The sequence below is a fragment of the Bidens hawaiensis genome, unplaced genomic scaffold (assembly GCF_021521415.1).
Source record: "Bidens hawaiensis isolate Kalapana, Puna unplaced genomic scaffold, B.hawaiensis_p1.1 tig00016188_1, whole genome shotgun sequence".
NCBI classification, from domain to species: domain Eukaryota; kingdom Viridiplantae; phylum Streptophyta; class Magnoliopsida; order Asterales; family Asteraceae; genus Bidens; species Bidens hawaiensis.
In genome coordinates this window covers 168,647-231,231 of record NW_027492472.1, presented here as the reverse complement: position 1 = coordinate 231,231, position 62,585 = coordinate 168,647, and the positions used below count along the sequence as shown (strand labels likewise).

The 62,585-nt window shown below is 38.6% G+C and overlaps 5 protein-coding genes and 1 pseudogene across 5 annotated transcripts; all 6 read left to right on the top strand.

Moving 5' to 3' along the window:
* The first annotated feature begins 3,540 nt into the window (after nucleotides 1-3,540).
* On the top strand, nucleotides 3,541-4,734 carry LOC143550778 (protein FAR1-RELATED SEQUENCE 6-like). Its single transcript, XM_077041369.1, has 2 exons — nucleotides 3,541-4,200; nucleotides 4,273-4,734. The coding sequence occupies exons 1-2, from the start codon at nucleotides 3,541-3,543 to the stop codon at nucleotides 4,732-4,734; spliced, it is 1,122 nt and encodes a 373-aa protein (XP_076897484.1).
* A 7,455-nt stretch (nucleotides 4,735-12,189) lies between these two features.
* LOC143550763 (uncharacterized) lies at nucleotides 12,190-13,846 on the top strand. The gene has a single exon (XM_077041357.1). The coding sequence runs from the start codon at nucleotides 12,355-12,357 to the stop codon at nucleotides 13,768-13,770; it is 1,416 nt and encodes a 471-aa protein (XP_076897472.1). The 5' UTR covers nucleotides 12,190-12,354; the 3' UTR covers nucleotides 13,771-13,846.
* A 7,356-nt stretch (nucleotides 13,847-21,202) lies between these two features.
* Nucleotides 21,203-34,692, top strand: LOC143550787 (protein REDUCED CHLOROPLAST COVERAGE 2-like). The gene is made up of 23 exons (XM_077041378.1): nucleotides 21,203-21,454; nucleotides 21,752-21,813; nucleotides 22,074-22,166; nucleotides 25,845-25,917; nucleotides 25,997-26,311; nucleotides 26,391-26,455; nucleotides 27,182-27,313; nucleotides 27,418-27,459; nucleotides 27,537-28,058; nucleotides 28,137-28,294; nucleotides 28,495-28,951; nucleotides 29,020-29,082; nucleotides 29,182-29,283; nucleotides 30,090-30,386; nucleotides 30,472-30,564; nucleotides 30,650-30,751; nucleotides 30,846-30,950; nucleotides 31,493-31,626; nucleotides 31,707-31,890; nucleotides 31,983-32,114; nucleotides 32,295-32,407; nucleotides 32,496-32,580; nucleotides 32,670-34,692. The coding sequence occupies exons 1-23, from the start codon at nucleotides 21,385-21,387 to the stop codon at nucleotides 34,254-34,256; spliced, it is 4,986 nt and encodes a 1,661-aa protein (XP_076897493.1). The 5' UTR covers nucleotides 21,203-21,384; the 3' UTR covers nucleotides 34,257-34,692.
* A 13,763-nt stretch (nucleotides 34,693-48,455) lies between these two features.
* LOC143550762 (large ribosomal subunit protein bL35c-like) lies at nucleotides 48,456-51,265 on the top strand. The gene is made up of 3 exons (XM_077041356.1): nucleotides 48,456-48,783; nucleotides 50,176-50,292; nucleotides 51,001-51,265. Exons 1-3 carry the CDS (start codon nucleotides 48,508-48,510, stop codon nucleotides 51,073-51,075), a joined length of 468 nt encoding a protein of 155 aa, XP_076897471.1. The 5' UTR covers nucleotides 48,456-48,507; the 3' UTR covers nucleotides 51,076-51,265.
* Nucleotides 51,266-52,959: 1,694 nt separating this feature from the next.
* LOC143550761 (uncharacterized) lies at nucleotides 52,960-55,829 on the top strand. The gene is made up of 5 exons (XM_077041355.1): nucleotides 52,960-53,036; nucleotides 53,889-54,134; nucleotides 54,652-54,825; nucleotides 54,927-55,033; nucleotides 55,127-55,829. The coding sequence occupies exons 1-5, from the start codon at nucleotides 52,971-52,973 to the stop codon at nucleotides 55,659-55,661; spliced, it is 1,128 nt and encodes a 375-aa protein (XP_076897470.1). The 5' UTR covers nucleotides 52,960-52,970; the 3' UTR covers nucleotides 55,662-55,829.
* A 1,769-nt stretch (nucleotides 55,830-57,598) lies between these two features.
* LOC143550777 (UPF0481 protein At3g47200-like) lies at nucleotides 57,599-59,035 on the top strand (annotated as a pseudogene).
* Nucleotides 59,036-62,585: the final 3,550 nt, after the last annotated feature.

Below are 62,585 nucleotides of genomic sequence, written 5' to 3'. Positions count from 1 at the left end.
ATTAATGTTCTAAAGACAGGAGATATGGACCTTGAATGGTGGTGAATCAGTAGAATGCCTCCAACATATTATGTCGCATGGTCTCTCCAACATAGGATATGGTGCATATTTAACATGTGATGCTAAATCACATCTTGAACACCTCTTCAAGGATGTCTTCTTTTTGCAGTGAAAACATGCCTATTAATTGAACAAGTTTTGTTAATTAACTAAAAATTAATACACTTCCTATAGATATATATGAACATATAAGTGATTTATTCTAAACGTTACACGAACATACATGTTGAGGACATGTGATATCTTTGGATGATCGTAATACGCCAAAACGATCACTTGCACATCTTGAGTGATAAGAAACTTTACAATTTGTCATAGAGCATTTCACCTCATCTTCTGGGTAGATTACGTTTTCGCATACACGACACTCAGCCTGTAATTAGTATCATTCAAATATGTTAACAAAAGAAAAAGTACACACATCAATTTATTTTTCAATCATTAATATATACAACTTGATTTAAATTTATAACAATATATAATCTTTGGTAACTTCAATCCAGATTAAAACTGATTCTTGAATCCTATATATATACAAAATAAAATGTTCTTGATATATTTACTAATTACTAATATTATTATAAACTCAAAAACCATCACAATCTTACCAGTTTCGGTGCGCCCACGAGAAATGGAAGAAACGATTTTGATTTTGGGACCGAAGTCTCGGTTTTCTTCGATTTCACTGATCTCTTCATTCTTAAATGAGATGGTAGTTTTGTTTTCTTATGAGAAGACAATGTTACAAGTTTGCACAAGTGTGGCATCCTGTTTGCAACTTATATAAACCCTAATATACTAATTAATGTTGATACTACATTAATGTATGTTTCTCTAATAAAGATTCTGTTGAATGAAAAACATTAATTGTCGACGGAAGTTTGAAATGATTTGGACGTTTTGAAAAGGTGGTTTTGTATTTAATGAGTAGATAATAAAGATTAGAGGGTAGTTTTGTCATTCTTTAAGTATCTTTAACGGTAAATTATATGTTTTCTTCCTTAAACATAATAAAAGTGTGTAACTAACATTAAATTTTTTTCCAACTTTGATACAATTTTGAACGAATATATTACCTTTTTATTATTTTAAAATATTACTTGTGTACAAATTCACAAGCTCATTGACTCAGTCAGTGATGAAGTCAGGAATTTTTTTTAAGAACAGATTTTTTCGGTGGTCGAATGTTTAGAGCATCAAAGTTTCCGTGCTCGTGTGAGTCGGGTCACGTCGGTTTCTATTTTACTATTTTTAGGTGTTATGTCTAATTGTTAATTGGGTTGGGCTTATTGACCCAATTTATAAATAATTTCGAGTCCTTTTTATAATTTATACATGGGTTATTATTGGCCCATTTATAATTTTTGTTATTAATTTTTATAGTTAATTTTAAAGTTTTTTAATTTTATAAAAAGAATATTTATTACTAACAAATTTTTAACTAAATTTTTCATAACTAATGAGTTCGAATATATTTTAAAAATGATATTGGGTTCGTTTACCCAAAAAGAATGAGTTTTCTTGTAAATTCGAGACAATAAGTTATATATGAAACCAAAAAACTACCGGGTTCGGTAGAACCCAGTGAACATATATGGCTCCGTCACTAGGAGTCCCATCGATACAGTCACCAACCAATCGTCTCACCACCCTACCCACGCGAAGTGGTTGAGTAGTGGTTTCGGTTCGGGTTGAAACCAATTTCTTGACCATGTTACAATCGGTTTCGGTTCGGTTAGCCGATTTGGAACCGATTTTGGCGGAGAAAATTACAAACCGGTTTCTACATAATCATTTTCAAACCGCTTCGGTTTCAGTTGTCTGTTCGGATAACCGGTTTACTTACCCACCTCTTGATTTCGGTTCAATTTGGTATTTCAATTTTATTACATGCAAAAACAAAACAAAACAAAACCATAAATTTAGTTTCTTTTAATATAAAACCAAACCATAAGTTTTATTTCGGTTTTTCATATTCAAACACACCCCTAGAATAATGTTCAAAATTCAAAACGAGAAATCTGCATTTTGTCTCCCTGGTTATATCGACGTTCGATGGGTTTCCCCCTGAAAAAGATTTTGCGAAGTTTGGGCCCCTATGTTTCTCCGGCGGGTTCTGACTCCTACCGTCAGTTGACCCGTCGTTGGCTGTTTATGTCGAAGGTTAATTTAGTCTTTTACCTATTTATACACCCCTGATTCAATAAAACCCCCGAATTAGGGCTTTTTTTCCCAAACACCCAAATATAGGCCAACCGTTCGAACATTGAACCCCTATTTTTTCCGATCACCGTTAAAATCAAACGTCACCTGCACACATCGCAATGTCGACCTCGTATTCTATTAGGCCGGACAGTGAGTATTGTGACCCGTACGACCTATATGGTAAGGTGTTACTGTGAGTTCAAACCTTTTGTTTTATTTACTTGTGTGTTGTTAATGGGTTGAATGAACTGTTGTTATAGGTGAAAATTATTCACATGCGTTCACCATAAAACTTTTCCATGGAGGGTATTTCGCTACCAAGGGGCAGCGAAGATACGAAGGGGGGAAGATCACTTACGTTGATGAAGTTCAAGTTTCTGAATTTTGTAAAAGTTTGTTGTTTGGAATACTTTGTAAGTTACAATATGGTTGTGGTACAGCTTGTTGTTTTCATTACAAACATCCGCGTATTAGTTTGGATTTGGGTTTAAAGCCATTGGTTGAAGATTATCATTTTCAAGATGTTTGTGATATGATTAGAGGTAGTGATGGTACAGGTAGTCACATTGTTGAGATTTTTGTAGAGCATGGCAGGACTAGTGGTGCTGAAACTGTGGTATATAATTCTGGATTTGTAACTGGTTTTGAAAATGTCCATGAAGTGTGTGCTGAGAGTGTCCATGAAGTGGGTGGTGAAAGTGTCCATGAAGTGGGTGGTGAAAGTGTTGATGAAGAGAGTGCTGAAAATAGTTCTAGTGAGGAAGATGATGACAGTTATGATAGTGATCGATCAGATGAAAGTGATCCTGAGTATACGGCTGCCTTTCAAACACCCTTGGAAGATGTAGAAGTTGACAAGAGGTTGTATAAAGCTATTGTAGATTTTGATGTGGTAGAAGCAGCAGGTGATCATATTAGTGATGATGATGGTTTAAATCCTTGCATGGATACCTATGAGAGCTCCGATGATGAGCGCTTGAGTGTCTTGAATAGTATGCTAAGAAAGTTCAAGGGGAAGGAAAGGAATAATGATGATGAGTGTCCATTTTATATTGGTCAGTTAATACCATTAAAGGAAACATTGAATGAAATGGTTAAGAGTTATGCTATTCATGCCAGAAGAGATTTGTATATCAAGAAGAATGATCCTTTAAGGTTTAGGGTGATTTGTTTGGGACCAATCCTAATTTGGTTGCTGGTGAGGGGTCAAATGTGTCAAGTCAGGAAAAGTTGAAGGTAAAAAAAAGAGAAATGAAACCCACTTGCCCTTGAACGATGCACATCTCAAGACAATCTATTGAGGATAATTGGTGTGTGAAGGCCATTCCTAGAAAACACGACTGTCTCAGAAGTAGAACAATTGGTTTGTACACAATGTCTACTATTGCCAAAGAGATTGAGGTTGAGCTACAAACCACCCCCAACTTATCTGCCAAGGAATTGAAGGCCAAATTCCAGCAGATGCATCAAGTACAACTTTCTGAATCCAAGATAAGAAGAGCAAAGACAATAGCCTTGCAAAGGAAGGATGGTGACCACACCAAACAATACACCCACCTCAGATCCTATATTGATGAGCTTCTTAAAGCAAACCCAGGTAGTACCATTAAATTAGATGTTGAACCATGTGCTAACCCTAACCTTAAAACAAGGCAATTTAGAAGGATATATGTGTGTTATGCTGCTTTGGTTAAAGGATTTAAATTTCTTGGTAGAGAACTTCTTGGGTTGGATGGTTGTTTTATGAAAGGGAAATACCCCGGACATATTTTGACTGCTGTCGGGACGGATGGTAACAATTGCTTGTATCTTGTTGCCTTTGCAATAGTGGAAGCCGAATGCACAGACTCATGGAAATGGTTCTTAGATATCCTTGGAGATGATCTTGACTTGCCTCATGATGCCAATTTTACTTTCATAAGTGACCGACAAAAGGTATGTACACGTAGGATATATTTGTAATAGGCTAACTCATGCACACTAATTATGGTGATTTGACTGTTGTAGGGACTTATTCAAGCAGTTGAGAGTGTTTTCCCTAGGGCAGAGCATCGGTTTTGTTGTAGACACATCCATGAGAACTTGAGGCAAACCTGGAGGGGAGATTTGTATAAAGGCTTGTTTTATAGGGCAGCATCGGCCACTTCTGTCCCCTACTTCAACATGGCAATGGAGGAGATTAAGAAAACAAATCTTGATATGTTTCTCTGGCTTAGTGAGATCCCGGCAGCAAGATGGTCAAGATCATATTTTTCAGGAAGGGCAAAAAGTGATATGTTGCTGAACAATCTTTGTGAATCTTTCAACAAGCAATTTGTTGGAGCAAGAGACAAGCCGATCATTACATGCTTGAAGTATATTAGAGAGTATTGGACCATGAGGATTGTGACTGTGAAGAAGATGCAAGCCACTGCAAGGGGCCCATTAACACCGCAAGCAACAAAAGCATGGGATGAAATCCAAACTTAAGCAAGCAAATTGACGGTTATGATGATTGATGAAGTGACTTACCATGTATGAATATTTGCATGACTATGATATTACAATCAATCTTTTGTTAATATGCAAATATGTTCATAGGTTAAAAGTCTGATAAGCCAATGTGTGGTGAATGTGGAGGATAGAACTTGCATATACAGGAGATGGGACCTGACAGGTATGCCATGCAAACATGCTGTGGCAGCCCTATATAACATGATAGAAAACAACGTGCATGTCTGTCCATTGGAGAAGTGGGTTGATGAAGCTTACTGGTTAGACACTTGGAAGATGGTGTATAATCACCAAATCAGGCCCATACCAAGCCCTGATATGTGGGCACCCTCAAAATGCCCAACAATAATAACTTCACCTAAATAACATACTCAGATTGGCAGACCGATGAAGAGTAGGAAGAAGGCACTAGGTGAGAAGAAGAAATTGGCAGCTAACAAGAAGAGGAAGAGGAAGATTGAAGAGGTTTATGAAGTGTTTTCTGCAGGAGGAAGACTTACCATGTTGGGGCATGAAAAAAGTTGTGTAAGATGTGGAGGTTACGGACACAACATCAGAACTTGCAGGGCACCAATTCAACCATAATGATGTCAACAAGGTGTGTTTTAAGTTAGATTAATGGTGTGTGTTTGAGACTATTTAAGACTTTTGTTTGAACTTGCTGGTACCATGTCATGGTTTGTGTTTGAAACAATCTAAGACTTGTAGCATGTGTGTTTGATTTGGGACATGATGGTTTGTATGCTATGTTTGATTTGGGACATGATGGTTTGTATGCTATTTTGACAGTATTTTGTTTAATGCTTTTAAAACTAGTAGCATGTAGGCAAATAATGCAAACATTACAATAGATTAAATCATGTCAAATTAAATTACAATTCAAATGCAAATAATACTAGAAACCAACTACAATGTTACTTCCAATGACAATCATCATTTGACCAGTCAGAGTCCCACACTGGATTGTCTTCATATGGATCATGATAGTAATCTTCTTCCGGCTCACTGGTGTACTTGAAAACTGCTTTCACAACCTCAGGGTCATAATCATCACCAGGATCCATTTCATGTTCTTCACTTGTTCTAAATAAGTCATCTTCTTGCACTAAATAAGCCATCAACTCATCTTCACCCAATTGATATTCCTTGTCTTTCATTTGACTTTTGTCTTGGTCAAACTGAACATTCTCATCATCCTTCTCTAACTCAACATTCTCATCATCCTTCCCTAACTCAACATTCTCAGTTTCATCAAGGCTGCAACATGACTGATAATGTGGAACACAAATTTAAAGTAAATAGATGAAACAAGAAGTTTTAAAATTTAACATAAACTAAAATAACAACAACAAATATTACATTATCCCATACTACAAAGACAGTGTTAACAGCTAATCAATAAAAACACACATAAACGAAGAACAAAAACCAACTAATTCCTAGCAACATCTTCAAGCTTGTTACTTCTTTGGTTTTCATTCTTGCAAAATCATCTTTCTTGTTTATCATCTTCACCATTGCTTGAATTACCTTTTCACAACTAGGGCATGTGGGATCATCAGCCCATTTTAGCCATCCCCAACTCCCCTTCTGTGACGGACTAAATATATCAACAAACAAACAACCCTAATTCAATTCACAGATTAGAACAATTACCCCTAAAATTGACACTACAAATAAAAAACCATTTAGTGGCACACGTTTTTAATGACATTTAGCTTTTGTGTCACTAATTTAAGTATTTAATGGTACTTTGTTTGCTTACATTACATTTTTAGTGGCACTTGGTATTAGTGCCACTAATTTATGATTTTAGTGTCACTTTGCGTATGCCACTAAAATCTAGTGTCACGCGTTTTCAATGGCATTTAGTTTTTGTGTCACTAATTTAGGTTTTTAATGGCACTTTGTGTATGCCATCTTTGCTTAGCACACATTTTTGTGGCACATAGTTTTATAGTCCATGTTCGTTCATAAAGAAACTGAACGTGTTCATTCGTTAGAATAGATGAAAGAACATAACCAAGCGACACCAGTTACATTAAACGTGAACATCAATCATTTTTATCTAAAAAATAAAATAAAAATTACTTTTGTTTCCATTACAAAAGGTTACAAAAATACCAAAGCTGAGCCATTAAATGAGTTGTTAGTTTTGGTATATTAAAAAAATAAAAAATTATATGCGATTTGAAACTAATTCCTTCAGGTAAAGAAGAAATAAATGTCTAGTTATCATTTCTAAACCTTTAAAAAGTGATTTGTTTGTTTAAGCTCCATCAACAAACTGTACTCTTCATTTCTAAACCTCCTTGAAGAGACGTGGATCGACTCACTGGTAGACGATCTACTTTCCTCGGGTGTGATTATACTCTTTCACCGATGGTTTTCTTGGATCTGGGTTCTTCCACCTACAAAATGAACAGCACCGTCAACTTACCCCTCAGAAAGGGACAGAGGGGTCCTCTTTGGGGTAACCCTCCGGTGTGAGAATAAGTATCTGTAGGAGAAGATAATGTTATGAGAGTAAGAAAATCTAGAGAGTATTGCTTAATAGCTGAATACTCTGTAGTTTTCTGTGATTGAGAGTGTTACTGACTGTAACTGTCTGTGAGTGAATGTGATTGAATATGATTGAATGTGAATGAATGAGTATGTTAATGGCTGTAACTGTCAGTTGTTGGATGATCTTTTCCTTGTGGAGTTGATGCTGTATTTATAGTGCTAGGGTTTCCCCTGATTGGGCTCAGCCTTGTTGGCCTCCTCCAATTGCACTGCTCCACGTGTCCTCTGGGACACCTGGTGCTTTCTCATTGGTTGTAATCACGTGGTAGCACATGTGTCATGCTGAGCTGTCCACCTTTCATTTGGCAGCTGTCAACATCAGCATATTCTTATTCCTTAAAAAGATACCTTCTGGAAGGTTGTCTGACGTGCACAATCAAAGTTGCCCTAATCCTGATCTGGATAAGGATGAAGTTGATTATGTGCATATGCGATGCGCGCCTATCCTGAGGATGCGCGAGGTCTTCTCTTTATTCTCACGCGCAGATGTTTCATGCGCAGATGTGATATGCACGAGCATGTGATATGCGCCACGCGCGAATGCGCCACGCGCATATGTGATATGCGTGAGCATATGTGATGCGTGAGCATATGTGATGCCTGAGCATCTGTGGTGCCTGGGCATATGATGCTTGAGCATGTTTTGTGCCTGGGCATATGTTGTATGCGCCATGCGCATAGGTTTTGGCTTTGTGCCTTCGCAATGTCTTGATTTCAAGACTCTTGTCCATATCTTGTGGGTTGACCCGCCTCGCTTGGTGTTGAGGCGGGTACATACCTCTTCAAGCCAAATGAAGAGACGTGGATCGACTCACTAGTAGACGATCTACTTTCCTCGGGTGTGATTATACTCTTTCACCGATGGTTTTCTTGGATCTGGGTTCTTCCACCTACAAAATGAACAGCACCGTCAACTTACCCCTCAGAAAGGGACAGAGGGGTCCTCTTTGGGGTAACCCTCCGGTGTGAGAATAAGTATCTGTAGGAGAAGATAATGTTATGAGAGTTAGAAAATCTGGAGAGTATTGCTTAATAGCTGAATACTCTGTAGTTTTCTGTGATTGAGAGTGTTACTGACTGTAACTGTCTGTGAGTGAATGTGATTGAATATGATTGAATGTGAATGAATGAGTATGTTACTGGCTGTAACTGTCAGTTGTTGGATGATCTTTTCCTTGTGGAGTTGATGTTGTATTTATAGTGCTAGGGTTTCCCCTGATTGGGCTCAGCCTTGTTGGCCTCCTCCAATTGCTCTGCGCCACGTGTCCTCTGGGACACCTGGTGCTTTCTCATTGGTTGTAATCACGTGGTAGCACATGTGTCATGCTGAGCTGTCCACCTTTCATTTGGCAGCTGTCAACATCAGCATATTCTTATTCCTTAAAAAGATACCTTCTGGAAGGTTGTCTGACGTGCACAATCAAAGTTGCCCTAATCCTGATTTGGATAAGGATGAAGTTGATTATGTGCATATGCGATGCGCGCCTATCCTGAGGATGCGCGAGGTCTTCTCTTTATTCTCACGCGCAGATGTTTCATGCGCAGATGTGATATGCACGAGCATGTGATATGCGCCACGCACGGATGCGCCACGCGCATATGTGATATGCGTGAGCATATGTGATGCGTGAGCATATGTGATGCCTGAGCATCTGTGGTGCCTGGGCATATGATGCCTGAGCATGTTTTGTGCCTGGGCATATGTGGTATGCGCCATGCGCATAGGTTTTGGCTTTGTGCCTTCGCAATGTCTTGATTTCAAAACTCTTGTCCATATCTTGTGGGTTGACCCGCCTCGCTTGGTGTTGAGGCGGGTACATACCTCTTCACTCCTTCTATCAGATTCAATTATCTCATCATAATGTTCAGTTTCGTCTCTGATTTCTAAAAACTGCTATTCAGATTCACTTATCTCATCTGAATGTTCGATTTCGTTTATGATTTTCTCGATTTGTTGCTATTCATTTGTTTCTGAACTGTTCGATTTAAGTGTAATAGTAATGTACGACTGAGCTGTTAGGTTATTTGTTCATAATTGAAGACAGTTAGGTTAATTGTGATTAGGTTTACCTGTAACAGAGATTTGCGTATGATTGAGCTGTTAGTTTATCATTTATAGAGATTTCGTTATGATTGAGCTGTTAGAGATTTCGTTTATAGAGATAGATTTGTTTATGATTGAGCTGTTAGGTCATCGTTTATAGAGATTTCTTTATGATTGAGCTGTTAGGTCATCGTTTATTGAGATTTCGTTATGATTAAGCTGTTAGGTCATCGTTTATAGAGATTTCTTTATGATTGAGCTGTTAGGTTATCGTTTTTGCATTTACAGTTGGTTTTCTTTTAAGGTGGTTCATGAATTTCATTAATTTTTGTTTGTACTAATTAATGTTTAATTTGTGTTTATTTTATGCAGAAAGGTGTTCCTGCATTTACTGTTCCCCAACCAAATGAAGCATGGAAGTGCTAAAGGAGAAGGCTGCACAGTTAGATGTAATTCACTTCACCTTTATTAATTAGTCTATTTTGTTGCATGTTTACTTATGAATGGCTCGATTCGGATTATGCTATATTCTTGTATCTCTAACGGGCCAATAGGGTAAACTATATATAAAAAGAAAAGTTAGCTAAAAGGAGAAGTGACAAATGACTTGAACACGTTGAAAGTCGCCTACATATTACAGTTTAATACATTGGTGACTGGGTAAAACGGTAATTTAACTATTATATTACAGGGAATAACAATAATAATGAGTTGGTTTCAGTTGAGGGAAAAGATTATAGTGAAACAATTGTTAAAAGTTGTGATAACAGCCTGGTGTTTTCATCACTTCCATTGGCTATCAAGTGGTTTAGAGATGCTGCTAAACAAAATAGGTCTCTTCGTATGCAGGTATCAATTATAACCGTTTCTTTTCTTTTTTATAATATTTTATTTAATCTTTTAATGATGAAACATAACCCGAATCCACCCTTGAATGGGTTGACTTATATTCAGGTTCTTGTAATGGGTTCGTTACATTTAGTTGGCGATGCCATGAAGTTACTGAAGAAATGAGGTTTGTAACTCGAGGTGCAAATCCTAACCGGTTAACTGAACCAAAACCTGTTAATAACCGGTGTTGGATAAACCGGTTACTTTTCAATTGTAACTAATGATTAGGAACCGGTTAGGGATTTTCACATAGGAACCATTTAAACGAAACCGGTTAACGAACACACACACACACACACATATATATATAATAAAAAATATTTACCTCGCTAGCCTGCTCGAGCTCGACAATGAAACTTGGGCTCGTTTATAGAACGAGCTTATTTTAAGGCTCGGGCTAGTTTAGCTTTTTCACAAGCTCGCAAGCGTTGAGATGGTTGATTTTAATAGGTTATTATCAATTTTAGATTAATAATTAAGTATGCTACACAAGTTAGTGTCCATATTATTTATATACTGAAAAGTTTTTTTTTTATTAGGCATTTTGCATGAAGATTGAAGATGGTAAAAGAGGTTAACCAGTGTGGTGAAGTTTTTAGTTTCTTCAAATATTTGTTATTTTCCTTTTTATATGATTGATATTTAACTTGACTGGAGAGTTTAGACATATGGTATGCATATGGTATGCGATTGGTGTGTATTTAGAATGCGATTGAACTTTTAGTTGTGGTAAAAATATTATAATTTCTATATTTGATGGTTTTATTTTTATTTTATGTTGGTAGACGGATAAAAATGCCACTGAAAGTCCAAAATGTTATTAATGGCGTACGGAAAAAAAATGCCACTGAAAGTCCAAAATGTTTTTATGGCACACGGAAAAAAATGTCACTGAAAGTCCAAAATGTTATTAATGGCATGTGAAAAAAAATGTCACTGAAAGTCCAAAATGTTATTAATGGCATACGGAAAAAATGCCACTAAAAGTCCAAAAAAAAATTAATGGCATACGGATAAAAACGCTACTTAAAGTCCAAAATGTTTTAATGGCATATGGGAAAAATGCCATTAAAAGTCCAAAATATTTTTAATGGCATACGAAAAAAAGTGCCACTAAAAGCCGAAAAGTTTGTGTGGCAGACGAGAAAAGTGCCACTAAAAGGCTTTAGTGGTAGCGCTTCTAGGGGCACTTTTTTTGTGTGTCACTCATTCCAACAAGGTTCTTTAGTGGCACTTCTTTGATTTCTTGTGACACTTTTTGTATGCCATTAAATGGCTTTTTATTTGTAGTGTGACCTAAGCAACACGACAGACCAAATCATCATCGATTAACAGACTAGAACCCTAATTCGTGAGTAATTAAAACTTACACGGCACAAGAATCGACGCCCCCGGTTTGCATTGGTCCTGGATATCCGGTAACATGTCGTGGCACCACATGAACATCTCACACAAAGCTCATCTGCACGGCAAGGCGTGGAAGGTGAACCCGAGGAGAATTGACTTGACTTGGATTGAGACATCCGTCAATCGGTCGCCGGATAATGAAATATTACAGGGTAGAGGGAATCACCGGAGATGGTAACATAAAGAGAAAGATGGTAGATCGCTTAGTTATAAAGGAATCAGGGGTAACATAGTAATTTCCCTTTTTTTTAACGGTTCAACGACGGGTCAACTGACGGTAGGAGTCAGAGGAACCCGCCGGAGAAACATAGGGGCCCAAACTTCGCAAAATCTTTTTCAGGGGCAAACCCATCGAAAGTAGATATAAACCAGGGAGACAAAATGCAGATTTCTCATTCAAAACATATAACTTTTAATATGTTAAATGAAATTTTTAGGAATTAACCCAAAACCCGACCCGAGTAGCCTACATATTATATTGTGTTCAAACATCATCACAGCACAATATCTTTGAATACAAAGACCTGCAAGAATAATCAAGCATTCAACACATCTTCATATTTCTTTTCCTCCAAGACTTCTATTAAAGGTATATATCTGCAAATTCTGCTTTCAATATTTACTTATATCATGTAATCATCATAAAGTTGAAAGCTTTTATGTTAATTATGCTAAGTTAACCAACAAAAATGATGGGTCAAGATCAGTTTCTTCTCAGAGGCATTTCATCAAACACCTTATCTGCATTAACCATAAATGAACAAGAACATGTTACTCAACAAATTGAACAACAAGAACAAGAAATTAAGCAGTTAAGAACACACCTAGCTGAATATGCAGTCAAGGAAGCTCAAATTCAATCCGAGAAGCGAGTTCTCGAAACACGGATCGCGTTAATGCGTAAGGCGTTTGATCAAGAGCAACAAGAGCTTGTGGAAGCTAGGAAGAAATCTGTAGCGTATCGACAAGAGGTAATCGAAGAGAATGTTAGGCTCGGGTACGCGCTAGAACTCGCTCAAGAGGAAAGGTCTTTGTTCGTGTCGTCTTTGGTGCGGTTTCTTGCGGATCACTCGCTTCGTCCTGCAACGCTTGATGCGGTTTCGGTTGTTAGTAATGTTAGGATATTGTTTAAACATAATAAAGAAAGACTCGCGATAACCGAAAGAAAGCTAAGGGATAATCAATATCAGCCTAAGATTATGCATTCTATGCATTCTCATACAAAGGATCTATCTAAGTGGACTCCGCAAAGCTTTTACGAATCACCGGAAACAGTTCGTAATTTACCATCAATTCTTGAAGACGAACACGAAAACGAAAACGAACAAGAACAATCTTTGCCACACCAAGAAACTGATGATTTATCAGAAGATGATGAGTTGGATATTAATAATAATAATAATAAACCGCTTCCTACAATCGAGGGTTTGCAGATACTAGGCGAGCCGTTTCCTGGTAACGAAATACAAGCGAGCGGGTACTCAAGAAACGGGACGACGCATTGCGGGTTTGAGTGGGTCCGTCATTTTCAAGACAGGTCGTTCGTGTACATTGAAGGTGCAAAGCAGCCCTTGTATACGGTTACAGCCGATGACCTGGATACTTATCTTTGTGTTGAAGTTCAGCCACTCGATGACCGAGAACGAAAGGGTGAAGTCGTAACGTGTTTCGCAAATGACCACCAAGAGATCACGTGTCATCGTGATATGCTTCGTGAAATCGAGAACACGTTAACTTTAGGTCACGCGAGTTTTAAGTTGTTTGTTTGGAAAGCGTCGGATGACACGTGGGAGCCGGCGGTATTAGAGATTAAAAAAAGTAGTTATAACATTAAGATCAATGGAAACAATGGTTTCAATAATGTTGTTGTAGTTGATAATAAGTATACGTCGAAAACGGTTATTAGTTTACCACCAGAAGCATCGTTAGAGTTTGCGATACTCGGTTCTGATAACGTTGAGCAGTATTTATGTGCAGATTATATTGCAACCGATGTTCGTTGCTCAAGAGATACGATTGTCTTAACGTTGAGATTATTTGTTAAGCGAGCGGTTGATAAAAAGCTAGAGAAGAAGAAAAAGAGACGCGGTTTGTTCTTTAAGTAAGTTATATGTCGTATGTTAGTATATACGTATTATGTATATTTACATTTGTACACGATCATATTCGACATATATTGATTGTTGTATCTCTCGACTATCGGTTATTGTATTTCTGCATAGTTTGAGCTCTTTCTCTTCTTTGACATTTGACTTTGACTTTGACTTTGACTTATTCAGGTTCAATCATTTCTTGTTCTATTGTTAGTTTGACAGTATCTTATTTGTACCAAATGTTGTTTGATGACATCAGTAGACATGTATAGAACCTTATAATATTTGTTTTTGTTTTGAGTATTTAATAAATTATATCGGTTTAAGTTATATTCTTGTAATAGTTTAACGAGTCAAGCTAAAAAAGCCGGCACTAATACGACTATTAATAGAAAATTTAGTCGAATAATGGTCAACGGAACCTTTCTAGTTCAGCTCGTGCTAATTAGGTTCAACCGTTCAACATTACTGATATGATATAGCAATAACATGATAGTTCCGGGGGGGGGGGGGGGGGATTGTACACTTGTAACTAAGGGGCTTTTTGGTAGCCTCTTAATGATTCCGTTAAGATGCTACTTCTGAACTGTCAGCACCAAGATGTGTTTGGTTCACTAAAAGGAAATATCTAAACCAGTCATGGAGCCTCTTACCCTGTCATATTTACAAACATGCTGAGTGGAGCCTCTAATCGGTCAACCCTCGTAACGGCTCCTATGATGGTTCCAAACAGCTCCTAACTTCAAAAGAGATGTATATGACTGTTAATAGAATGAGAAGCTAAGTACCAAATTGTGAAATACATTATGTGTTATAAATTTTAATAGGCATATGAAATTATAACAACACATATTTGTAGATAAAAATTAATAGAATGAGAAGCTAAGTACCGAATTGTGAAAAATCTCATATTTGTTGATAAAATTATTATGTTTTTTAATTATATTAGTAAATAAGAAAGAAAAGACTTGAATATGAGATTTTTCATAGGCATATCATATCACATATGCATATGGTGTCATGGTGATATGACTTTTTGATATTATGTCCCTTGTCAAGATAGTATGGGCCTGAAGCCTATCAGTATCTAGCAGACTAGTACCAAGTAGAGGTGAAAAAAAAAACCGAACCCGGAACCGGACCCGAAATTAAAACTCAGAACCGGATTTTTTAATACCCGGGTTTTTAATAACCGAACCCGTAACCGACTCTACCCGTATGGTACGGCCGTACGGATAGGGTATGTGTTTCGGTACTAAAACCCAAACCCGAACCCGATTTGTACCCGGTAATACTCGAATACCCGAACCCGTTCCATACCCGGAACATGGTTTTTCCAATACCCGAAACCGGGTATTTCAAATACCCGATGTATACCCGAAAAATACCTTAAAAATACCCCTAAAAAGTGCAACATTTTAAAAAAATCCAATCTATACCCGAAAAAAACCCGGAAAAAAGCCTCAAAAAAACCCGCAAATAGGGGTATTTTAATATTCGAAAATAGGGTATTCAAATACCCGGTTTTAAAATACCCGGTTCTATAACCGACCCGAACCCGATGCATAGGGTATGGTTTTTAGAGGCAATACCCGGACCCGACCCGATTTTTACCATTACCCGATTTTCCAATACCCGGTCATACCCGAACCCGGTTTCATACCCGAATCCGGGTATTTAAAAAACCTGATTTGTGCACCTCTAGTACCAAGTCTCTTCATTTTTTTTCACATATTTGATATTAAAATTTGAGCTACACAAAATCAACGAAAAAGAGAAAAGAAAGAAAAAATAACTTACACATTAAACACAGTGGCGAAGCTTGGACGAGCTTGTCGGGAGGGGGAAGACTCAAAATGTATTTCAACAAATCATAAACGCGGGGGGCGGGTTCAAATTTTCAGTCGAAAAAGGCTAAATTTACATTACGTATACAAATTTTCGGACAAAAACGGGTAAATTTACACTACTGCATAAAAAAACAGGGGGCCCGGGCCACCTCAGGCCTCACTAAGCTTCGTCAATGTTTAAACATATAAAAATAAATTGTGTTGATTGTTTATATCTGTGTATCATTTTATTTTAAATACTTTCATTCTCTCTTTTTCACAAGAGTACTATTTTTATTTATCTAGTAGTTACTTAGGTAATATAAAATTAAGTAAATACATCAAAGTAACATTTTCATCGTGTCCTTTTATTATAGTTGTAAGTGTAAATTACGGTTTTGGAGTCTCTAAACGACTTCGGTCTAAAAACAAATCTGTTAAAAAAGGAGGGCACATAATTCTTTTTCTTTTTCCCAGCTTAGTATTTTTGCATTAATTAAAAACAAATAAAATGATCTAATTACAATGAAGAGATAGGTAAGCGGGCAACAAGCTACAACGACTTCCTCTTTTGAATGACAAAACCGATCTATTAGGGGAATTTAGGCCTTTTCTCTACCACTTTTAGAAACCTATAGATAATCTATACACGTCTTATCACACACGATGATCAAAATCCTGATACTCTAGGAGCACCACTCTGAACTTCTTGAAACATGGGGTTTCTTAAGTGTTCAGTAGCTTAGCATCATAACAAATGATCATAGAAGCAACAAATATCATCAAAGGGCAAAATCAAGAATTTGGATTTTTAGTTGGGCTTTAGCGGTGTGGTTAGAAAACCGCACCAGACGCCGCTTATAGCTCTATCCACGACGTATAGGTGTTTTCTAAAAAGATGTGTTTTTTTGTCTTTTGTTTAACCACAGCTTATAGCTCTATATGTGGCATATGTGTTTTTTAAAAAAACGTGTTTTTTTGCCTTTTTATGTTTAATGTGTATTAGTTTTAATTTAATTTAATTGATTATTATTTTTTATTTTGTTGTTTTATTAAAAAAAATTATTGAATTTCTTTATCAAGAATTACACCAATTATAACGAAGCAATGTAAATAAACGGTACACACACGCACACACACAACCATTACAACAAATTTGTACAAATAATAACAAAATGTAGAAATCTATCTAAATGTCAGTGTCACTAGTGTGTTAACAGGCGATGCTTAACAACGCGTCTCTCGTTGTTTTCTCAGCCATCTTTAAATACCCGTCATTGATATCGGTCGTGTTGCCGTATGCGAGGATGCGTAGAGCCGAAGTACACTTTTGGATGGCGGAGAATCCTAAATATCCTCTTGCGTTGGGTTTCTGTTGAAAATACTCATACTCCCGCTCCATATCTCCAACGATGCGCAAAAATAAACGCTTGGACATCCGAAAACGACGTCGAAACATAGCGTCGTTAAATATAGGTGTGTCGTCGAAGTAGTCCTTCATCAAACGAGCGTTCGCTTGCGTACGATCCCGAAGGATATATAATCGTCTACGTGGTGCCGTAGATGGAGCAGAGCCGAACACCATGTTATTGGCGACGGTCCGAACCGCGTTCGTGACCTCTAAATGCTCTTCCGCCACTTGTCGGTGAATCTAATGAATTCTTCGACTCTCGTTTATTAATTGATCCCAAATCTTGGCAGAGTTCGTGGAATCTGGGGAACTCATTGAGTTTGAAGAAGTATGAAAATAATAAAAATGATTGGTATTTTTATGTTTGAGTTTATGTATGATAGGGTGAAAATGGTTTAATTGGTTTGATATTTATATTAAGTTTTTAAATTAATTTTTTTTTATATTTAGCCGTTACCCCCCAACGGTAACATTATTATTATTATTATATTATTATCTTTCATTCTCGCTGGCGACAAACTAACCCCGCCCCCGCCCTAAATCGCCCAAATATCGCCCGGGGGGCGGTGTTCTAGCCCCAAATCGCTCTTTTGTCGCCCAATCTTGCACCCACTACGTTTGGCCTAAGGGTTAAGGCTAAGGCTAAGAGGTATATATCTCTTGACATCATTTCTCTTATCCGTCACGTTAGTTTTTCCCTTATCATTCAATCTCACTCTTAAACCATGGGTATACATAATTCTTGTCAGGGGCATGGCGATGTTCCAGGTAGACCCCTTGCGTGAGGGTTGCTAACTGAGTTGCCACGTCGGATCGGTGGGGGTTGCCCACTGGTGTATACCGGCCAGCCCAATTGACGTGAGTGGACCAAATTCACTAGTAAAATTAATTTGGTTTTCTGGCTCCAGAGGCTATGAAATTTTTGAGTAGGGTTCAGCGCGTCGTACACGGAACCTCTTCAGCTTCTAGGTCCCAAAGCTTTGTTTTTAGCAGGATTGGCTTTGCTATTCAAAAGGGGGTTGCGGCGCAGCTTGTTGCCCGTTTGCCTGCCACTTTATTGTAATCGTTTTATAGTAAATTATATAAACTTCGTTATGACAAAAAAAGAAAAAAATTTAATTTAAATCAAAATGTATTTTTGTGTAACAAAATTTGGTGTTGGGGTTCGTAAAATAATAATGATAATGTTTCATGTGGACATAAGCTCAAAATGCCAAACTTATGAATTGGCAATTCTAATTTAATACATATGGTTTTAAAGGATAAAATAAATGTGTTTGAAGTGTTGAAAGTGCCTTTGAAAGTGATCAAACAAAAATATGCAAGTTTTGATGTAAATGGGTAAAACAACAGGACAAGAGGTCCAAAATATATACTTAATGCTAATTTATGGTCCATTGAATCTCATTAATGAAGTTAGCATAAATGCATAATCATAGTGTGTTTAGAGATGAAAGTAAATTGATCAAATGAAGTAAACAAAAATCATAGGGTGCTTAGATATGGATCGTGTTTAAGAAGCACAAAAATGATAAATTGAAATGTATAAAGGTCATAAAAGAGTGTGAAGATTCTTACAATTAGGAAAAGACTTGAAACTAGGAAGCTCTAAAGATAAATGTGATTACATACTAATTTATCAAGATTTTGATGTAAAAAAGTTTGAACCAGTGGTGTAATTTCTTAAAGTCAGAAATTAAAAGTGAAATTTGAACATACCACATGAACCATTCGTGTATACTATTCTCTAGTTTATGAAAACAAATTTTCTAAGTTTGTTTTTCAAATGTATCATTGTAAGTAATGTTAAAGGTTAACTAAACACATACATGTAATCCTTACATTGATGTGTTCCCGTATATCAAAAGATGTGTAAGCATGTTGTTGACTTCATATTTGAGTTCATATTTGAGTATTGACTTGTTTAATTTATGAAAACACAATCCAAAGTTTGTTTGTCTTGTTAAATACGGTTTTTACGTTGTTTTATTCAACTTTTGTTATCATATTCAGGCGCAATTTGGATGGTCGATGCATGGTTCAACCGTAAGTTTGATCACATTGCTTATGCCCAACACATGTTTTTCATTTTGCCTTTAATTTTTTGATCGTTTGAACATTCTTGTTAATCATTGGAGAATGTAAGATTTGTGTTTATTATATTTATTATTTGTATTACATGGTCATATTTTAATGTTATTATAATAAAAAGGAGCATTTTTCGTCACGCGTGTGCACCAACACTATTTACCACCTCTTACCCTTTTAATCAAACAAGTATTTTGACACGCGTTGTCGGGCGATCATTTTGAATAGTCAATGATAAAGCCACCTAACTCTAACGGTACCCAAAAGTGGAAGTGATGAGCGAGAGAGAAAGATAAAAGACCTTTGGGACTTGTTTGTTGAGGAAGTAAGAGGCATTGGTGTTATGATAATTCATGGAACAGGAAGTGTAACACTAGTTGTAATACTTGTTGGTGAATCGTATTTTTCATGAATAGTGAAATATACGAGTGGGTGAGATATTAGTTTTTAATATATAATAAAATATATTTTTTACAACTATATTACAACCATCAACACATTTTATTCATCTAGATAATTAGGTTGCACATGTCGCCTTTTAGGTCATCCAATTTCAAGTTGGTCTAGGTTAAAGTTCTCTTTTACATGAATGGATATATGAGTCGAGTTCAGGTTCAAGTTCATCATTATAACCTGTCAACCAGACAAGTGACTTCTTTAACTACCTGTCAACCAGACAAGTGACTTCTTTAACTACCCAATCATTCGAAGTTTTTTTAACAAAATACCTAACGTTTTTTACTTTCTTATAAGGGTGTGCATGAGTCATCCTTACATTGATGTGTTCCAGTATAACAAAAGATGTGTAACATTTGAGTTTTGACTTGATTAAAAATATGCAAACACGATTCAAAGTCTATTTGTCTTGTCAAATGTGGTTCTTATTTTGTTTTAATCAACCTTTGTTCACACATTAATGCACAATTTTGTTGGTTGATGCGTGGTTCAGCCATAAGATCGACCACATTGCTTATGCCCAACACCTGTTTTTTATGTTTGCTTCAATTTCTAGATCGTTTGAACATTCTCGTTAATCATGAAGAAGGTAAGATATGAATCTATTATACTTGTATTTATTCACATGCTTATATTTTTAATGTTATTATAATAAAAAGGTGCATTTCTCAACATGTCACACATATTCACTGACACTATTTACCACTTATAACACATTTAATCTAATTGCAACTTTATTACAACCATCAACCCATTATATATATTTAGATAATTAGGTTACATATGTTGCCTTTTAGGTAATCCAATTTCAAGTTGGTCCAAGTTAAAGTTGCTCCTTTTTACATGAATATATATGCATGTCGAGTTCAAGTTTAAGTTTATCATTATAACCTGCCAACCAAACAAGTGACTTTGTTAACCACACATCCAATAAGTCAAAGTTTTTACTAACAAAGTACCCAACGTTGTTTACTTCCTTATAAGGGTGCTCGCTGAGTCGTTTTGGTTTTGGTTTTGGTTTCAGTTGTTAGTTGGGTTCGGTTTCGATTGCCATTTGAGCTAGAAAACTTGAGGCTATAAAAAAATTTTAAAAATAACAAATCTAGACCTAAATTTTATGTTAATTAACACATTTATTTCATTTTTATACATTCAGTCTAAAATATTTGAGTTAAACTATATATTAAATTATTATAAATCACTTAAAATAAAAATAAAATTATAAGCTTGGTTGGTTTTTTCCATTTCAATTACACACGAGACCGAAACCAAACCAAAAATTTGTTTTTTACAAAAACATAAACCAAACAGTCGTCGATTACACCGGTTTGATTTTTTTCGGTTTACAATCAGATACTTTCTTATTGCTTATCTTAATTAAAATTAAAAGTATTACGAAAATAAAATACTATTAGAAAAAAACTAATATAAAATAAACATAATCCAAAACCAAATACCCTTAAAAACTATTTATATTATCATCTAGAACCAACAAAGTAAAACTAGAGGCCTAAAATCGCCAAGCTTCAAAAATAAGTCGTACACACTAATCTTTTAGAAGCATCAATAGCCAGTTAAGTTTATTAGCACATATACATACATACATACATACATACATACATACATACATACATTTACACCCATTTGTCTCCGTCTACTCCGTTACCTTATCCTATCCTCCCACCCCCATTTATTATATCTCATCCTCTCCAATAATATTACTCACACACTTACACTTTCTCATACACTTTCTTCTACCTATATTCATTTACTCAACCAAAATTCTCATTTGAATATTTTCAACATTAATTAAGTCCACTTCACATTGCGGGTATTCGCCTTATGGCCCCGAAAGCTCGAAACGGGAAACCACATAAACCGAAAGGCGAAAAGAAGAAGAAGGAAGAGAAAGGTATGCAAATTTTATATTTCACATAAGTGTCGGCAGGTGTTTAACAGGCTTTGTCTCTGTCACTGTATCATCAACCAGTGATAATGAATAGTTAATATTATATTAATGTAATTTATAAGAGGCATGGTAAAATTGTGTGAGTTGAGAGATTAAATTTAGGGAGCATAAAACAAGCATACATTTTATTTACGTGTAGCGATTATTATTCACGTGGGATATGCATGATTACTTGATTAGTGATTATTTTTCTTGATTTTCATAAGTTTTTTTAATAATAAATATATGATTTTTTTACAGTGTTACCAACGGTTATTGAAATTGGGGTGGAAACGCCAGAAGAATCGCAAGTGACGTTAAAGGTAAACGAATTAGACCGTTATTGTTTATACAGTTATACGTGTGTGGTTGTAATAAAACTAGGGCGGTTTTTAAGTGTCGTTTATGACTTACACGCTTAAATTTCGGTCCGTCACTGAATGAAGCTAAGATTTGTTTTTAGTGACAAGTTTAAAAATGTATCACGAGATACGAGATAAAATTATTTGACTCTTGTGTTAATTTGACCTTCCATAAATTCACTAACGACTGGTTTGGCCGGTTTTTTTGTGTGTGACGATAGGGAATATCGACCGACAAGATCTTAGATGTTCCGAAGCTTTTAGCCGTTCATGTAGAGGCGTGTCACTTGACCAACTACTCTTTGTCACACGAGGTATGATAAAAACATTGCTAGTTTTTAAGTTTAAGACATATAATGTTTAACTGAATTCACATGATTATAATGTTAAATGAAGTCAATCTATTTGCGTGTTTAATATTTAAAAGTTAAGCTTTTTTATTAACGACAAAATGTTACATTTTACAAGTATTGAACTCTTGAAATATATTCTACACCCTTAGCAACCACCAAATGAACATAAAAAACATAGTATCCTTGTTTTGACATGATGTTCTGTTATCATAATTAATACATTACCCAAACATGAAATCAAGTGGACCCCATGGTTAAGACAGTCATAGTGTGGCGTCTATGCAGAAGGTTTGGGGACAGGGCCTAGGCTTGGAATATTTTACAAGTTCATATTTAAACTTTAGAGTGCAATCATTTAAAATCAAGACAATTAAATTAAATTCAGTATATTCTAAAATTGGGTCATAATGTACACAAAATTTAAATTAAAATAAAAACAAAAACATGTTTTGCTATGTCTAACGAAGCAGTAATAAATACGCTTGTGAATTGTTTGTAAAATAATGTGGAGCCGTTCATGAGGGGCAATGTTGGGGGAGGGGCCCTCAAGAAATAATACTTCTTGTAAGGACGGGTTTTGTGAGAAGGGAGGGTATAGAGGAAGAAAGAGGAACTTGGCGACTCGTTGCACCATGAACGAGTTCATCTCCTCTACGGCCGAAGATGGTTCTATCAAACAAATTCAAATAGAAAAATTATAGCCTTTTTAAAAATTTATAAACTTTTTACACTTTTTGAAAACCTTAACAATATGCTTAGTGTTCTTGCAAACTTTTGCAAAAACTTTATCCATGCTAGAACAATATCATATGATAACAAAAATTAAAAAAAAACCTATATTTTAAAAATATAGTTGTAACAATCTATAGTTTTATCATTTTCTACTAAAAAAATACTAACATGTATAAACCTTTGATTATTATTGCTTTAAAAAAAAACTTATAAACTTCTTACTATTACTTGAAACTTCAACAAAAAATGTAGTTTTAATACGAACATTTTTTTTAAATAACCATTCTAGAGCAACATCCTATCATAATAATGATAAACTATATTTAAGAAATAATAGTTTATTATATTCAAAAATTGTAGAGTATAATCCTTCACAACTTTAGGTTTACAGAAACTATTTATAAACTTTTGACCATTATTTAAAACACTATAAATATGTTCTTTTTCCATGTAAACTTTGAAAAACTTTGAAAATAGAATTGTTAGAACACATATGCTTTGAGTAACATTGGTCCCCAATGGCCCAATGTATGTGGTTTTAAAAGTGGATTATAAGGACAGAACATATGTCATATTAATGCATCCATCTATTTCATGTTAAAAAAAATGGTTAATAACTTAATTATCTTCTTGTACTTTTGTTTGACCTAAATATAGTTTGTGGTTTCAATGCTGCTAAAAGTTGGAAACTATAGCAGTCTTAAATTGATCCAATTAGGCTTGTTGCATTTATAACATTTAGGTCATAAATGTTAACTTTTTTTTGAACAAAAATAAATAATAAATATGAGTTTAACGAGTTTAAAAGCAAAATTCGAGTTTAACTAGACTGTCTCAAGATATAAAAATGCAACGTGATTTGATTTAATGGTATCTGGTGACGTAACAAATATTTTCTTTCTTTGAAGGTAGATATTTAAATCATCTAATAGATGGGTTAGATGGATTTGTAAGTATATATTAGATGTTAAATAAACAACATTAAATATATGCTAAAGTATATGAAATACAGTATCTTATTATACTAATAAAGGTTAATGTTATTAAACAACACACAACATACTCTCATTTAAAAGAAAATGTTGCTCAATCAAACTTTATTATATTAAAATCTCTAAGCATGAAAAAAACACAAAAATACCAATCCAATCTTTAGACAAGAAAGTCTTTAAACTTGTTTAAAGTACACGTATTTGTGAAAAACTATTTAAAATCATGATTTAGTACCCAATAAGTAAATTAAATTAGTCAAGATTTGATAAGGTGAAACTTCACAAAACACACAATAATATTAGATTCCAAGAAATTGACACTTTTTCATAGAAAATTTATATTATTTTAACAAACTTAAATGTAAAAATGAAAAAACAATATTTTTAACTTGTTTAGCACTTGCATTATAATTGTAATTAAGTTTAAAAACTTTAATACCACAAAACTGAGTTAAAGAGAAAACCTTTAAAACACCAAAGAGTTGGAAAGTCTTGTGTTCAAGTCTAATAAATGATATAAATTCACCGTTCAAAAAAAAAAGATAAAAAACAATTAATCTAAATATTAAAATTATATTGTTTTTATTTTTATTTTTATCATATTTATCATGTTATTAATTGTATGTGTTTAAGAAACTTTAATATCACAATATTGAGTTAAATGATTTTATCGTGTTTTTTTACACTTTTAACAACTTTAATAAAATAATTTAAATTAAAATACTTTTAAATATATATTTTGAAAGGTGAGATTTTAATGTGAAATATAAATATGACATTGTTTTTACTATATTTATCTTGTTATTAATTAAAGCATATTTTTTTAAAAAAAACCATAAAGCATATTTCTTCAATAAAGACTTGAGACGCTCAATCCTCATAGATAACTTGTTAATAAGGACATGAGTGACTCGACAAAAAAAGACAGCGATCTTTGTAAGGCTAAGGGGTGTGGGGGGCTCTAATGGGGGCTCCAGTGGGGGCTCCAGCCAATAATATTATGACGTGTGGCAGAGAGAGAAACTGGATAAGGGGGGTGTTGGAGCCCCGTTGGAGCCCCTGGCCCTGGTGTGGAGGGGCTCCAGCAGGGGCTCCAGCGGATTTTTTTTTTATTTTTTATAAATATATTCAAAAAACGTATTATTAAAAAAACTCATAAATTATTAAAAAAAACACACATTAATGAAAAAACACATTAATATCTAAAAATAAAATAAAAATAAAAGTACTAAAAAAAACATTATTCTTATTCTTCGGCTTGGTCTTCTTCGATCAACCTCTTTCGGATACGTTCCTTTTGCTTTTCCATTAGCATTTGATCGACTGGATTTAGGTTACTGAAGTCTCTAGTAAGAAAGTCCAACAAAGTTAGGAGACGGTTGTATGTTGGATGGTTGAAAGCCGGATGATTGTTGCGGCTCCGAATAAAACATCGGTTGGTGCGGTGACGACCATAAATCGTCGTCAATATAATCTGAATCTAGGTTTGGGTACCAATTTCCAGCCATGTTTTTAAAAAAAAGTTTGGAAGATGAGTTGATTTTGGGTTTTTTTTTGAAGTTGTGGTAATTGTTTTATGTGAAATGGGTTATATATAGGAAGAAAAAACTTTTTTTTTTATTAAATAAGAGCCCAACGGCTCATTTATCATGTCCAACGGCTCTTTCTCCCTTCCCAATGTCCCTTTACGCCAACTTGGTCCCGCTAACAGGCTTGCGCCTGCTTTGTTTTTCGTGCTCGCGCCCCTCTCGCGCCCCTCTCGCGCCCCGGTGGTGTGGTGCTCGCGCCTGGGGGCGCGAGCGGAGGGGCTCTCGCGCCCCCGTTGAAGCCCCACACCCCTCAGCCTAATATACGGTGACCTTGTGCTGAAAATTAAATATTAAATAAAAAGATTTGACAATTGACAAATTGACAGGTGCGTGGCCCGAGGCTAAAAGATACCGTCGAAATCTCATCTCTTAAACCATGTCAGTTAACGGTCGTTGAAGGTAAAACTTTAATAACCTAAACTGCCAACTTTCAAACCCAAGGGACTAAACTGAAACATATCTCTAACTGTCAACACAGAGGATTACACCGAACACCTCGCCGTCGGCCACGTCAGACGCTTACTGGACATCGTAGCCTGCACCACCGTGTACGGCGGTTCAACCACCGGTTCGAAGACCACCGGTTCCGGTAAATCGACGGTGAATCGGTCAGGTTCCAGTGATGAAGAGTCCAATCTGGAGAAGAAACCGAGTAATGGCGCGAAATCGCCGAAGACAGACGGTTCAGATCTATCGGAGAAATGTGATCCGACGGCGGAGATCTATCCGCCGCCGCGGCTCGGACAGTTTTACGACTTCTTCTCGTTCGCGCACCTTACGCCTCCGATTCAGTGTACGTTGATTTGAATTTGTGTTTAGTGATTATAAAATAAGTTAATGTATGATCTAATTGATGTGAGATTATGTTGCAGATATTAGGAGATCGGCTCGTCCGTTCCTTGAAGATAAAACAGATGATGATTTCTTTCAAATTGATGTGAGATTCTCATTGTATTTTTTTTGTATGAATTAGAGGTGTTAACGAGTGGAGCTGCTCGTGAGCTACTTGAGATCGGCTGGTTAAGACGTCAGATCGAGCCGAGCTTAAACGAGCTCGAGCTTTTTTTTATTTTTATTAAGGATTGTTTAATAAATGAGACTGAGCTCGAGCTTCACATTTTGAGCTTGAGTCACCTCGCGAGCCTAAGTGAACTTTTTGTTTATATAATTTTTAGTATATTTATATCTTATATAATTAAAAATTTAAATCAAGCCGAGCTTAAACAAGCTCGGGCCCAAGCGTTTTTAAGGCTGATTTAGTAAATGAACTCAAGTCAGCTCGCGAACCTAAACAAGCGCTTTTTTATTTATATATATATTTTTACTTAATATTTTTATAAAAGAACTATCATTACATATAACATAGGATTTAATTAGTCAAGTAATATATATTATATATAAAAATCCTAATTTTAAATATATATGAAATAGTTATAAAAATAACTAAATTAAATAATTAACAAGTATTAAGTGAGCCGAGCTCAAGCTTGACAAACTACTCACTGTCCGAGCTCGAATTTTTGAAATACAGCTCTAACGAGTCGAGCTCGAGGCCTCTTAAATTAAAATGAGTAGAGCTTGAGATTGATTTGGCTCGTTTACACTCCTGTTTGTGAAGATGGCTAAAATGACTTTGATCGATGTCTGATTGTTTAATTTGCAGGTACGTGTTTGTAGTGGGAAGCCGATGACAATTGTTGCTTCTAAACAAGGGTTCTATCCTGCTGGAAAGCGAAATCTGTTCAGTCATTCTTTAGTTGGACTATTGCAGCAGATAAGTAGGACCTTTGATAGTGTAAGTAAAAACTGACTACAATATAGCTGATCACAGTTTGTCACTTCACAATTGTTTTGAGTACGATTTTGTTAAAAGTGTTCGACAAATGTGTTCAACTGCAGGCATACAAAGCTCTCATGAAAGCTTTCATTGAGCACAATAAAGTAAGTTCTATTATTAGTGATCACTTTTGCACCAAATTTTGTGTTAAGTTAAATGGAAATGTATGTTTTTGTGTCAGTTTGGAAATCTTCCTTACGGTTTTAGAGCAAACACATGGGCAGTGCCACCAGTTGTTGCTGATAACCCGTCTCTTTTTCCACCACTTCCTGTGGAAGATGAAAACTGGGGAGGAAATGGTGGTGGACAAGGAAGAGATGGTAAACATGATCACAGACAATGGGCAAAAGAGTTTGCGATATTAGCAGCCATGCCTTGTAAAACTCAAGAAGAAAGACAAATTAGAGATAGAAAAGCTTTTCTACTTCACTGCCTGTTTGTTGATGTTTCGGTTTTAAAAGCAGTGGCTGTTATTAAGAATCTTGCTGAAAGTAGCAACAATTCACATGATTCCACCGATTCGGTATTTCATGAGGAGAGAGTTGGAGATTTAGTTATTAAGGTTACACGAGACGTGGCGGATGCAAGCGCAAAGATTGATGGTAAGAATGATGGAAGTCGTGTTCTTGGATTGTCGCAAGAGGAACTTGCTAAAAGAAACTTGATTAAAGGTGTAACAGCAGACGAGAGTGCAAATGTTCATGTTAGTATTTTAAACAATTTGCTGGTGATTTTTTTGTCATTTTATATTATTCTGAAAAATGGTAGCATTATCATGCAGGATACTTCTACTCTAGGCATAGTGGTTGTTAGACATTGTGGTTATACAGCGGTAGTTAAAGTTGATGCTGAGGTAAACTGGGATGGGAAACCAATTCCTCAGGATATTGACATTGAAGATCAATCTGAAGGAGGTGCTGGTGCTTTGAATGTCAATAGGTCAGTCAAAAAGTCAAACTTGCGAATAGTTATAAGCTTTGTTTGCTGTTCAAAAAAAAAGTTATAAGCTTTGTTTTCTTAGACGAAAACGCTAGAACGGAGTTTGTTATCATTCAAACAGCAATCATTCTTTCATATGCTTTTTTATTTTCATGATGATTATCTGTATTACTTATTACTTTTTCTTACTGTTTTATCAGTTTGAGAATGCTATTACACAAGTCATCCACATCATCACCATCTGGTTCTGATGATATGCATTCAGCTAAGATCTTAGTGAATAAAGTATTGGAGGAAAGCTTACAGAAATTGGAGGAAGAAGGCTCTAAAAACACAAAATCTATCAGATGGGAGCTTGGAGCATGTTGGGTACAACATTTACAAAATCAAGCTTCCGGGAAACTAGATTCTAAGAATACAGCAGAAGCTAAGTCAGAACCAGCGGTTAAGGGTCTCGGTAAGGGATTACTTAAGGAAATTAAGAAAAAATCTGATGATAAAAGCAGTAAAGTTGAACAAGAAGTTCCCACAAACAATAATTCAGATGATAGTGGCAATAAAGAGTTGGATGAAGAAAAGGAAAAGATGTGGAGAAAGTTGGTTTCTGAAGCAGCTTATTTGCAACTTAAAGAATCAGAAACTGGTCTCCACCTTAAGGTTTGTTAAACATTTATAATATAATCAATGGATAATTAATTCATCTCTAATTTAATGTGTGCTGGCAGTCACCTGACGAGTTGATTGAAATGGCACATAAGTACTATGACGATACCGCACTCCCGAAGTTGGTTAGTTTGTTTGAAATTAATCACTTACATTATTATGTCTATATATTCTTATTGGCATCATGTGTGTTGACTAATGGTTGCATTTTTATCTTTTGTTAGGTGGCTGATTTTGGATCTCTTGAACTTTCACCTGTTGATGGAAGAACACTGACTGATTTTATGCACACAAGAGGTTTGCAGATGGGCTCCCTGGGCCGAGTGGTATTTCTTCCTTCAAGGCCCGTTTGTTGGTTTTTTACTTTTTAGTAGAGGTGGCAAAGGGGCAGATTTGATAACATGTCAAAACGGGCTGGGTTGGTTCGTATAAGTATTGAGTAACTAATGTTACATAAGTTATATGTTATTTTAATGATATTTGAATTTGTTAAATAAAGTCTTTTAAGCTAGTTTTATAAGACCTGTTTGACTCATTTCCTTAGGCTTGTACACGAACCGAATGAACACAAATGGAGCATGCTCATGTTCGTTTCTCTAACTTTAACCAAACAAACGATCGTACAAGAACAAGGTTTTTTTGTTTGTGTTCGTTCATTAAGAAAATGAGCGTGTTCGTGCTCGATTATGTTTGTTCGTTAGTAGTATAAATGAACGGTTTACGAATAAACATAGAAGAACGGACATAATTGAGCCAAAATCAACTAAAAGTAAATGTGAAAACAATATATTGGGCCTAATAGTTGTTAAAACTAGACTAAGTTGTAATGGGCCTAAAAAAATTTAAATGAATACATTAACGAACTAAGAAAAACGTAAAGTAACAAGCATAAATGAACGCAAACGAACATAAACGAATTTAAATGAACCGTTCACGAACATAAATGAACGAGCGAGACGTGTGTTCATGTTCATACGTTATTATATAAGACTTCCCGTCGAGCGATTCACTGAGCGCTCGGTTCGTTTACAGGCCTACTTTAACTAATTCATATGTAAATAGGTCGAAATTGTCACCTCCAGTAATCACGGTTGTATACCTACAACTTACAAACATGTATCGGTTTTATCAGGTTGAACTTGCAGACAAGCTCCCTCATGTGCAATCACTATGTATTCATGAGATGGTTGTTCGAGCTTATAAGCATATCTTGCAAGCAGTTGTAGCTGCTGTTGATAATATATCTGATCTAGCTGTATCAATAGCATCATGCTTAAATCTATGGTTAGGAACACCCATTGCTAACGAAGATGACTTAAAATGGAAGTGGGTTGAATGCTTTTTGTCCAAAAGATTTGCATATCAGTTGAAAACCGAAAGTCGTACTGATCTTCGTAAGTTTTCCATTCTTCGAGGGCTTTGCCACAAGGTATTGGGTCAATTAAATCATTAATGGTAAATTATATTAAATTGAATATTTGAAATACTAACTTTGATAAAGCTTATATCAATAGGTTGGTCTTGAGCTGGTTCCACGGGACTATGATATGGATTCGGCTTCTCCTTTTAGAAAGACAGATATTATTAGCATGGTTCCTATATATAAGGTCAAACATGTGATATGTTAACTTAACTCCTATTGCTAAGTGTGTGTTTTAACATGAATTAAGACTTTGAACTATTTTCATGCAGCATGTTGCATGTTCCTCTGCGGACGGGCGTACACTTTTAGAGTCATCTAAAACATCATTGGATAAAGGCAAACTAGAGGATGCTGTCAACTATGGAACTAAGGTAAAATAATCTCTTGTCTTTAGTTATTAATAGTATTGGTTATTAGTTATCTCTTAAGTTATTTTAAATAAAATTTCTAACCTGGTTTCTGCAGGCACTCACAAAACTTGTATCTGTCTGTGGTCCTTATCATCGGATGACAGCTGGAGCGTACAGTCTGTTGGCTGTGGTGCTTTATCACACTGGGGATTTTAATCAGGTACATGCACATTGGCTTGTAAACAAACCGGACGAACACGAACGGGGCATGTTTGTGCCCACTCATTTTACTTTAACCGAACAAACGAACGAACACGAACACTTAAACAGACGTGTTTTGTTTTTCATGTTCGTTTATTAAGAAAATGAATGTGTTCATGTTTGTTTGTTTGTATTCTAAACGAAATAGTTCACGAAGATTAATGAACAAACGTAAACGAACACCTACCAAAAGTAAACGTATTCCCAAGTTAAAGTCTAGATTGCCATGATCAGTACATCCAATAGTTCAAAAATAAACAAAGATTTCCAAATAATGGTTTTTCAATTATGAAATTTAAATTGATATTAAATATACATTAGTAATATTTATAGTTGGACCAATATACAAATGAACGAACATAACTGAACGTAAATGAACTAACATAATTGAATGTTCATGAAACGAACAAGACATGCGTTCATGTTTGTTTTGATATTAAGTAAACGTACTTCTCACGAACGGTGCACGAATGGTTCACTGAACCATGATCTTTCTATTAGGCTACCATTTATCAGCAAAAAGCTTTGGATATAAACGAGAGAGAACTCGGACTCGATCACCCCGATACAATGAAGAGTTATGGTGACCTGGCAGTGTTCTACTATCGTCTCCAACACACAGAGCTAGCTTTAAAGTATGCTCACTAACATCCACTCAATACAGTTTTACCAAAGACGAAACTAACCCTATGGTTTTATCTATTTGCGTTTTTAGGTACGTGAATCGTGCACTGTATCTTTTGCATTTGACATGTGGGCCATCTCATCCAAACACTGCGGCTACCTACATAAATGTAGCAATGATGGAAGAAGGTTTAGGAAATGTCCATGTTGCCCTTAGGTACCTTCATGAGGCTCTCAAATGTAATCAAAGGCTACTTGGAGCTGACCACATACAAGTAATCTTTTTCAATGCAGTTTATGTTGTTTGTTTTGATGAATGCATAATGTTGTAATGGAATTTTTATTAAAATACGTATGTTTTTTTCAGACTGCTGCTAGCTATCATGCCATTGCAATTGCTCTGTCGTTGATGGAAGCATACTCATTGAGTGTTCAGCATGAGCAGACCACTTTACAGATACTGCAGGCTAAACTTGGGGCTGAAGATCTTCGTACCCAGGTTCGTAATTTATATTAGTGTCCTTATATATGTGTGTGTGTGTGTGTATAGAGAGAGAGAGAGGTGAGTTAATGTGCAAAGGGTACGAAGCCACCAAAATGCGACATGTGGTGTGTGGGCCAGGGTATATGCGTCTACAATAGTATGCACATATGCAAATTATTATGCACAATATTGTAGGACGCAGCTGCATGGCTTGAATACTTTGAATCCAAGGCTCTTGAGCAACAAGAAGCTGCAAGAAATGGTACCCCAAAGCCTGATGCATCTATATCTAGCAAAGGCCACTTGAGGTGCATTCTTATTTTACTTAATTTTCTTTTTTTCTTTTATAACAGATGCACCTTAAACACTTTTAATTTGCTTATATTCTTGGATCAGTGTATCGGATTTGTTAGATTATATAGCCCCAGATGCAGATATGAAAGCACGAGATGCCCAAAAGAAACAAGCCCGTGCAAAGCTGGTACCATTCTGCCAATTTTATTTTCATATTAGCTTAATATTTGTCAGTTTTTATTATTATATTTTTTTTTCTTTCTTTCAATCATCCAGGTTAAAGCAAAACCAGGACAAAATGAGGAATTTGTAACTGATGAGCTTCAAAGAGATGTAGTAGTATCACCAAAACATCTCGTCCCAGAGATCAAATCAGAACCGCTTATCAAATCCGAAAGCAGCACAGATAAAGTGGATACAAAACCAGATATGGTGATCCAACCTGAGCTGCAGAACCAAAAGGAACAGCTTGGTGATGCTGCTGACGTGGACAACTCGGATGAAGGATGGCAAGAAGCTTTCTCTAAAGCAGCCCGCAAATCTTCAAGGTCTAGAAAACCAAATCTTGCAAAAATACACACAAATTTCACAAACGTTTCTCAATCGTTAAAATACCGGTCAAAGTCTGCTAATTTCACATCACCAAGGACAAACGCTACCGAATCTGTTACTCCAACTGGACCACCACCTAATGCAGCCAAGAAGTTTGTTAAAAGTCAAAGCTTCAGCCCAAAACCGACCAATCCTTCTAACCCCAATCCAACTTCCGGGTCAAACCCAAATCCAAAGTCAAACTCTTCTAGCCCGGCTTCAAATGATCAAGCCGTGAAGCGTTCTCCCATTTTAAGTTCGATAAGCGTCACAGAAGCCGGAAAACATTTTTCCTACAAAGAAGTTGCTTTAGCTGCACCTGGTACCATCGTGAAAGCCGTGGCTGAAAAGTTACCAAATAACCCTTCGGCAGTGACCACAGTCGTGACTGAAAAAGAACCCGAGACCGAAAACATTGAAAAACTTGATAAAGAAGATGAAAAGAAGGAAGAAACAGAAGTAGTTGTGGAACCTGAGCCAGAAAAGGCCGAACCCGAAAATCCCAACCCTGAAAAACCTGAGCCCGATAGTGCAGACAAAAAAGATGACCTGAAAGAAGTTGAGGATTCTGAATCGGGACAAGATGGTCCGAAAGAAGAAAAATCACCAACCGACGGGGAAAACGGGAAAGAGATAACCAAAAAGCTTTCTGCAGCTGCACCGCCTTTTAATCCGTCTAACGTTCCGGTTTTCGGGTCACTTCCGATACCTTTAAATGACCATGGAGGGATACTACCGCCACCTGTCAGCATACCGACAATGGTCACTGTCAACCCGGCCCGTCAGTCTCCACACCAGTCAGCAACAGCCCGGGTTCCATACGGGCCACGGCTTGCTGGTGGATATTACCGATCCGCGAACCGGGTCCCACGTAACAAGCCCGCGTTTGAACATGTGGTGGATGGAACTGGTAGTCTTCTCAGCCCTCCAAAAATCATGAACCCGCATGCAGCCGAGTTTGTTCCGGGTCAACCATGGGTTCATAACGGTTATCTGGTTTCACCCGAAGGCTATCCCCTCTCTCCAAATGGTTACCCTCTCGCCATCAACGGGTTCGCATCTAGTCAAACCGGGTTCCCTGTGTCCCCGGTCGACTCAGTTGCATCTCCGGTTGACTCGGTAGAATCTCCATCAGTAATTCCTCAGGAAACCGGTACTGAAACAGAAGAAAACAACGGGTCAAACGTGGAAACTGTTGGTCAAAGTCAACCTGAAGTAGAAGAAAAGGCTACTGTAGAAGAAAAGGCCGCCACTGATAATATTGCTGAATAACCGAAACCGTTGCTAAAACATTGGACGAGGAACCGGTAAAGCGTTGGGGAGATTACAGTGACGGTGAACCCGAAGTCGTTGAGGTTGCGGGTTAAAAGGGTAAGATTGTAACTTCATTTTTGCCTGAGTGAAATGGTTTAAAGCTCAGAGGCCTTGGTTTATAGAAAACTAATGCTGTGTGTCATCAAAAGCTCGAGTTGGGGGATGTGAAAAACCGATTTTGCCCCTTCACTAAACTGCTAGCAATCATCGACGAGCTTTGGATATTTGTTTTTTGTGGACTGAGTGGAATTCGATGACACGAATTTGTTTATTTAGTCGGATATTTTTTTGGAAAACTTTATGCTTTCTTTGGAAGAAACTGATTTGGTTATATAGTTTGTTGATTAAGCTGGCTTTATATCACTATGCAGACAGTCAAATTGGTTGTATTTTGTTTTATGGTAATATGCATATGTTGCTAGCATCATATGGGGCCAATGGTAAATAAATAAGAAAAAGTTACATTTTTAACCCACTACATTTTTTTCATAGAGTACAACTTAGTATGGTTGGTTCTCACATGATTTAGGCCAGTAAATGGTGATGGTATCTACTGATATGAAAATAATCAGGTTCTTGGTTTAACAATGAAAATTTTGTAATCTAAATCTAGCTTCAACATGTAGCAGGTTAGTAATGGTGATGATATCTACTAATATGAATCAGGTTCTTGGTTTAACAATGTAACATGATTGATAGATAAGTAGTATTTTGTGTTAATGACCAAAAATTGGAATTTTCTTTTTGGGCTTAGTGATGCAAAAAAATAAATTACTATAGCTGAATCTATCTACAGTAGAAATTGTGAGATAACTGTCACTTGACATTTAGTTTATATATCATTTATATGTTCAATATGCCATCTTATTTACAACTCTATTATAGCTTATATACAACTCGTTCACACCTTCTTTATAAACAGTTAACCCGTTTGATTTGTTTAGATAAGCGAGTCATATTCAAACACGATTTTAAATGTGTTTGGGTAGACTTGATGTACTTAAAACAAATACGTATGTGGTCATGTTCTAAAATTATGAAAACCTACATAGGCAGTTGATAAAGCTACATATACAACACCAAGTTGGAGAGGAGTTAAATCTTAGCCGTCTAAAAAAGAAACATATACACGTAGACCCAGATGTTGTGGAGATGGAGATTCTTGTCTTAATTAAAACACATTCAACCAAACACGGGTTCGTTGTTTTGCCATCAAAGTTTCACGTCTTTACTTTGTGACCCTTCAACTTTGATAAGAAACTTTTAAACTTTCAACTTTGACCATAAAACTTTTAGATTTTCAACTCTGGTCATAAAACTTTTACCATAACGAGTCAAACCAATACCGACCGAGTTCCCATTAGAACACGTAGTACCTTTCAAACATGTAATGTACTTAACAAGCTACGCCGCGACACCCGAGTAGAAATACAAATACTCGCGTGAAGAAACACTAAGTAACCCCGGGCAGATTATAGATAATCTGGGGGCCAGGTAATGTTTCCCACGAAGGTTAGGTCCAGCAGAGTAAGTTGTACTTCAGGGAACCTGCAAAACAGACACCGTAAGCTCGTCACTGAGAAGGGGGGGTTCCTCCTTGTGACCACCCTCCGGCGTGAGAATCAGTCTATATTGCTCAACCAATATAAAAGTATATGAATACTATAAGAGCAGTTATCAAGTAAGTTATACGAGATTGTAGATGATCTTACCATTCCAAGATATTGGAGTATTTATAGCCGAAGGTAGGTTTTCTAGAAGGTACAGCCGGCTGAATAGTATTCCTGTTCAACCAACAGTGGATTACGCACAGGCCATACTGGTTGGTGGGTAGGTTACAGCCAACAGTAATAAAGTCGGCTGCACTATTCCACCAACTGTAGACCATGCACGTCCCACTGACTGTGGATTGTACGCAGGCCATGCTGGTTGGTGAATAGGTTACGGCCAACAGTAATACTATTCCACCAACTGTAGGCTGCGCCTGCTCCACAGTGAGGGTTGGTGAGTAGGCAGCGGCTAATAGTGACAAACAGTACTAGAGGGTGCTCCTCCTCGCACTGTTGTCGGTGAGCTGTCACCCTGTGATTGGCTCATGGGCTGTTCTGGTCAGATCGTCTGTCCTATCCATACCTTGGTAGGTATGGTACAAAAGATCTTTCAGAATCAGACTGGCTCATTTGGGCGGGATTGTTCCCGCCTTGCTCATGCCTTCACGTGACTGCTGAAGTAGCTAGTCTTGTACGTGTAGCCCTGCTGTCTGCGGGTAGCCTTCCCTGATGGCTTGTATCCGCAACTGCGGGAACAGGCGGGGTACTTCACCATTGGGAGGCTTTCCCTGCGTGTACAGCTTGCGTACTGCGCGTAAGATTCTATGAGCATGGTGGGTCCTGCGGGAGCAGATGGCCTTTGCGCAGACAACCCTGTTCAAGGTGAGTCTTGCGGGACCAACTGGTCTCTGCTGGGACCTACCTCTTCAAGTCCCCCCAGTCCAATGTTCTTCTCATGCGTGTTTAATAAAGTGAGGTGAACTTTTGGACTTAAGCAAAGGGTTTTGAAAAGGGTTTTGTAAGGTTTTCCATGGGAAGTCCTTGTCACTTGCAGAAATGCCCGAGTTTCCTGCTTGGTCTTTGGGTATGATGCGGGTAGGTCTGTAACCTCCTCGCAAGTCAGGAGCATTGAGTCCCAGTTGTATGTATTTTCCATGAGGTTTTGGTAGTTTCGAACATAGTGATCAATTATGTTAAGACCACCAATTCCATCTTGGAGCTTCAAACAACGTAGTTCTCGACGCTCCCGCTATGCGGGGATGTTATTTCCGTTTCCGCAAGCATTGCCCAGAAGATCCTTCTTGGTTTCAATTCCCAGCGGAGCGCTAGGTATGTGAAGGGTTTTGCCTTAACACTGTACCTGCGCTCGTCTTACGGTTACTTTACTTCCAAGGTATTCCTGGCGTCAATTCCCTGCGGGTGCTAGGTATGTGAAGGATTTTGCCTTTACACTGTACCCGCACCCGTCTTATAGTTACTTGGTTGCCGAGGAATACTTGGCTTCAATTCCCTGCGGGTGCTAGGTATGTGAAGGGTTTCGCCTTAACACTGTACCCGCATCCGTCTTATGGTTACTTGTTTGCCAAGGTTTTCTTGGCTTCAATTCCCTGCGGGTGCTAGGTGTGTGAAGGGTTTCGCCTTAACACTGTACCCGCATCCGTCTTACGGTTACTTGTTTGCCAAGGTAAGGGGGGATTTTCCCGCTTACTTTTTAATATTTTCGAATTTTGAATTTTGAAATTCGAAGAGTTGGTGAAAAGATAAGAACAGTCCAAACCTCTGAAACGTCGCGCGACAGTTTCTTCTGACTGTGTCAGGACGTGCAGGAAGTTATGGTGACGTGACAGAACATGGTCATTCCAGTCGCTTTTTCAGGCGCGTGGGCGTGATTTTTCTGGCGCGTGGCCGCGAAATTACTGGCACACGTCCTTTCAACAGCTGTTGCCAGCCTGCTTTTTGCCACGTGTCATAGTTTCATTGCACCTTTGATTTCTCTCTCCTCCGCATTAAATTCACCGCATTAATTGCGATTACTATATAAAGGGGAAGAGAGTTATCTGTAATTCACACTTTCACCTTTCTTCTTCTTCTCAAGTAATTTCCGGCAAATTTTTCTGTTCAGTAAAGCCTTACTCTGAAATCTTTTTCTTTTTTCCACCATGTCTTCTCATGATACTGATGATCAGAAGACTGCTGGCGAATGCCAGTGTTCTCTTCCTGTCGATCTGTACCAGTATATCGTCAGGAAGTTCATGTTCGAGTCTCTCGAGCCTGAGTTTCCTGAACCCCACCATACTGTGTACGATGCCCCTAGTGGCAAGATCGGGGTTTATGCTGCATTCTTTGTCTACGGAAACCTTAGGTTTCCGTTGACAAAGTTTGTGTACCGTGTCCTGGAGAGGCACGGTGTGCACCTGACAGAGGTGCACCCCATGGCCATTGCCAAGGTCCGGCACTTTGAGTGGGTGTGCCGGATACTGGGCCTTGAGCCCTTTGTTGACCGTCTGATGACCTTCTACACTTGGAGGTGCATCCAGGGGTGGTACACTCTTACAACCCGTATAAAGGGTTTAAAGATTTGTACCACCGAGCGGAGTCTTCGCTCATGGAGAAGAGAGTTCTTCTTCATATCCGCTCGCGCCGTCCCCATCGCCATGAAGTTTAAGAATGGCCAGGCGCTTCCGAACCTTCCCGCCCTTAACTACGAGGAGGCGGAATGGTTTTCGAAGATATCCCGGGTCCAGTCCCCGGTTTTCCGTTTTCCGGAGTCGGCGATGGTGATGCTGGGGATGAGCCGGGTGTGGAAGGCGGCGAATGCGGATAAGGTTCCGATCGTCCTTGAATATGGTTCGAACTCTACCCCTTATGGTATGTCTTGTTTCTTTTTTGCTGACTACGATTTTTTCTAACTTTCTTGTTGATTTCAGAGGGTAACGATCTTCAGTCGCTCCTGAATCCGCGGGAGGAAGATGGTCCTGCGCGGATGGGTACTCGTGCTCTGGACGAGAACGAGTTGCCCATCCTCGAGCAGACTGCGGGTCGGTTCGTGGAGGTTTACCCGCCAGGCCAAGAGATCCTGAGCCACCGTCGGCCAGGTAAGCCTATCTTCTACCCTGAACCTCTCAAAGCTGTGCCTGCTGCTGGAGTTCATGACATTTCTTCTTCTGAGGAATCCGCAGAAGGTCCTCCACTGGTGCGGAAGAGAAAGGCTGCCGTCGCGAAGGGCAAGGAGAAGGTGGCCTCTACGGCCGACCCGGTAGTCCTATCTGACTCGGAGTCAGATAATGCAGAGGTGGCGGGGAAGCCCGGTGGTGAAGAGACCACCGCTCCGGAGGCTGCAGGTGTCACCTCCGAGGAGGCAGCGGCAACGACGGTTACCGGTGTCAAGAGGCCGGCTCCATCGGGTTCGCCCCCGCTCGTCCGTGCGTTCAAGCTCAAGAAACCCCGTAAGTACCCCCATAATTCTTGTCTAGATTTGTTGTTTAAAATAAATTTTTCTAACACTTTTGCTTGTGTAGGTGTGGATGTTGACGCATTCCAGGGTGGAGTTGGAGCAAGTATTCCCCCGCCAATGACGGTAGGCTCGGTCAGCCTTCCCGAGGCATCGACCCAGGCGTCTACGCCTGCTTCCGCTGGTTCCAGCCTTCCTGAGGCTGTTCCAGCTGAGAAGGTGTCTCCGCCGGCCGTGAGTGCAATTTTTACAGCATCTTTCACGGAGCCGGCGGTTACTGTTGCTGAGGAGGTGGCGCCAACCATGGCTACCACAGCGGCTGCCACTATACCTGCGCCACCGGCACCGACGGCCGGACCTTCAGGTATGCGCCAGGCTTCCCGCCGATCTATGCCACCTTCCCGTCTGCCTGACCTGTTGGATGGATTTCCTTTAGGTTCAGGTGATGGGTTTGGCGGCTATCGGCCTGTTATTGACCCTACAGGTACGTAGGGTTCTTTTTCCTTTACATATTTTTATCATCTTTTCCTAACTGCCTTTGTTTCTTTTGCAGTGTCGGATTCCAATGAAGTGTATGTTCCAAGATGGAACATACGCCGAGGAACAACCCTTCGCACCCCTGTGGAGTGCGTGGACTGGGCTCGCCACGCTGCTCCTCATGGTGCGTTGGGGGAAGCCATGGCTAGCTACCAAGAGGGTAGGCTAACCAATGAGCTTCGGGTTCTCCAGGCCCGAACGCAGCCCCGCGTCGAGCTGCTTTGTCGTGAAAACGACAAGTTAAAAGCAGCTCGCGCCAAAGATATATCTAAAGCGCGGGCTCTTCGGGAGGAGAACCGGCAGTTGGCCGCTGCCGCAGCCGAGAAGGAGAAGGCATTCAAGGCCCTTGAGGTTGAAGTCCAGGCGCGACTCGAGGCCCGCTCCAAGGCTGCCCAAGCTGTGAATGAACAGCTTCGGCTGGCCAAGGAGACTGCGCGAAACTCAACTGAGAGGGCTGCCAAGGCTGAAGCTGTTGCTGAGCCACTTCGCGAAGAGAATGAGCAGCTTAAATGCAAATTAAAGGCTCTTCAGCATGCTCATGACGCCTTGGCAATGGAAGATGCCAAGAAGCTGCAGGAGATCCTTGACCAGAGGGGGGTGCTTGACCGTACTGAAAGGAAACTCAAAAGCGTCGAAGAAGCTGCCGCCAAGGAAGTTCAACTTGCCAACCTTGATAAAAGCGGAGCCGAACGTGCTTGTAAAGAAAGTCAAGCTACCCTCCAATGGTTGCTTCGAGAAGCGTTGCCTCAGGTATCCTCTTTTTCTTTACGCTTTCTGCTCGTAATTAGAAAATGTTCTAAGTATTCTTTTGTAGGTTGTGCGTCAGGTCCTCTCAGAGACCTCTTACGACGATGCAATGAGCGCAGCCCTCAACGCTTCTCATGAGGATGGGCAGAAGACTGGCTTCCTGCTTGGTCTAGGGTTTGCTGAGAGAGGCTTTCCGCCCTCCAACTTCCCTTTATTCAATGTTAATACTGAAGCTGCTTATGACCAAGCTGTGAATCAGTACGCTGCCTTCCCGCATCCAGTGGTGGAGAAGGTGAATGAAGTCGCTGCTGCTGATGATGGGCTAAACATCCTTAAGGCTTTCCTTGGGCAGCCGCGCTCTGATGGTGCTGGCCCAAGCGGAGGTGGCCCTGAAGCCTGATCCTGAAGATCCCTTCCCGCTGCTAGGATAGACTTAGCTTTGTATAGATTTCTTTTAGGCGGGTAGTTACCCAGCCATTCTTGTAATTGATTGTGAAATATTAATCTCTTTGCGTATAAGATTGTTATTTCCTTCCTTGGGTTCCTTGCTTTATAAACTTATGACTTGCATACTTAGTTTGATTTAGCAATTTTCCAAGTGTTTAGAATAAGAACCTTTGAACGTGGTTGATGATGGGTTAAAGTTTCGCCTCCTCCCTCGTGATTGTGCGGGTAAAACCGTCACTTGCACTTGGTAGGATGGCTAATCTTTACCCTCTATCTGACCTGCGTGTAGGTTTCCTTTTCGAAATTTCTAAGGCATTAAGTTAAACCTTTGAACGTGGTTGATAATGGACTAAAGTTTTCGCTTCCTCTTTCGTGATTGTGCGGGTGTAACCGTCACTTGCACTTAGTAGGATGGCTTTAACTTCAGACCTATATCTGACCTGCGTGTAGGTTTTTCTTCTTTTTTAAGTGTTCATAAGTTAACCTTTTAACGTGGTAGATGGTAAGTTAAGTTTGGCTTCGTTGTTCGTGATTGTGCGGGTAAGACCGTCACTTGCACTTACAAGGATGTCTAAACTTTACCTTCATCTGACCTGCGTGTAGGTTTTCCTTAGAACTTTTTAACATTTTGGCGTTGTGTTTATGCGGGTATTGCCGCCTTCCACACGCAACTACTTCTTCCCGTAAGGGAAGTTCATAGGTTACAAGCTATCAATACATCATGAAAGGAGAATCATTTCCATTAGAAGTGGCTCTAGGCCTTTTCTTTACAAGTTGGAATTGATCTACATATAACATTTGCGTAATTGAGCTCCATTCCATGTTCTAGGGATGGGAGTGCCATCGAGCCTTTCGAGCCGGTACGCGCCCTTTCCCAGAACTTTTTTGATGATGTATGGCCCTTCCCAAATCGGGGCCAACTTTCCTGGGCGTTGTTGGTTCGAAGCCTCGTTGTTACGCAGTATGTAGTCTCCTTCCTTGAAGTTGCAGAGTTTTACCCGCGTGTTGTAGTACTTTTGCATTTGTCGTTTGTAGTTTTCTTCACGCACGGCGGCTAAGTCTCTGCGCTCTTCGGTTAGCATAAGGTCTAACCGTCTTTCCGCATCATTGTCTTCTGGTTGGATTAAGACCCTTGGTGAGGGTAAACCGATTTCGACTGGGATCATGGCTTCAGTGCCATAAGTGAGACTGAACGGGGTTTCTCCCGTACTGGTCTTCTTCAGCGTTCTGTTTGCCCAAAGGACGTGCGGAAGCTCGTCCACCCAGCCGGATCTGTGTTCCAAGAGTCTTTTCTTGATGCCTTCGACGATGCTCTTGTTTGCTCTTTCTACCTCACCGTTACCTTGCGGGTGTGCCACTGAGGTAAAGGTGTGGGTGATTTGAAGTTCTTTCAGCCACTGCTGTAGCTTCTTGTCAGCAAAGTTGGTGCCATTGTCGCTTACCAAATTCTGTGGAAGTCCAAAACGACAAATAATAAATTCCCAAATAAATTTTTTGATATGCTTTGCGGTTGTTTGGGCTAAAGGTTTCGCTTCTATCCATTTGGTGAAGTAGTCAATGGCCACCACTAGGAACTGAACATTCCCAGCTGCTGTTGGAAATGGGCCTGTCACGTCAATGGCCCACTTCTGAAATGGCCATGAGGAAGTGACAGGAACAAGTTCATTTTTCGGGCGATGCGTGTTGGGTGCGTAAAGCTGACAAGATCTGCATTTTCTGATGTATGCCAACGCGTCCATATGCATACCCGGCCAGAAGTATCCCGCGTTGTTTAGCTTGGCTACCACAGCGCGGGGGCCTGCGTGTACTCCACAGATGCCTTCGTGAACCTCCCTTAGGAGGTAGTCAGCATCTTGGTTGTCCACGCATCTTAACAATGGGCCAAGAAAGTTACGTCTGTAAAGGGTGTCATTGACCAGCTGATAATTCAGTGCTTTACAGCGTAGTTTTCTTGCCTGTGACTTCGACTCTGGTAACGTTCCTGCTTCAAGGTATTTTATTATTGGGGTCATCCATGTTTCTGTACCGGTTTGGATGACACAAATTTCCTTGTGCGGGACTGATGGTGTTTCGAGGAGTTCCACGCGGATGTCCTTACCCAAGTGGGTGAAGGCCAGTGATGCAAGCTTGCTTAACGCATCCGCAGATTTGTTTTCGCTGCGCTTGACATGTATCACTTTACAATCATTAAAATCGCGCATGATGGCTTTGGCCTGGGCAAGGTACAGGGCCATTGTGTCATTTACAGCCGTGTACGTCCCGTTTATTTGGTTTGCCACTAGCATGGAATCTACATGGGCTTCCAAATTTTTTACACCCATTTTACGCGCAATCCTCAATCTGGCCAGGAATGCTTCATATTCAGCTTCGTTATTCGTACTTGGGAAATCCAGCCGAATAGCATAAGTATATTCCTGGCCTGCTGGGTTTGTTAATTTTAACCCTGCGCCTGAACCCTCGTTACTAGCTGCTCCATCAGTATAGAGTCGCCAGACCTCATCGATTTCGTGTGCTGGGGAGGGTTGAACCTCCTCCTGGCACTCTTTCTCCCGCGCAGCGGGGACTTCGGCAATAAAATCAGCCAGGACCTGGCCTTTAATGGCTGGTCTCGGCTTGTATTGAATCGCATATTCTCCCAATTCAATTGCCCATTTGGCTAGGCGTCCCGATAACTCGGGTTTGCCTAGAACATTTGAGAGTTTGAAGTTGGTGAGAATAGTGATTGGGTGACCCTGGAAATATCGTCTCAACCTGCGTGAAGCGTGTATAAGTGCCAAGACCAGTTTTTCCAGGGTAGAGTACCGGGTTTCCGCGTCTGCAAGCACGCGGCTAACATAATAGATTGGCATCTGGATGCCTTTTCGTTCTACAAGCAGGACTGCCCCGGTTGCTCTATCTGTTGCGGAGAGGTATAGGATTAACTCCTCTCCCGCTTGTGGTGCTGTGAGTGTTGGGAGTTCGATCAGGCGTGATCGAATCTCCTGGAAAGCTGCTTCCGCTTCTGGTGTCCAGCGGAAGTGCGTTTTCTTTAAACAATTTCTTAGTGTTGACACAAAAGGGAACGACCTATCCGCATGGTTTGCCAAAAAGCGGTTAAGCGCGACTAGTCGTCCATTAAGTGTTTGAGCCTGTTTTATGGTGGTAGGTGATTCCATTTTGACAATGGCTTCGACCTTTTCAGGGTTCGCTCTGAAGCCATCTTTAGTAATAATGACCCCTAAGAACTTCCCTTCTTCCACCCCAAATGAACACTTGCTCGGGTTGAGCTTCATGTTTATCTTTCTGAGCGTGTTGAAAGTTTCCTCAATGTCTTTCAACATCGTCTCTGGCTCGGGGCTTTTGATGACCAAATCATCCATATAGACTTCCAAGTTTCTCCCAATTTGGGCGTGAAACTCTTTGTCCATTAGTCGTTGGTACGTGGACCCCGCGTTCTTAAGTCCGAACGGCATCATTTTATAACAAAATGTGCCATCGGGCGTCCGAAAGGCGGTTTTGTCCTGGTCATCCACAGCCATGTGGATTTGATGGTACCCCTTATACGCATCCAAGAAGCATTTAAGGCGAAATGGTGCCACCGAATCCACCTTGAGATCAATTTCTGGCAACGGATAACAATCTTTGGGGCATGCTTTATTCAAATCTTTGAAATCTATGCACATGCGCCATTGTTTGTTATTCTTCGGTACCATTACGGGATTTGCAACCCATGTTTGATATTTGCTAACGCGCACGATGCCCGCATCAAGGAGTTCCTTGACTTGGGTTCTGCACGCGTTGGTTTGCTCGGGCCCCATTACTCTGCGCTTTTGTACGATCGGCGTTACGGCCGGATCGCATTTGAGCTTATGCTCTGCCTTTCCCCGGGGTACACCAGTCATGTCGGCTGGTGTCCACGCGAAGATGTCTGCGTTTCGCTGCAGTAAGCGCTTGAGTAAGGTGCGTGTTGGATCAACAATTGTCGGGCCAATGGTAACGGCCTGATCGGGATATTTCCCATTGAATGCCCACTGTTCAGGCTCAGTGATGGTTTGTTTGGCCATCTTCGGTTTGGGTTTAGAGGAGACAGATGCGATGCATACCTGGGGAATGCCCGTGATCATCGCTACGCCTTCAGTTGTTGGCCATCCCATCATGCCGTGGACTGAGGATACCACAGCGTTGAATCTTGCCATCCCGTCTCTCCCGAATAGGATGTCATACGTATGATGTGGTTTTTTCATCACAACAAAATCCACATCCTCCGTGCGTGAATAATTCCCATCAGTGAGAGTGACGGGGAAAGATAGGATGCCCAAGGGAGTGTTCATGCTGCCGTCAAACCCTTCCATTGAAGCGTAGACCGTCTCCAGGCGTTCCTTGTCTTCATCATCGAGCTTGTCGAAGAACTGCCTGTACATCACTGTCGACGATGCGCCATTGTCAACGAGGGTGCGGGAGGTGATGTAGTGCCCCAGCTGGCTTTTAATGACAATGGGGCCTTCTTTGTTTGGGCCTCCCGGCACTCGCGGGAAGCGCACTTCTGCTTCCTTCCATGCGCATGGTTCGGTCATTGGTCTCTTTCTTCCTCTGACCTTACCATGGACCATGTTGATGCTAATGTCGACGGGCTTCCGTCCGTTACCCCTGTACCTGTTGTCGTTCCTTCCTCCCTTCTTGATAGATGCCACGAGGTGTGCGAGCCTCCCATCCTTGACGAATGTCTCGACGATGTCCCTCAAGGATGTGCACTCCTCAGTGCTATGGCCCTTTGTCCCATGGAAGTCACAAGACTTGCTTTGATCCGCATTGGGTTTCTGTCGGATCACTGGAGCTTTTGGCCATGGCAGTTTTTCCGTGGCAAATATCTCCGTGACGCTCTTGGTGAGTGGCGTCCAGCGGTTTTTCCGGTTCAAAGGGTGCGTTTTGTCCTTTCCGCCAACCAGAGGGCGAGAGCTTGAGGGGGCGTCAAAGTTTATCCTTGACTGCCAAATACCTTGCCGCCTCTTTTTGTTTAGCCGGGCGGTTCTTACATTATTCTCCCTTGTCCTCTGCGTGTAGAGGTTTGTATTGTGGGGGAGATCTCTTCCCAGCTGTTTCTCTGTTTCGGCAAAGCGCTTGGCTGCCGTCATTATGGCATCCCACGTGGATGGCATACCGTCTTTACCCGTCAGAGTGCGGATGAGTTCTGGGTATTCAGCGCCCTGAATGAAAGCGGCGCGAACGAGGTCTTCACTGATGTTGCCCAGACTCACCTTCTTGGAGTTGAAGCGGGTGATGAAGTCCAGTAAGGATTCATCCTCTTCTCTGACACAGTTGAGGATCGTCCACTGCTCCTCAGTGTGTTTCCTCTGTTGACTAAACTGTTGACTGAACTTGTTCTGGAAGTCTGCCCAGTCATAAATGTGGTGGACCGGTAAACGGTCGAACCATGCTCTGGCTGCTCCTACCAGAGTCATCTGGAACATGTAGCACCACGTGGGTTCCGTCCAGTTACTGACGGTTGCCCCCGCAATGAACCTGTTCAGATGGTCATCTGGGTCGGATAGACCATCGTATGTGCCAATATTGGACATTTGTTTGGCACTCCTCGGGGCGATTGCTTCTGCAATGTCCCTTGCAAATTTTGACCTTCCTGCGTTTGTAGCAGTAGGTCTAAAGGCCTTGGAGAAGTCACGCTCGCTTTTTTCTGTGACTGGTTGGAATGCTTCCCCAAAATTCCTTTTTGGCTGGGGATCCGTTTCCTTACGCTTCCCTTTCGTCCTATGGCGAGGGTTCGCGTCGGTGTCGGAGTCTTCCCCCTCGCCGTCTGAGTACTCGTACTCACTACTCATGTTGAGGTGCTGGCGAGTACTACCGAATTCCTCAGCTTGTTGGACTGAACGCAAGCGTTCGTCCAACTCAGCCTGAAATTCTCTTTGACGTGCCTCGGCCCATGCCTTCACTTGATCAAGTGTTTGGCGAGGGGCTCGAGGTCGTTTTTCCAGCTGGGCATCAGTGAATCCCAGTGGAATATTTACTCCACTTGCCCCTACATGAGTGACTGGGGTAGTGTTCGTAAAATGTATTTCACTTGCCCCAGCTTGGGTGGCTGGGGTAGTGTTTGTAAACATTGTGTTGCCGGTGTTTACCCCAGTGGCTGGGGTTGTGGTTACCGGAATTTCTCTAGTCATCTTGGAAGTTTTGAAAAACTGGAGAAGGATGTAGTTCTAGCTTTATGCACGGATGGCGCCAATGAAGAAACACTAAGTAACCCCGGGCAGATTATAGATAATCTGGGGGCCAGGTAATGTTTCCCACGAAGGTTAGGTCCAGCAGAGTAAGTTGTACTTCAGGGAACCTGCAAAACAGACACCGTAAGCTCGTCACTGAGAAGGGGGGGTTCCTCCTTGTGACCACCCTCCGGCGTGAGAATCAGTCTATATTGCTCAACCAATATAAAAGTATATGAATACTATAAGAGCAGTTATCAAGTAAGTTATACGAGATTGTAGATGATCTTACCATTCCAAGATATTGGAGTATTTATAGCCGAAGGTAGGTTTTCTAGAAGGTACAGCCGGCTGAATAGTATTCCTGTTCAACCAACAGTGGATTACGCACAGGCCATACTGGTTGGTGGGTAGGTTACAGCCAACAGTAATAAAGTCGGCTGCACTATTCCACCAACTGTAGACCATGCACGTCCCACTGACTGTGGATTGTACGCAGGCCATGCTGGTTGGTGAATAGGTTACGGCCAACAGTAATACTATTCCACCAACTGTAGGCTGCGCCTGCTCCACAGTGAGGGTTGGTGAGTAGGCAGCGGCTAATAGTGACAAACAGTACTAGAGGGTGCTCCTCCTCGCACTGTTGTCGGTGAGCTGTCACCCTGTGATTGGCTCATGGGCTGTTCTGGTCAGATCGTCTGTCCTATCCATACCTTGGTAGGTATGGTACAAAAGATCTTTCAGAATCAGACTGGCTCATTTGGGCGGGATTGTTCCCGCCTTGCTCATGCCTTCACGTGACTGCTGAAGTAGCTAGTCTTGTACGTGTAGCCCTGCTGTCTGCGGGTAGCCTTCCCTGATGGCTTGTATCCGCAACTGCGGGAACAGGCGGGGTACTTCACCATTGGGAGGCTTTCCCTGCGTGTACAGCTTGCGTACTGCGCGTAAGATTCTATGAGCATGGTGGGTCCTGCGGGAGCAGATGGCCTTTGCGCAGACAACCCTGTTCAAGGTGAGTCTTGCGGGACCAACTGGTCTCTGCTGGGACCTACCTCTTCATCGCGTAAGCAAAAATGCAAAAACCAGCAAAATAACTAAAAACCGAAAGGTAAAACCGTCTTTTACCAAACTTCATTTCCTAGTGTTTGGATACACGAACAACTCTAACCTCAAACCATGTTTGGCAAGTCAACTAGTTATACATAACAAACACTCAACCCCCAAATCATTTTATCCAGATAACATTATAAACCAACACAACACAATCCATCAAACCAACAACAGCAATGGCATCGTGTTCTTCAACGTTGTTCACTTGCACGTCACTCCTAACAACCTCAACCAAACCACCTCGTACAAACCAAACCACTGTTTGTGTCTCACAATTCTCCAAGAAACCAACAACAACCACCCAATTGAACCTGTTGTCATCATCACACAGTGTCTCAATCTTCTCACCACTTGTTACCAACAGACCCTTAATTGTGTCTTCACCTAATAACCCAAAACCTCAATCTCTCACAGTTGTAGCTGCTAAAGGCTATAAGATGAAAACCCACAAGGTAATTTATTATTAATACTATTTTATTTCATTGTTTTGCTTCCAATTTAATTTACGAATTTGTCACTAAAATGCAAGTTTTTAATGCGTAATGAACAATATTATTTATAAGGTTAGAGGGGATATATGCAATAGAATTGGTTCAGTTATTTTGGTTAGGATGTTGGTTTTCGGTTCGGTTCGGTTAATAGATGAAAACCCACAAGGCAATTCATTAGCTCTTTATTTGTATATAATTTCATTCTTATTAAACGGCATTGGCGCTCGAGCTTGGCTCGTTTCAAGCTTCTTGTTTGTTTTTTCCCTTCTAAGCTGGGAGTCGGCTCGTTTATTATTTATTAAATAATTTGTGTGTTTTTATATATTTTTGAGAGAAAAACTTAAATGGGCTATTTAATGAACCTAAGATTGGCTGGAGCTCAGCTGTGCGGTGTGAAATTAATAAATAAGGATTAAGGTTGGTGTTGTAAAAATTGCCAGGCGCTAGTTGGGTGGTCAGGTAGGGACTAGCGATTAATCGGATTGGAATCTTTTTTTGATCTTTCTTATATTTCATTAAACTAAAAAGGATTCGATTACAAATTTAGAATTTATATGTAAATTTTTAAAAATGCATATATATTCCAAATATATTATGTAAAATTGTTAATTTGACCGATTTTGGACAAATGGGGATTAATCGGGCACAAGTCGGTGAGGTAGGGACTAGCGATTTATTTGCGCCTAGTCAGGCGGTCGGGTAGGGACTAGCGATTAATCAGATTGGAATTTAGAATTTATATGTAAATTTTTAAAAATGCATATATATTCCAAATATATCATGTGATTTTTTTAATTTTGACCGATTTTGGACAAATGGGGATTAATTAGGAACAAGTCGGTGAGGTAGGGACTAGCGATTAATCAGCGCCTAGTCGGGATTTTTACAACATTGCATAGGGCCCAACCTTGAGGCTCGGGTTTGAAAAAGCTCGGATCACTTCTAGCTTTTTTATCAATCTGATCTTGAGTAGCTTGCGAGTGGCTTGGCTCGTTTGCACCCTAGTCGGGAGGTGGGGTCCCAACTAGTGATTTATACGGAATGGTTGGATTGGATTGTAATTTTGATATATACACATCGAACCCTTGTTTGATCATTAATGTCGATGCTTAAAGCTTGGGTTAACGGGCTAAAGCCAAGAGCGGTTTTAAGCGCCTACTGATTACATGAAGTTGCATCGGCAGTGTACTGACTAGCGATTAATCCTGACCTTTACAACACTGTTTTTTGCGTAAAATTTTTGTTCGGTTTCATGTGAGATGTCATTTTGTGGTTCAAATTCTGCAAACTCGTTATGCTTTTTACGAATTTACAGATTTTTCATCAAATTCATGTTGAAATTTGCATTTTTAGGCTTCGGCAAAGAGGTTCAGAGTAACGGGAACAGGGAAGATTGTGAGGAGGAGAGCCGGGAAGCAGCATTTGCTTAGAAAGAAGAATGCTAAGCGGAGAAATCGTCTCTCTAAATCGGTTAGTGTTTGAATCTGTTAACTAAAACATGTGTTTCTTGAATTTTAGGCATAGTTTCAAGATCTGTGTTGATATTTATATGTCGTCGCACTGCAAGAAGTAAATCGAAACTTATATAGTTCCCCCATTTGACCTTTTTTGACGCGTTAGAGATAAAAAGTCAATTGTATGTGTGTAAACAAGCTCAGCTTGTGAGTAGTTTTTCAAGCTCGAGCTCGAGCTCGACTCATTTATTATTTATTAATATTAATTTGTGTATATACATTTATAATTATTTTTTTATATATTTTAATTATAATTTTTATGCATAACATAATATATATTATTAAGCTATATTTACAATAATTTATACATAATAATAATTTTTATATATTAAAATAATAATATAAATAACAAGCTCATTTAGGCTCGCGGGCCAGTTCAAGCTCAATAAGTGCAGCTCGGGCTCTGGCTCATTTATTAAACAGACTGATTTTTAGGCTCGAGCTAGTTTAAACTCACTCAATTCAATATTTTAACGTGCTCATTTGCGCCCCTAGTCAATCGAGATGGTATTTTGTGTGCAGTGCACATTAATTGTCTTGAATAGGTTAACCATTTTCGCTATTTTCCACTTTCCAGTCACTTGAACAAATATATCATATGTTTGTTTATATCAGTATAAAACTAGTCATACATTTCTAACATCACTTGATTATCTCATGACAGGTACAAGTGGACCGCAGTGACTACGACAATGTGATAGGCGCCTTGCCTTATCTGAAGGTTAATCGGGCCAATTAGCCCGTTTCATGAAGACCGAAACGGGTTGCAAATTCTAGCAGAGTTAATAGCTTTGTGACTGTTAAGTTGTTACTCTTTATCATCTTTTGTTGTATTTATGGTTTTAATTGCAAGTTTTTTTAAAGTCTTTTGCTTTCATGTAGTTTATAGTCACTGCAAAACACTAAATGCCAAGTTTTAATGTTCTTCATATGTTATCATATGACTTGTACTTTATTGTCCATTTGAGGTTTTTTTAGATGTTTTAAGTTTTCTTTTAGACACGATACAACATGACACGATAATAATGATGTCATCAGTAGGTAAGTGTAATCCGTTTACTATACATTGTTTTGAATAAACGAATGCAACCTGTTTAATAAACGTGTCGTGTCCATTATTAACATTACAAGGCTCAAACCGTTCAAAATGCAAATATATATAAGCATATATATTTGTATAAGATTTGTATATTCAACTCGCCAACCTTTTTAAAACTGTCACAATCTGTTAATGATATTATTACATAAATGAGTTAAACGAGTTATGATTGAATTGTTTTATGTGCACACAAGACATGCGGGTTATGTATATTGAATCGTTTTATGTAAATTGGATACACCATTGTATCGGTTAGACACGTCATTGTATCAGTTAGATGCATTGATGTAATCTAGATCAAATCGAAAAAATGTAAAACAATTATCAAATTAAAAATAATAGAATCTTGTATTTTTATATTTATAGTATAATAATTTTCTAGAAAATTTACTAATTAATTATATAAAATTGAATAGAGCTTGAAACAACTTTATGGTAATAGAATTTGTCATTAATATTTTTATCATCGTGACTCATTATTTCTAAAAACAAAGTCATTTACAACAAGATTAGTTGTATAAATGGAACATGTATAAGTATATGGTAAACTATATTTAGTAAAGATAAATTATATTATCCGATATCCACTTAAGTTAATAACCGCTAAAACGCAATAGCTATAATGCGACAAGTGAAGTGAATCAATGACTACAATTATTTTTATCCATTAAATTTAATAATGAAAAAAAAAATCTAAGTCAATTAAAATAACAACAATAATAATGATTAGTATATAAAATTCTCATATTCAAATCCGATCTCAACCAGGTTTTCTAGTAGTGGGCCTTCAGACGACAGGTTTTCCTCGGAACAAAAAATAGTGGTCTTTACTATTCTATCCACTTCTGTCCGCGATCGCCAGCAATTTCAGCTTTAGTCGTTGATCATTCAAAACCAACCCAAATTACTTCGAACGAGGTTAGTCTTTTGTCGGGTTTGGCCTCAGGTTTCGGTTAAAAGTGAGACACGTAACATTGTTGGTAACTAGAAACTGTGGGAAGTATAAATTATTGAGAGGTTTAAGAGAGAGGTGCAAAAAAACCTGTTTCGGAACCGGACCCTACCCTACCCGCAGGTACAGACCGGGCTTTGGGTTTCTCCCAGAAACTGTACCCGAAATTGTACCCAAAATCAGAATCGACTCGGACCAGCCGGAACTGGTTCCACCAATACCCGGTCAAAACCCGACCCAACCCTACCCGAAACCTAAAAAAACCTGGTCAAATACCCGACTATACTCAGAATTGGTTCTTACCCAACCCGGATTTGACTTTTGTTAACCATACCCGGAACCGGTTCCTGAAAATACGTGCACCTCTAGTTTAAGACTTTATTAAGAGGCCCATGAAGTGATGAAACTATTAATCCTAATGGGCCTAACCAATGGCCCAATTAAGATGCTTAATATTATTATTATCTACACATTACTATTTGACGAGACTGAAGCATAATAATATCACATCACATCAATCATTATGGTTCAAATAATATTGCCGCCATTGCCGGAGCAAGATACGCCACCGGAAAAGCGTCCGATGACTGACCAAGACTTGCCCCATAACAAACGACAGAAGTCATCCTCTTTACAAACAACCAACGAGGTCTTTTGTTATTTATTTTTTTGCTGTTTTACAAAAAAAAGATTTGATTTTTATTAAAAAGATTTGGAATCTTGATATTTTATTATTAGGATTTTTATTTTCTTTTAGTTCTTGTTCATTCAATAGTTTTTTTATTTTCCTCAAAACGATTACGATAAAGTGAGACAGGTAAATGGACAACGCATGCGATAAAGTGATTATTATTATTATTATTATCATTATTTATTTATTTATTTTATTATTTTTTTTGTAAACTAATTTTTTTGGGTTATGGGGTTTGGGTCAAACAGACTATTTCAAGAATATTATTATTAATTTGTTTCGGGTCAAAATAGGTTATTTTATAATTAAAGAAAAAGTATTAAATTGTTTGTAATTTTGATCTAAATTGACTGGCTGTGTATAATTTGAGTTGACTCAGATTGACCCGTTGTATCGATTGAGTTGATTCAAACGACCCCGTTTTGTCATTTGAGTTGACCCACATTGACCTTGAGTTGACTCACATTGACCATTTTTATCTTTTGATTTGACTCACATTGACTTTTTGTATCATTTGATTTGACTCAACTTAACCCCTTTATCATTTGAGTTGACTCACATTGACCCGTTGTGTTAGTTGAGTCGACTCACATTGACTTGTTGTGTTAGTTGAGTTGACTCACATTGACCCGTTGTGTTAGTCGAGTTGACTCAAATTGACCTGTAGTATCAGTTGACCTGAGTTGACTCTATTTGACTCGTATCATTTGAGTTGACCGAACTTGACCCGTTGTATACTTTTAGTCAACTCAAATCAGCCCATTAATTCTTTTAACATTATTCTAACCATTTGTAACTGAACATCTGCAGTGGAGCCATGTCACCGAACCCCCGGTCACACATTCTCAAAGCGATCCACTTAACGAGCCAAATCTTTTGGGCTTAAAGCTGAGGAAGACTCCATCAGCTTTGGAACTGATTGAAGCGCAGCTTAACGAGGCCCGCATTGCCAAAAGCAAGAAAGATGCTAAGGCAAGGCATGCGGCCTCAGGGCCCGTTGATAACTTGAAGGCATCTAACTTTCCAGCTGTACTTTTGAAGATTGGCAACTGGGAGGTACACTAATAAATTATTTAGCTTGGAAAAATGGGCGGGCCGACGGGCTGAGTAGCGGGTCGGAATGGGTCGGATCAAAAAGGGTCATTTAAAAAAATATCAAATTGGTTTGGGTTTAAAGTTTAAATGGGCTGTGAGTGAATTTGAATCTATAATAAAAGATGTTGAAACTTTGGACAAAAATGTTTGGTTGGTCGGGCCAAGTAGCGGGTCAAACGGGTTCTGAGCCAAATGAGTTTGGGTCAAAACAGGTCATTTAAAATAATATTAAATTGGTTTGAGTCAAAACGGGTTGTGACCAACTTTGAAACTATAAAAAATATCTTAAAACTTTGGACATAAAAATAGTTGGTCAGAATGGGTCGGGTCAAAACGGGCCATTTTAAAAATATATATATATATCAAATTAGTTGGGTGGAAACGGGTTTGTAACCAGATTTGAAATTATAAAAAAATGTAAGAACTTTGGAAAAAAAGCATTTGTCGGTTTTAACTTTTAACGCGTTGTTTGTAGCAGTATGTGTCCAAGCACGAAGGCGATCTAGTGGCAAAATGTTACTTCGCAAAGCATAAGATCGTATGGGAAGTTCTTGATGGCGGGCTAAAGAATAAAATCGAGTTCGAGTGGGAAGCTATCGTGGGCCTCAAGGCCCACTGTCCCGATAACGGACCCAACACCTTGAATATTGTGGTACTCATCTTTTACCACTTGTGTCTTTATTACGACAGTTCTCACAGTTCTTAACATATTATTATTCTGAAATAAAAATAAATAATATATATTATTTACAGCTTAATAAACAACCGTTGTTCTTCAGAGAGACTAATCCGCAACCTAGGAAACACACGGTTTGGCAAGCGACTACTGATTTTACCGATGGAGAAGCAAGTAGATACAGGTAGTTATATACTTATATATTTAACTATTGTATATGTGTTATCATATTTTATAAGTTTATATAAAGAGCACTTATGTAACTTTATTAATGCAGGCAACATTATCTGCAGTGTGCACCGGGCGTGCTAAATAAGCACTATGAAAAGTTGATGAACTGTGACACGCGACTTAACTTGCTTAGCCAACAGGCGTTAAAAGACTCCGTTATAGATCCAAACGTGTTAAACGGTTCTGGTTCGGTTCATGGAGATATTATCAAGCAACATGGGCTTGTAGAAGGTTGGCGCATTGTGCGGTCAAAGGCTGTCGCACTGGTCAACGCAACTATGTCTGAACATAATATTGTACCTTCGGTGGAAGTGCCCGCTTGGGTCAATGAAGTCAACCAAAATCAGTTTGTCGAGAATTTTATCGGGAACGGGTCAAATGGGTATTTTGACACTGATGTCGAGATGTACCATGGAAATGACCATTTTACCCCTAATGCTAACTCGGCACCCAAGAATGAGAATGTTGGGATAACGAGGGTCGACTCGTTGACTGATTTGCTACATCAGCTTCCACAAATCGAGTCCCTCCCGAGGATCTTCTACGACACTTCTCATGGTGATGATCTCATGGGCTTCTAATACGACTCGGGTTGCAGGGGTAAATATGGAAACTGGAAATGTGCATAATTTTTTTTTTGTATGTTTGGAGCATTTGCAGCCAAAAATGAAGAACTGATAATAAGCTGGATTTCTTTTTTTGTTTTTATATCATTTTGGATGTTATGACATTGGTCTATAAGTTGTGAATATGTGAACTCATTTTGGATTTTGACTATTGATGTTAATATTACATGATAATATCTTATCATGGTTGCTATTATAATTCTTGTAATATAAATGTCACACTTTGTCGAACACGTATAGTGTTTTGGGCGCGTTAGGATATTTTATATCATATCAGTTGTTAACATTGAGACGTTAGCAAAGTTGGAATTAATAGTAATTATCCTTAATGTCGTTTTGACTCCATGGTAAGCCGTTAGGCCTTTATACCCAAGTTCGAGGCTTCGAGCCCCTAAGACAGAATGTTAAATGTTCATTATTAGTTTGACACTCCAAGGATTCGAACCCGGGTCCTCTAAACAGGAAACTTCTAAGGGTAAACCCCCTTACCAAAGGCCTGGTGACTGACACTTATAGTAACAGTGTCGAAGCTTGGACGAGTTCGTTGGTGGGTTGGGGTGGGGGAGGGTGTTGGGGGGGGGGGGTGACTCAAAAGTCAAAACGTCTTCTCGTGGTGCGGCAGGGGTGTTGATACAAGTAAACTCATACGTCATGATGGGGGCGTTAATAAAACAAAATGTTAATAAAGTTTGTTCTAGTAAAAGTTCCCGCGCATTGTGCCCGGAGCAAGCATTGATGCATATAAACCTGTGCGTCACGTTGAGGACATCAATAAAACATAAAGTTAATAAAGTCTGTTCGCATGTTACGGTGGTTCGGTTTTGAACAAAATACATCAGGCAGAAGTACATAAGAAAAAGGAATTGAATAAATCATAGAATCATTGAATCAAACGGAGAAAATAATCGACAAAGAATTGAATTGAAAATACCCACCAAACTACTTGCACACATGTCTAAACCTACTTGAGTTTTAATATATATATATAATATATAACGGGAAAATTCCCAAAATAGCCCATTTATAGTTAGTGTTTCCAAGTTTATCCCTCATAATTCAAATTTCCAATTTTATCCCTTTGGTATCTCGTCGCCGACGACATGATAGCGAACACCGACGATGCGTTACCGAAACAAATAGGATAACGACACGTGGCACAAGTTGGCCGGAATAGGTCGCCGCGACATGTTATATAACATGACGTCGGGACCCTACGTTAGTGATAACATGACGCCGAGACCCTACGTTAGTGATAACGCTGTAACGACATGTTAGGTTATATAACATGACGCCGGGACCCTACGTTAGTGATAACGCATCGCTGCTACCCTACGTTAGCAACATAACGCATCGTCAACCCTATGTTATACAACGCATCGGTAACGCATCGTCGGTGTTCGCTATCATGTCGTCGGCGACGAGATAACAAAGGGATAAAATTGGAAACTTGAATTATGGGGGATAAACTTGGAAACACTAACTATAAATGGGCTATTTTGGGAATTTTCCCATATATAATACATAATTGGAGGACATATTAATCTCAACAAATGATAAATAACTATTGACTTTTGTATCAACAAGGAGTACTCACTACTCAGCAGATTTGATCAACACCAACACCATATTCTCTCTTTTACAACTCGAATTCAAGGTCTGGTAAGTGATAATAAACTTAACTTAAGTTTGAACTTTAAATGCTAAATTTGATTGCAATTGTAAAACTCATATAGTTGCTAGCTAGTTCTAGTTCCATGCATTTGTAATTTTGAGTTCTTTTTTTCTTTTGAAAAAAAAAGTCAACTGCAGCCAACTGTGATATTGTCCTCGCCGTGTAGCTCAGTTGGTTAAGGGGGCGTAAGACTTGAAACAATAACTTTGTGATATTGAATATGCTAACCGCCATTGTAGTTTTCTTTTGTTTCTCCTTGATCAATCAAGTAATAAGTTGAGTAACTATAATATAGCTCTCAACAATATATATTTAAATTGTGATCTAACTTATAATTGCGTAGGAAATAGTGTTCCCTTGGAATCGGTGATTCAGAGCTTGGAGACGTAAAAATGAATCAACGTACCTTCAAAAGTCTTCTTTCTCGTATAGAAAATGAAGTCAGCTATAAGAACACTGTTTTTCTGCCGATTGGCATGGTATCTCAAACACTACCCGATCTCAGCCCAAGCTCTTTTAGTCCTCGAGTGGTCTCTATTGGACCTCTGCACAGAGAAGATGACAATGTGCGTCATGTGAAACAGAGAAACTAATTTATCTGAATAATCTAATATGTCGTACAGGATCCCCACGAGAGGAAATACTGAAATTATGTGTGGAGAAGGCGTGCTCTTCAATGGATCAGATCAAGGCATGTTATGTTTGGACGAAGAAATATGATGATGATGAAATTGCCGAAATGATGGTTGTGGATGCTTGTTTCATTCTTGAGTTCATTTACAGTCACTCGGGATATGATGATGCATATTCGGGAAACAAGTTGCTACCAAGAAGTGTAATTTATGACTTGGTGTTGCTAGAAAACCAGATCCCTTTGTTTTTTCTTAATGAAATATATAAGTGCACGCTATTGAAGAATCAGCCTAACGTCTCCCTTATTCGGTTTATCCGTCAAGTTTTAAGGGGTCTCAACCTCTTTATGAATAATATAGATATCCAAGATATTTCCATTGATACCACTCCTCATATTCTTAGCCTTATACACGAATGTTACAACCCTCAATATCCTATTACATCATATTTAGGTCGCTCTAAATTTTTTTCGGCTACAGATCTAGACAGCGCAGGGGTCAACTTCGAACCCAACTATTTAAATCAGCCGATGCAGATGCGTGTGAAGTTGAATAGGTTCCCACGCTCTTTTGGTTTTTGGAATAAGCCTACTCTTAGAATGCCGGTATTGTTTTTGCACGATTTTACCGAGGTGGTTTTAAGGAATCTCATTGCATACGAGTAGTTATTTAAAACCCGTAGTTATATTACATCATATGCTTTTGCCATGAATATGCTAGTGAGGAGTGAAGAAGATGTTGCCAAGTTGCAACACTCGGGAATCCTGATTAACAATATGGGTTCAAATGAAGAAGTTGCTTCTATGATCAACAATATATGCAAACATCTTGAAGTCCGAGAGTGGTATTATGAAATGGAATGGGTATTGTTGAATAACTACTATAGAACTTATATAGCTTGGGTGAGGACAACTTACTTCAGGAGTCCATGGTCTAGCATTTCTCTACTTGCTGGAATCATCCTATTTTTTCTAACCGTGGTTCAAACCATCTTTGCGATTAAGCCTGCCGGGAGCATCAACTAGATCAACAAGCCTGTTGGAAGCAATAACTAGATTTGTATTTTTTTTCTTTTTTTTCTTCTGTTGTTCACTGTTTGACTTGTATACTAGGTGACGTTTTCGTTCATAAACTTCGCTTGAATAGAAAGTGGAATTAATTTCACTAAGAACATGGGAATATGTGGTGTTACTGTTTTCATTTCAAATCCTTTTATAAATTTATGACAGTTAGTTTCAACTTACTTAAATTTCAAGTTTTTAACGAATGTCAATCAATTCATTAGAAAACATTCTTTGAACAAAAGTCCTAAGTATTCGGATGAAACGTGGATTTGTTGAAATTAGCATTCAATCTGATAATTCTTTGACAGCCAAAGGCCCTTTGGAGCTTGATGGGACACATTCCGAATTAGCATCATAAATCTACTTGGTCGATATGCAAGAGATGAAGACAATCGTAACGAGATCTAAGGCCAAGTTCTTTCATCCCTTGGGTGGTCTGTATTGGACAACCGTAACGAGTTCTAAAGTATAAAGTTTTGAATTCATGTATGGTAATTACTTTTTCGTTATAATTAGATTGCTCTTAGCAACAAAAGTAAAAGTTATATGTGTTGTGGGTCGGATCATCCTAAGTCCTAATGAATTATTACAAAACTCGAGGTTGGGTTTTTTTTTTTTAAGATATCTATTCAACACAACTTGATATAGCTAGGCAACAAGCCTTACGGCTTTCTCTAGTACTGTCACGTTAAAGATATAGAAACTCGATAAACAAACTTTGGGAGTAAATTTCTTTCTATGACAACCTAAGAAGAAAGGTGGCTTTTACAAAACATAAATCTTGTATATTAAAACAAGTAATCGGTTTGGTATCTGGGAAGCACAATAAGAGAAACAAAACTGCTTTAAATAGTTGAGCCGACCGTGAGATGGATACCTAGATAAGTGGTGTAGTTAAGAAGGTTTCGGTCGAGATTAATCAACAATATTGGCTAAAGGAATTGGATGTTACTCACGTGCATCAACTTAACGGAGAAATTGGATGACAGTAAGACAGTTAGCTTAAAGGATGAAAATCAAATAAACATAGCATGTAAAGGGCACCGTCTGAAAGTAAACATTATAAAGGATCTGATTCGTAAATCAGGTATGTTTAAAGGAAAAAATTTGTTTTTTTGTCTTTTATTATTTCAATATAGCACTGATAATATTTTTCTAAAGTACACATTTTAAAATATGTTGGTACACTTTGATTACAAGAGTCATATAAATCTATCATGCGAAAAAGCAAAACTGTATTCAAATGTTAAGAATCCAACACTACTTACATGTAAAACTATCATGCAAAAAGACACAAAACAGTTTTAAAACAAGAAAAAAAAATCAAGGCATGCTTAAACAAAACATGCATATAGGAACATTAGATTCTGCTGACATGGCATACTTTGAACAGTCAGTATGAATAGCATGACCACATGGCAGAATATCCACACCCGGAAGACACTGAGGTGTGAATTTAACTCGATATTTGCGTTCCTCGTATGCACGATCAACATCGTTTGGCGAACATGAAAGATCTTTGTCGCATAATATGCACTTCTCCCCGGACCGCTTATGTTCCTCATCATCACCTGTCATTTACTTAGCATCATGTTACATAAACACGGAAACACCTAAACATGCTCATGTTAACATGTTGTTTGTTAAACATGTTTAAACATGTCTCGTATTAATCCAAACTCGTTTTGATATGCTACCCAACCTGCCCAAATATATCACATGTGACATATGTTGTCACGACATGATACGTAGTTGATCCAAGAGCTACTGGACTCATACTTAGGCCAACTTAAAAAAAGAGCATATATTGGGCTACATCAGGACGGGACCTACAAGGAATAGACAGATTCAACGTTGTTTTTTGCTAAAAAACTAGTGTAAACAAAATTTTTAAAATCTTTCAATTCTTAAATTATTTGAGTTATGTAACGAACCCCATCCTATCATTTAAGAACTCTAAAAAAGTTAAGAACTCTTAGGAACTCTTAACAATCATACATTTTTTTAATTTTTCTTTTATATTAACATTGAGTAGTTTTATCATATTTTATATAAAAAAAATTTATTACATGTATTAATCAAAAGTTTACATATGTGTAAAATTTATATACTAACAAATTTACATATATGTTAAAAACATAAGTATGTATAAAAACTAATTTTCAAATTGTAATCGTAAATATAGATATAAAAAATGATAAAACTACACTAAAAAACATTAACATACAAAAAAATTTATAAAAAATGTTAGTTTTCAAGGATTCCTTCAAGTTCTTAAATAATTTAAGAGCTCTGTAACGATACTCATCCTATATATATAAACACACTCATATAAATATCATGTGAAAACTAAAAAGTTACGATAACATACAGTCCAATCTGATGTGGTAAGCTGGGGCGTCTGAACAAAGTTGTTCGATATTCTCAATAGAGATGCCCAGTTTTTTGAGTAAATTCCTTTAGCAAGGAAGCAACTTGAGAATCTAAAGATTCTTCATGTGTCGGGTCCTTAGGGGCTGCGGTTTCTTAAGCTGGATTACTACTCGACTTCACATTCGCGGCAGAATCTTGTGCTAACGGAGTCGACTTTGATAAGGATTGTAGAGATTTAACTAACATATCATGGTTTGATTTCAACTCACAATGATGTTAGAAACCTTGTTCACACTCATTTTTAAATTGATTCTGTAGAATAATTTAAACTTAAGTCAGCAATGATTGATGGTGTAAGTAATTAATAAACATAAGTAACTACAAAACAAGTATGTTTACATATCTATTGAAAGCATGTGCGTCGTTTACGTTCATTCATTTACGTCTGCTTGTTTGTGTTTGTTCGTTCACATTTGTTTATATATTTATGAAAAGTATAGCCCACTTTTAGGAACAGGCGCATTTTAATATGAGAGTAAGGCTATGTGTAGTGGATGAGCTACAAAATGGGACGATTTAAGCCATGTGGCGCCCAGTGAGGGAGGGGGGGTGTGCCAAACTAAAATCGCCCCTACATATCGCCCACTACACATACCCTAACTGCATTTTAATATTTAACATGTGTTATGCAATAAAATCTAAATAAAAGAAATCAAAATCTTTTTTTATTAAAAAAAACAATCAGGTGAAGATAAAAGACATGTTAACTTGTTGTATGCAATAAAAATTGTTGGTAACATGTGCTTAGAAAAGAAGTAGCATATGAATAGTAAAGTTAGAGTGTGTGTAGACGGTTAATTTGGATATTCACGTTTACTTTAACTAATACATGTTTGCGTTTGTTTATATTCATTAGCTTATCTTTATTCGTCTTCGTGAACACAAACAAATAAATTTGTTCATTTATGTGTTTGTTCAACACCTAAAGTTAAACGAACTAACACAAACAAGACACGTTCATATAAGTTCAATTAGTTTGCATGCCAAATATTCGTCTTAAAAGAAACTCGAGCCTAAAATACCAACAACGCGTTTTGGACACTTTTACTATGAACAATGACTCAATGAGTAAACTATA

Coding starts and splice junctions, on each gene's coding strand:
- LOC143550762 (XM_077041356.1), top strand. CDS start 48,508: ATGGCATCGTGTTCTTCAACGTTGTTCACTTGCACGTCACTCCTAACA. Junction 48,784..50,175: donor ATAAGATGAAAACCCACAAG/GTAATTTATTAT, acceptor TTGCATTTTTAG/GCTTCGGCAAAGAGGTTCAG. Junction 50,293..51,000: donor GAAATCGTCTCTCTAAATCG/GTTAGTGTTTGA, acceptor ATCTCATGACAG/GTACAAGTGGACCGCAGTGA.
- LOC143550778 (XM_077041369.1), top strand. CDS start 3,541: ATGCACATCTCAAGACAATCTATTGAGGATAATTGGTGTGTGAAGGCC. Junction 4,201..4,272: donor TCATAAGTGACCGACAAAAG/GTATGTACACGT, acceptor TGACTGTTGTAG/GGACTTATTCAAGCAGTTGA.
- LOC143550763 (XM_077041357.1), top strand. CDS start 12,355: ATGATGGGTCAAGATCAGTTTCTTCTCAGAGGCATTTCATCAAACACC.
- LOC143550761 (XM_077041355.1), top strand. CDS start 52,971: ATGACTGACCAAGACTTGCCCCATAACAAACGACAGAAGTCATCCTCT. Junction 54,826..54,926: donor CCAACACCTTGAATATTGTG/GTACTCATCTTT, acceptor TATTATTTACAG/CTTAATAAACAACCGTTGTT. Junction 55,034..55,126: donor GGAGAAGCAAGTAGATACAG/GTAGTTATATAC, acceptor TTATTAATGCAG/GCAACATTATCTGCAGTGTG.
- LOC143550787 (XM_077041378.1), top strand. CDS start 21,385: ATGGCCCCGAAAGCTCGAAACGGGAAACCACATAAACCGAAAGGCGAA. Junction 28,295..28,494: donor GGTGCTTTGAATGTCAATAG/GTCAGTCAAAAA, acceptor CTGTTTTATCAG/TTTGAGAATGCTATTACACA. Junction 29,083..29,181: donor ATACCGCACTCCCGAAGTTG/GTTAGTTTGTTT, acceptor ATCTTTTGTTAG/GTGGCTGATTTTGGATCTCT.